Genomic DNA, 70038 nt, shown 5'->3' on the forward strand with positions numbered 1-70038 from the left:
GCCAGTGGGACCCTCTGGAAAGCCCCACTGACTGCTGACACAGGAAGGGAAGAGGGGAGGCTCGTGGGCGAGTTCCTGCAGAGGCTCAGGCTCTCAGCTGTAGCCGTTGGAGCCTGTCATTTCCCTTCCCCCGCCTACCCAGCTGGGAGGCCCAGAAGTTTCATCACTGCTGAGTTGCTGTCCTTATAAGGGAAGGGCCTCCTGAGCCTCTCCCTTGGGCCCTGCTGGCTGGTAGAGAGCCAGACCAACCTCGGGGTGTCCTTTAGGGGCCAGGAAAGGTGGGCATGTCCCAGGTTGGCCAGAATTTCCCTGGGCTGAGCATCCATCTGAAGTCACAGACTCTCCAGAGAAGAAACAGGAAGCAGTTGATTGTCACCCCAGGCCCGGAACCTAGGGTGTGGAATCCCAGGTCCCGACACTTAACTTGTGGTCTCCTAGGCAAGTTAAGTCTCAGTTTCCTAACCTGTAAATGGACTGAACAGAAATCTTCCTTATGAGGCCACTGGTGACAGTGAGAGACCAAAACAGGCCTGCCAAACAGCAGGGGCTCTGCGATGCTGGGCTGCTGGAGTTCATTAACCTCACTTTCTGTGAGGCAGACCATGGGCCAAGTGTTCCACAGTAATCCTGTGAAGAGGGAGATTAGCCCATTTGACAAACCGGAAAAACAGAGGCACATTTTACCTAAGGTCAATGGCTTTACCTAAGGTAAACGCATTCATGGCTAGAATTTGAATCTAGATGTGTCTGCCTCCAAATCTAAAGTCATATTTTTCTACTTACACCCTGCTACTTCCTCCAGGAACTTTGTTCCTTTAATACAATTATGACAACAGGGCGGAATTCTACCACGACCTCTCCACCCTCCACGTACCCCCACAGGGCCTCCTGGTAATGTCTCAGAAACCTCCACTTGAGTGAGTTCATGAGGTCTTTTTTTCTGACAGCCCTGCCTCATGTCTCTGACATGTCTCCTGTCTGGGACAGGAGAGAGGGGTAAGGAAGGTGGGGAGGCAGGAACACAAGATTGGGGGGATACAAAATACGATGGCTCCAGAAAGACACAGGGAGGTTCCCGGGCTCGGGCTCAGGTGGGATGAGCCCTCTGGATGTCCCCTTCCCCACCTGATCCTCCCACTCTGTCCTGAGTCCTGCTTGAAGGCAGCCATCTGCGGTTTGCAAAACCCCACAGAGCTTCATACCAGATACCAGGACTCGTATTTAGAAGAAAAAGGCTCCGCTTCTCTGCACAGGCCTCCTGCCCCCAGGGCCAGGAGGAAAGAAAGTTCTCACCACATCCTTCCTCAGTCTTGTGGCTGGCTGGCCACTGACACCTTCCCGGCAGCCGCTCCCTTCAAGGTGGCCCTCAGGAGAAGACCTTGTTTCTGGGCCAGAGTGGGGGCACACCCCCATCAGTAAAGGGACTTCTCTCCCTCACCTCCCTCACAGATGAAGTGAACCGATTTGCCTAGGGTCCCCCTGCTTCTGCAGGCCACCCACTTGGTATGGTGGACACACGTCAGGCGAGTGACAGGGGAATTCCTGAGGGATAATACGAAGGTCAGAGAACAGTCAGTAAGTCCCGGGTCAGGTGCTTCCTGTTGTGCTGACCACCAGGCCTGTTCAGCAGCCCTCACAGATAAGGAAGGGAGCCGACCTTTGGGGAGCAAATTGCAGTACTTTCCCACATTAGGAATGGGTGGCACTGTGATCCCCTTTATGAGTGAGGAAACTGAGGCCTCCAGAGGCTGAGCTTCACTGAGGTCCCTGGTGGGACTCGACACCTTGCCAGCAGCTTGACTTGCCTTGGTCGCTTGGCTTGGAGCTGTCTGCTGGCCCAGGGGTTTCTATAGAGCACTCAGCAAAGCCGTGGGTCCTGCTGAGATATGTCAGGGGTGCCACAGGCATCAGGTGAGGCCCAGGCTCACCCCAACCAGGACCAGGCTCTGAGGTTAAAATGGCAGCTGGAATAATTTTGAACCATCATAGGAAATACCTGTTCAGGCAAGAATCATCAGTGCAGACTAGATCTAGAGGGAAATTTTGATGAGATGCAACACATTTATGAATGGTCCTTTTTTTTTTTTTAAGGCCACACTATGTGGAATGTGAGACCTTATTTCCCTGACCAGGATCGAACCAGTGGCCCCAGCACTGGAAGCACAGAGTCTTTATCACTGGACCACCAGGGAAGTCCTGTGCATGGTCTCTAAATGTCTCCCAGATTGCTTATTAGTTACAAAGAAAAATGTGTAACTATGCCGTAGAAGAATTAGACACTTTGGGTGATCAAAATTAACATTATCAGTGAAGGGCAGATGGAGATTGTCTCCAGATATGATGTCCTGAGAAGGACCTAACATCACCTGTGCAGTTCTCTGGGTGAGACTCTATGACTTTGATCTAACTTGATGTATGAGGAAATCGCAACAAACCCCAAATGAGGACTATTCTATTAAAAAGCTGGGGAGGACTGTATTCTTCAAAAATACCCACATCATGAAAAACAGAAGCCGTAGAAACATTTCAGATTAAAGGGGACTTAAAGGGACATGTATGCCATATTCAACCCTACCCTGGAGGTAACATATGATTAAAGGTTATTAATGGGTCTAATGATAAAACCAGAATATGAACAGTATTCCATCCATGTTAAATTTCCTGAAGTTCCTAACTGTACTATGATTAATAATAGAAGATGCTTATTTTTAGGAAATACATACTGAAGTATTTAGAGGAAAGGAGCCATGATAACTAATTCTCCAAAGTCTCCAAAAGAGAACTGTATGTCTATAACAGAAAAAAGGCACTCAAGAGATAAGCCAACAGGTCAACCTGAGTATATAAGTGTTCTTTGTAACTGTACTTACTCTAGCAAGGTTTCTGTGTTTGAAATTGTTTCCAATAAAGTTTTTAAAAACTGAAAAGTACTGTTCCCTCTGATACTTAGCCCTCAGGCTGTAGAAACACGTTGGGTGGAAGGGGTGAGACTCCAAGGCCAGACCAAGTTTAGCGAAGACGGAGCACTGTGAGAAGGTGAGCCCCCCAGCCTGGCCTGTGAGAAGGGGGCCCTGGAACAGAGTTTGGAGGACTGGTGATGCCCTCATCAACCACCAACTATCCTCTGCTTCCATGAGGCCCTGGAGCTGGTCTCCACATCAACAAACAGGCTTGTGGCAGAGAAGTTCCATAAAAAGGGATTTATTGCCAAACTTCAAGAAAGGCGCTTCATAAGCAGAAGACATGGAATGCCATCCTCCTCCGGGAGGCCAGCCAGGCAGCCCCTGCATATTCCGGACCCTCCTCCCCTCCCCTGGAAGCTGGCGTCCCCCATGGGTCCAGGCTGCCAAGGCACAGGCACCCCATAGGAACCAATGGCATCAAGCCACTGAGGTGACCCCAGAGCTGCTTGCTCAGCCTGGTCACTTATCAGAGCAGGAAACTGCAGCTCTAGTCCCAGGAAGGAGGTGATTTGGTGAATGCCTCACCCAGCCCAGGTGGCTGGTGAGGGAAGGCTGTTCCCCAAAGAAGACTGCAGGGGCTATGTGAAGGTGGGCCCCTGGTGACATTCTTGCTCTCATACTGGAGACATATGCAGAGACAGGTGGACCTTGATCTAATCTGATGTATGAGGAAACCTCATACAGGCTAGGTCTGGGAGCCTAATCTGTTCAAGGAGTGTGGTTCAGGGAGGCCAATGGGGGCTCACGAGTCATGACATTGCTGATCGCCCACATGCCTGCCCAGTCAGGCCGCAGAGTGGACACGTGCCCCTCCTGATACCTGCCACTACCCTCAAGAGCCAAACAGAAGCAGAGTAAAGAAGGCAGGGACCTGCACCTGCAGGCCTCAGTGGGCATGACTAGTGGCTGGGGGTGGGGCGATGGGCAGGAAGGCCAAAGCACGCAGCTGTGAGCTTCCCTCTCTTTCAGTAAACAAAAGTGCACTTGCAGAAACCCCTGAGCAGGCCTGTCAGAAGCTGCTCCTACTCCCACAGGCCCCAGGGAGTGGCTGTGGCCCTCAGAGCCTCCGCACCTTACAAACCCTGCCCTCAGTCCAGCCGCTGCAGCAGGACAGAGACCGGATGTGCTCTGGAGCCAGAGATGATATTGCAGGGAAAGGGTAGGGACAGAACGGGCCAGGAAAGGGACAGGAGATAAAGCTCCTTCCACAAGGAAGTTCAGGAGGAGCAGTCCATGTGGAGCCGGAGCCACGGGAGGAGGGGAAAGGGGAGAGGAAAGTGATTTCAGGCCCAACAGCTGCAGTCAGCATTCAAAGAAATAACTGAGATACTGGACCCATCTGGGTTGAGAAGGAACCAAGGAGACCCAGATATAAATCCCATCTGGGAAGCACAGACGTTGGGGCAGCTTCACTCCTGAATGTTGATTTGTAATGAATTACATACAGGATTTTCTGATGCTGACATCAGGTTCACCTGAACAGGAATGTGCAAGGCTGGACCCAAGCTGGTCCAGGGGCAGGGACGAGACTACGAGACCCTTCGAGTTCCTCCTCCAGCCTGGAATCCACCAAGCCCGGCTCACCAGAGGGGAAGGCCTGCAGAATAGGAAACGGGCCCAGGGAAGGGCCACATAGCTAATGGCTTTCTCACACAGATGCCTCCCACCTGCCTTCAGAGGCCCCAGCTGGGATCCAGGTCACGGTCAACTGAAGGCCGAACCTCTGGTCTAGACCCAAGGCCCCAGCCACTTCTGGGAAGAGGTGGGTGGGGCGGGTCAGTTATGGCTTGAAGCTGCCTCTGCCATGAGGCTCTGCCTGGGAACATCTGGCCATGGAGGCTGCAGGGGGGCTCAGCTGTGCTCTATTCAGAAGTCAGGAATGTAAACTATTGAGGGCGGGAAGTAGAGATGATGCCGCCCCCGGAAACCCCGAGCACTGTGCCAAGGCCCTGGGGCTGTTCGGAACAACCACACAAGCACAGACGTCCCGAGGGTGTGCTCCCAGCCCAAGCCTAGAACCGGAGGCCCGGCCAGACAGTAGCCCTGGGCGCTACCTGGCACCTCTGGCCAGGGCAGGGAGGAAAGGATCCCAGGAGTCTCTGCAGGTCCTGGCCAAACCCCGACATGCCTGATGGCCCTTCTACAGCCTGAAGCAGCACATTTCTCGGCAGGGCTGGGCTCTGAGGGACTAAGCCGGCCAGCAGGGAATGTCCCTGGCCCGGCAGGCCCTAGGGTACGCTTCTCCTGTAGAGGGTCACCAGCTCCCTCCTCTTCTCCCGGAGCCCAGGTGCTTCCCGGTTCATCTCTTCCAGATCCCTGATCTCCTGAAGGACCTGGGTGGCCTGTCTCAGCTGCTCCACAGCCTGGCTGAGCAACGTCTCGGCGTTCACGGAGGCGGACTCACCGCCCAGCACCTTGTTCAACAGTTTCTCTGTCTTTTCCGAGGCCACCTTCACCTCCAGCTGAGCCCTATGCAGCTGCTCCCCAGGCTGCCTCCGACGTCGGGGGCCTTCCCCCAGCAGGTCCCCCAGGGAGGAGCAGCGGGGATGGAGCTGAGGTTGCAGGTCCCAGGGGGGCAGGGCGGTGGATGTCGTTGCAGCCTTTGGGGGAGTTCCTGGGGGGCCTGCAGCCTGGGATGACTGGAGGGGCTCAGGACTGTCATCCACACCATTCACTGAGACCTCTGCTGGGCCTGGAGCAGACGCCTCAGAGGCCCCAGGACTCTGAGCTGGCCCAGAAGCCTCCATGCCACTCATGGATGCTTTCAGTTTCTCCGATAAGATCTTGGGTGGGGGGGTAGGGGGCTTCCCACCCTCCCTGGGCCCAGCCTCAGAAGTCTCAGCACCCGGCACCTGGGGCAGTTCTGCACTCTCAGAGTCAGGGGCCTCCTCAGGGCTGGGGTTCTCCCAGCTCACCTTCAGCTTGTCAGGCAGGATCCTGTTGGGGGGCTGCTCAGAGTCACTGTCCTCCACCACTGGAGTCTCCGAGTCTTCTTGGCTTTCAGGGTGGGCCTCAGAGCTTGCTGGGACAGGGGCAGGGGCGCTCTGCCCCACAGGGGTCTCCATTCTGTCGCCAGCACTGCTGGTCTCAGGTGCTGGGGAAGGCTTGGCAGGAGGCATGGGCGGCCGAGGTGTCTCCCGCGGCTGGGCTGCATCAACATCGTTACTAGGGGCTAACACTGGTGGCCCGCTGTCCGGAACATCGAGGTCCAGACGTGAAAGCCCATCAGATGCGGCATTGGCTACCTGCAAGGGCAGGACATGGCATCAACTTGCATGACCGGCCACTGGGTCAGCTGTGCCCACCTACAAGAGTACTCAAGTCCTCTCATCCAGGCTTCCCATGCCCCTGGCCTCCCACGCCGTCCATGCCCTTTGCTCTGGCTTCCAAAGCCACCTGATGAGTAGCTAAAGTGATTCTCTGATGAATCCTCTCATCTCTCTCACCTCCATAAAATTCCTGATTTTGGAATCACAGGCCAGGAAGCCAGAACCAAGGTGTCCTCTCGGGCCTCAGCCTGGCTTCTTCCAGCTTGTGTAACAGGCTGCTCTTTTGAAAGGCAACTGTGCTGGCCTGGGTGGCAGGGAACATGGTTTCCAGCCCTATTTCAGCCCCCCTAGTTGGCTGTAGGCCTTGGGATGGTCCCTTCTCGGCAACCACCCACCCAGCAGGCGACAGGATCAGATCTCACACACGAGTCTCCTGCATCACCCTGCGCTCACTCACTGTGGAGACTTCTGTCCGGCCTGCCAGCCCTCTGGGCCAGCGCTCTCCAGCCTTCCCCTGCCCAGCTGCTCAGCAGCCAGTGCCCATTCTCCTCATGTCATCACACGTGGCCCCAGACATGGGCAGCCCGAGACCACAGCTGACCGCCAGAGGAGAACAGCTGCACCCAACAGGCAGCTGTCCCCACCTGGCCCCAGGGGCCCACAGGGACACCCAGCAGCCCCAAGGTCATGGGGACAACTCAGAGGGCCTGGAGTGGGACTGGGCAGGAGGCCCCTCACGGTCTTCACTCCCTTTCACACGCAAAGGGTGACCCGGCCTATACGTGTCCTCAGTCACGGGACACGAGTCCCTCCCTAAATTCTTCTCAGAGGGTCCCCCTCTCCAAGGCTGGCCCTCTCCATAGCTCCCAGGCTTCCTCCCTCAGACATGCCTTTCCTCTCTGGCTGCTTCAGTCACTCCCTCTGCAGGATGTTTTCCCTCAGCGGACAGACATGAACAGGCTGTCTCATCTCAAAAGCAAACCATCCAATGACCTAGACCCCCTTCTGTCTCCCTCCTTCCCTGCCACGGTCTCCATCGCACCAGCACCCCCAGCTCTGGGCGCCATGACAGCCCAAAGCCGACTCCTTCTCTGAGAAAATGTGCCAGAATCATCACCATCTGCCTTTTCGCCAGTCCTGCCCCATGACTTGTGGCTGCCAACCTGGCTGATGACCCATGGTCCAGGGCCCTTCTCTCTGGATGCACCCCTCTCAGGCTTCCTCTTTCTTGGCTCCCTGGGCCCCTCATTCCTCAAAGGTAACATTTGCTGAGGTTCTTTCCTGTCCTCCAAGGTCTAAGGAAGGACTCCTCCCTTCCCCCTCCCCTGACCATAACTTCTCCCCAATTCCTTGTGTCCAGGGCCTCCTTGTGTCCTTCCCCCTCCCACGCCCGGGTCTCCTGGCATGTGGGCACTCTGACAACCGTCCATGTCCACTCTGCCTCCCTGAGCCCTGAATTCAGTCACAAGCCCAGGTGGCTCTTGCTGCCCAGTGTCTCTCCACTGGCCCCTCCCTTTACACCCCTCCTGGAGCCTGGAGGCCCTACCTCTGCCTCTATTTCCTGGCCCCTGCCTTTCCCTGCATCAACCCAACCCATACTACCCAGGGCCTCCAACTGACATCTGGAACACACCCTTTCATCCATCCTGCCCCAAAGACCTCCACAATTTCCTCCCCCACCCCGCCTTCCCACACCATCTTCCAGCCAAAGGGACGGAGCACACCTTAAACTCCTCTGCTGGGGCCTCAAACTCACACCATTCCTTACACCCAGGACCTCCCTCACTCCAAGTCTCCCCACTGAAACCCTTCCTGTGCTTCAAGGGTCAGCTCAGCCTGATGCTAAGAGTGCTTAGGAACAAGGTAGCCCCCGAGCCCGCTGCCCCCTAAGCAGCTGGGTCCAGGCTCAACTGACCCCCAACCCTTGCAAGCTGGGGGCAAGGCCATACCTCCTTCAGGTGGACTCTCGTAGGGGGCCGGCGCCGCTGGTCCCTACGTACGCGGTCCCGTGTCACATGCTCCAGGACACAGCTCTTATCCACCTTGACCTGGGAACGAGGAAACCGTTGTCAGTCCCCACCCAGCCTTGGGAAGGGGAAGAAATGCCCAGGTGATGATCTGACCCAGAGGTGGGGTCTGCACCTCCTCCTTGCTTGACAGGGTCAAGTGCCCCACACTGTCTCTCTGAGGCCTCTCCCTGCATCCAGGTCTCTGCTTTTCTCACCCTGTCTCTACACAGCCTTTGTCGTCTCTCTGCAACCTAAGGCTCTCCCTCTTCTGCAGCTGCCCTCTGTGCCCCAGTCTTGCTGCCCAAACACAGGCTATCAGCCCTCACTTCTCAGTCCACTGCAAATATATAAGCAGCCCTGTGGCTGTTTTTGTGCCTAGCTGGGGGGAATGCGGAGGAGACAGCCCATGATCCCCTAGTTCCCGGCTTCCAGAAAAGGCCTTCCTTGGCCCCAGTCACTCTCCCAGGACCCCTGAGGATCCTGAAAGAAAGCTCAAGAAAGACCAGCGACTCTACTCCCCCTGGGTCGGGAAGCCTGGAGGGCACCCTCTCTGAGGGTGAGGAATGTGGGCAAGGAGTAGCCAGGAAGCCACAGTGAGAGGCATGTGGGAAATCCAGACTGAACCCAGTGCAGCTGGTCCCTGTGATGGGGGGTGTTCTAAGACTCTTCTCCCCTGAGGTGAGACTCAGGCCCACCTGGGGGTCTTTGCAGTGGAGCAGCTGGTCCTGCTCCATCAAGGCTGTCAGCTAAGGCCATGCTCCTGTGGCCTCCAACATCCTCTCCCATGAAACGGGGACACTTTACCAAACTAGTGAAGGGCTGAATATGACAGTCACATAAGACATGACCTGGGAGCCATGGCTGCCAGTAAGGGAACCTCGGTGTTAAGACGGAACTTGCCTGGGAGAATTCGTTCCCCATCAACCTCAGTCTTCTGCAATCCAAGGGGTCACTCTAGGTGGCCCCCAGGTCCATTTTAGCCCAAATATCTATGAATCCATAATGTCAAAGATAAACCCTCCCTAGGAGATCTGGCCCTGTGGGATACCCTTCCTGCCAAGAGTCTGATCACGGCCCTGCTGGCATCACCACTTCGGACAGGAGGCTGGATGGCCACTGCAGACAGGTAAGGAGGGCCTGGCCTAGAGACAGCCAAGCTCGGACTTCACAGCCCAACTGAAGAGTGAGTTGTCAGGCTCTCAGCTCACCCCAGACCTCTCTGCCCTGGGCCCACCTGCTGTTATGGCTGGATCTGGGTTGGAAAGGAAGCATGGTTGCAACCAGTCAAATTCTACCCATGTTTTAATTTAAAAATACATACTTAAATTTCCTTACACCTCAGTTTCCTCATCTGTAATATGGGAACACAGACATTTACTTTGAAGTGTGTTGTGAGGATTAAATGAGGGAACAACAGCAGGTGCCCCAGTGTTTGTAGCAGTGACATAATCAAGGGCTTGTCTGGGGTGGGGGGCAGGGTCCACTCTGAGATCACACGTGGAGGGAAAAGAGCCCCAGAGCAGTCCAGAGGACTGCATCGCACCTCATCGAAAGCCTTGTTCTTGCCTCGATTGATTCCTTCGTTGAGGGCTTTGATCCAGGATTCCTTCTCCTCCCCACTGGGTGCCTGGAATTTGATGTCACTGACCTGCAACAGGCATGGGTGTGAAGGATGGCAGACATTTATAAGGGTTCACACTTGGGGTCTTAGGGAAACTTCCCACCACAGCCCGAAGTCTACATTCCCACAGCTGGTCAGGAGCAAATCAAAATCATCCCCATATCAGGTCTCACACGGGGGCTCCAGAGCAAGGGAGGAAACAGACCCATCAGAGAACAGCCTCTCCATGTATACAGCCGCCAGGGATTTGGATTCAAATCAGCCTTGCCCAGACCTGTTCTCACCCTCTGTGACTCCCCCAGACTGCAGCCTGACCTCTGAGATTTCGCTGGGAAGTAGGAATATAGGCCCAGTCTACGTCTGCCAGACTGAGTACAACGGCACAGGCGACAGGCGTGAGGGGCGGCCATCAGAGAAGGCCCACCAGAACAAGGGCCGCCGACAGCTGCCCAGGGCCCACACCCGGTCCTGGCCAACTGAAGAGTCCCAGGGTCTCCGTTCTGGCCTTGAACCAGGAACTGAAAGAGAGAAAGAGTCTTAGGGGGCCCATTTCAGCCCCCTCATCATACAGATAAGGCTCATCAGAGAGATGGGACTTGGCCAAGGCGGCCTGAAGTAACCCCATGGCTCAGCCTCACATCCCCTCTCACTGAACCCCACGCCACAGGTCCCTTCCCACCTCAGGCAGGAGCTCCAAGCTCCTACATTAGAATCAGAGGCAGCTCAGAGAGGCCCCTCCTGGCCAGCCCCCAAGGTCAGACAGGAAACAGTGGAAGGAGTGAAGCCACTCAGAATGAGGAGCTGCCTTCCGTGGCAGACACAGCAGTAGGGCCCCTGAGCCAGACAGACCAGCACTCACAGCTGGCTGACCCTGCACTTCAGGGAGCTGTGAAGATCAATGATGTAGCAAAGCGTTAAACGTGGAAGTGGGCACAGACAGGGTGCTCAGTCATAGGAACTGTCATCATTTCTCTCCTGCACAAAACAGTCCTAATTTCCTTCTCTGGAAAAAGGGATGCCACTGCCTGCTACAAGCCAATGCTGAGGGAACTGAACACCCTGCTGACTCAGTGGTAAAGAATCCGCCTGCCAATGCAGGTAATGCGGGTTCGATCCCTGGGTCTGGAGGATCCCCTGGAGGGGGAAATGCCAACTCACTGGGAAATCCCATGGACAGAGAAGCCTGGTTCACTACAGTCCATGGGGTCACACAAGAGATGGGCAAGACTTAGCAACTAAATAATAACAAAGCCAGGGCCTGGCACATAGTGGGTACTCAGTAAGTAGTTACTGAATGAACAGCTCATCAATGAATGAGCTGGCCCTTGGTTCCCGTTTTGGGGCCTCTCCCAACTCTCTGACCTCGAGATGCCCTAGTTCTTTGTTGGGCAGGTCACCAGCTGCCCATCCCGGCCCGGGTATTGGATCGTGCCTTCCCTCCTGCCGTTCTCCTGGTTATGTAACACCCGGCCCGCCTGGCCCCCTCAGCATCCTCGTTATATAACTTCCTCCTGGCTGCCTCTGAGTTCTCCTCATACAGGGCCCTGGTCCCACCCACCTCCCCACGCCAGGCACAGCCAAATGCTCATTTGCATGACCAGGGTAAATTCGATCCTGGCAGGAGATCGGCAGCTAAGTCAGAAACCCCAGGGCACCTTGGCAACTGCCTCAGCCCAGCCATCAGGGCTGCTCAGGGCTCAGGAAGGGACAGCACTGCATCTGAGCTCTGAAAGGGCCCGCTCAACCCTTTGATGGGGTTTGCGAGTACGGGGGCCCCAGGCAGCCCAACAGCCCAGCTACTGTCCCTGCTTGCAACCCGAGTCAGTGGGGTGGGGCCCCTGCCTGGTGCAGGACTTAGCATCCCAGACAGCTTGAGAAGCATACACCTGAACTCAGAAAAAGATGCAGCAAGAGTGGGGCAGAGAATGAGCACTGGCCGAGGAGTCAACATCAGAGTTCTAGTCCCACTAACCTGCAATGAGAACTGCAAGGGTCTCTTTACTAATTGGGGCCTCAATGGGACAAAAAATCCAACCACTGCACCCAACCCAAACTGTAACTCTTTTCCATTGGCCAGCCCACCTAAGCAGGCTGGGGGGAGTGTGCCAGCCCAGGGGTTCCCAAGGAGAAGGAATACGAAGTTATACAGGACCTAGCCCCACCCTAAAGAACCCAGTAATCCTGCCTGAATGAGCTAGGCATCAGAATAGAGACAGATAGAAGGGTGATCAGAATAGGGACAGAAGACCAAGAAGTTGCTCCTCTTGCCCCACCCCCACCCCACATCCTGAAGAGCCACAGGCTGTACAGATGGTCCCTCCCCAAGCCTTCCCAAGAAGCCCCAGGGCACAGGCCCCACCAGGAGTTCACCGCCAGGAGTTCAGAAGCTAACAGGACTGGACACAGAGAAGGCCCACTTGGCTGGGAAAGGGGGGAGGACAAAATGGCAGAGAGGAAAGAAGTGGGAGGGGGAGAGAGGAGGCAGGAAAGAGGAAAGGGCCAAGCTGGCTGAAACCAGTGGGGCAGCAAGGCCCAGCAGAGGCCACCCTGCTTCCTGGCAGCATCTGCCTGTGACCTCATGGCAGGGGTGTGGGGACGGGGAGGCAGGAGGGAGAGGGGCATGCAAGACACTGGAGTCTTTGTTTATTTGATTAGAGGGGAAAAAAGGCGGCCTCAGGACCAGACAGCCGGGGTCATGTGACCTCCTGGCCAGCCTGTGGCCTCACTGAGGACGGGAACACCCAAGGCGATAGGAGAGGAGGGTGAGAGGGTGCGGGGGAGCTGGGAGCGGGGGAGCGGTGCTCTGTGCAGTCCACCATCTGATCTCTGGAGAGCCCCCACTCTCTGTGTGAGCTCCTGGGGTACCAAGGGTCGGGGTCCCTTGAGCTGAAACAAGGGTGGGCTGTGTTCCCACTACCCAGTAGCCCCCACCAATCACGCCACAGCCCCAACTCCCCAACTCACTGTCCTATTCCTAGAGTCACCCAGAGCCAACCTGAACTCCTGGCTTCACTGGGGGATGAAAGGGAGGGTGTTGGCAGAAGTAGCTGAGAACACAGCTGCATAAACAGGCCGCTTACTTGGAAGGTGATGTCCCACCCTGAGTGAGGCCTGAACCACCTAGCCCACCATCAGCTGGTTCTCAGAGAAACGAGGCGGTCCACAGAACGGCACTGGCAGAGGACAGAGATGCAAGACCCCTCTGCCTACATCCACAGGCGCTCACCAAGGGACACACAGACGCAGACAACCCCTGGGCCAGGCGAGCACTCTCCTGCACACAGAGGTGCACACACGGGCCTCAGGCACACAGGCCAACCTTCCCACACAGCGCACTCTACACATCTCCCAAACACACACACACACACACAAATACAGCACCACTCAGAGGGAAAGTGCGCCTCCAGAACAGGGTAGGGGTTCTAGGGCCTGAAAGACCAAAATACGGCTGCTCTCCCTATCTTCCTCATGGAACCCTAAGCAGCAGAAGTCAAGTGAAACCTGCCCCTGACCTTGGCACAACCCCATCCCTGGGATCAGAGCTCCATGCTTCCTTGCTCCCACCTACCACTGAGTGGGACAGAAGGTTATTGAGTCAAGCCATCATGGTCTCCCCCCGGGGACCATAGAGGACTGGGCTCCTGGCCCTTAAAGCTATGAAAGAATCACAATGGCCTGGGGCAAGCCCAGACCAGGCCCGCTCCCCAGCACCCAGCTTCTGTGACTCAGCCCCTCTCTGCGAGGCTCCACATGATGAGCAGAAGCTGGGGTGAGGCACGGCCCAGCTGCAGATGGGCGCGAGCTGGCGAGCAGCACTGTGCACACCAGCCTCCTGACATCTGTGAAATTCTGCCACATGGCAACACCCACCCAGACTCCCTGCCAGAGATGAGGGGTGCAAACAGCGAACTCTGTCCATGTACATAGCCTGTCCCAGGGAATGAACCTCTCAGGCAAGAGACTTCCTCCAGTTTTAGCCAAGAAAGGACAACGCAAAAGGAAGAAGGCTGGAGCTGTGGGTCTGAGCATTGAAGCTAGGATGGAAGGTAGGAGGGGTGGCCCACCCAGGAAGGCCTGGGATGAAGGAAGGGTGTGGTTGCCCGACTCTGGCAGGGTGCCAAGGTCTGGTGGGGTGAAGACCTCATCCCTACCCTTCCTGCCTCAGCCCCTGGCCTCCTGTGTCCAGGCGGTGGGAGAATGCCAAGGGCCCACCTCTCAAAGACTACTTTTCAACTACAGCCCTCAGGGCCTAGAAGGGGAGACGGTAGTGGAGCTCTCGGCAGAGCCCTAAACGTACCTCCTATCAACCAGGGGCTGGGGGGATCCAAGACAAAAACAAACCAAAGGTCCCACCACAGCAGAACCTGGGTCTGAGCCTCCGCCACACTGAACAGAGACCCATCAGGCTTGCATCCTGGGGCCCAGACTGTTTCAAGAACCTTCCAGGGTGACCTTCCCCAGCAGACCCTGGCCTGGAGGGAGGTCAGCCAGCAGCGGGCTCAGCCCTACCTTGTTCCCCGGGGACCGCAGCAGGATAAAGCGATGCTTCCGCTTGAGGAGGGCACGAAGGTCCTGGCACTTCTCATAGCTGCCCAGCTCCACTGTCTCCACACACTTCTGCTCATCCTGGGAGGGAGACAGAGGGAACACAGTAAGCGCCAGATGCCCCTAGACCCTCAAACACCCAGGCCCGCCCCAGAGCCTGATCCCACTCAATGAGGGCATTGCTTGGTCAGAGGGGGCCCTCGGGCTGCCAATCAACCACCAAGAGGTGGCATTCAGACCCGGCAAGTAGACGATGTTCAGTCCACACTGGTTGGAGGGATGTCCTCAAAGCTCTCCATCCATATAAGAAATGGGCTCTCAGCACAAAGGTAGGTAGCAGGATTGATTCAGATATGCCTAAGGCCAAAGGAGGAAATGGGGGAAGCTGGAAGGGCTTAGGCAAGTGTGCCTGGGAGTCCGTGCAGGCCCAGAAGCCAGGCAGAGATCAGTGCAAGAGGTGGCCTGGAAGGAGGAGCAAGTTGAAAGGAAAAAAAGGCTTTCCAGGTAGAGCCACAGAGAGAAGCTGTTTGGGGCTATAAGACCTGACTTCACCACAGTGATCCGGAGTTGACTTCCCCACTGGGCATCTTCCTCTTCTGACCCTTCACCTGGGGTGAGAGGCCACTCTCCATGGCCAGCACAACAGACAGGGCAAGAGCTCCTTCAAGAGCATCCCGAGCCTGTCACCATGAGGATTCATCACTAGTAGGGCTGGTGGCCGGACAGCGACCAGTCTCTTCTTGGCCACCTCTGGACACTGCCCGGGCCACCTTCCCTCACGCCAGCCCTGGCTCTTGAGTGTATTCTCCTCCTGGGCTCCACCCGCCAGGGGCCTCTCCAGCAAGTGGCCTGGGACATGCTCCTCCCTCAGTGGTGATCAGCTGCTTCCTATTCTGGGGAAGACCAGGCTGAGACAGCTTCCTCAGTGTGTCACACTCTCCCCCTGGAGACTCCAGGGAAGTAGTTGCATGCCCTGGGAGACTGGCTGGCAAGTGAAGTCAACTCTTGCTGTTGACACCATGCAGAGCCAGCAAGAGCATCCAACCAGGGACCACTTCAGGGCTCTGCAGTTTTGGGTGGAATATCTGGGAGGGAGGCAGTTGACTCGATTCTTTGCAGAGGAAATACCCCAATTTCCCTCCATGATAATTCTCACCTACGAAGAAACCCTGACACTTAGCAAGCCCTTTTGCTTCCCTGATTTTCCAGAGTCCCTCAAGCACCCTGAAATCCTAGAATCCCAGGATTTGCCTCATTTTATAGAGAAAAAGACCCACTCCAGTGTTCTTGCCTGGAGAATCCCAGGGACAGGGAGCCTGGTGGGCTGCCGTCTATGGGGTCGCACAGAGTCTGACACGACTGAAGTGACTTAGCAGCAGCAGCAGCAGCATAGAAAAAAAGAATGAGACCTGAAGGCAAAGGGAACTGCCCTAGGGCACAGACCCAAATATGGGCTTCCTCAGTGGCTCAGCAGTAAAGAATCCACCTGCAATGCAGGAGACACAGGAAATAGGGGTTTGACCTTGGGTCAGGAAAATCCTCTGGAAGAGGACATGGCACCCACTCCAGTATTCTTGCCAGGAAAATCCCATGGACTGAGGAGCCTGGCAGGTGACAATCCATAGGATCACAAAAGAGTCGGACCTGACTGAGCAACCTACCACACATAGACCCAAACATAGGAGCAGTGCCAAATGGAAACACACATCCTCTGACTTCCAAGCCAGAGCCCATTTAGCACGCCACACTCCTTCCAGCCAGAGCCAGAGGCTGGACAGTGGCCCTAGCAGCAGGTTGCTCTGCACTAGTGGTCCTCCAGGTGTGGTACCTGGGCCACCAGCAGTCGCATCACCTGGGGACTTGTCAGAAATGCTCATCCTCAAGCCCCCACCCTATTGAATCATAATCTTGGGGGAATGTGCCAGCAATCTGAGTTTTAACAAGCCCTCCAGGTGATTCTGATATTTGCAAAAGCTTGCAAACCTCTGCCCTACACCAGAGATTCTCAACCTTGGTGGTACCTGGTAGCTTTAAAAATCCCCATGCCCAGGCAACATCCCAGACCAATTACATTAGGATCCCTGGAGGACAGAGCCCAGACATTAGTATTTTCCAAAGCAGATGACTGTACAGCTAAGGTTTGTAACCACTGACCTACTCTCTCTTCAGCCCCTCAGGGAAAGGGCAATAGGTAGCCAGGGTGACCTGTCTCTCCCATCTAGATTCAAACAAGTATCTTTTCCCATTCCTGCCTCCATGCACCTCTTTCCAATCCTTAGTCTTCAATCCACTGCAAGTGTCCACACTCAACAAAAGGCTGGTAAAATCCACCTGCTCCAGGAAGCTGCCCTGCTCTCCCACACAAGCCTGAGCCCCAGTGCTCTCTCTCCTCTGACATTCCCCATCTGCAGGCATCTTACTAGGCGCTAGGGACACGCTGTCATGGGGAAGGACGTCCTAACTCCCTGGAGCCACCGCTCTCCACCTCTGTTGCCTGTGTCTCCTTTCTGTTCCCCTGCCAGTGTCCTATAAGGAGCAGCGCTCCAGAGGAAAAGTTTGCTAAACTGAATGCCTGACTCAGAGCAAGACTCCAGGTTTCTTCCCTCCGATCCCAGAGAGAGATCCTCACCTACCTACCCCATGTGCACAGGCCTCCCCACACTGGGAAGATAACTGGGCCAAACACACCCTCCTCTGTCTGGAAACAAAAGGTCAGTCCATCTCCACCACCCAGTTCCCCACCGCTGCCTGACCTGGGTCTCCTCTCAACCTGAATCGCTGAATCATCTGGCCCTTCTGCAGCTCAGAAAAATCGGATAATCCAGCAGGCACTGGGCGGGGACAACACTTTTGGAATGTCAGCCTCACTGACAGCAAAGAAACAGCCAAGAGTCATTCGCACTCGCCTAGTTCCTTACATCAGAAAGGGGAATTGAACATTTCTCAATTCCCTCTCCTGTGCCAAGCTCCCCCACCCCCGAGTACTAAGTTCTTGAAACCGCCTTGAGGTTTTTAATAGTGTTTTTTTTTTTAAGCGTGATTTAGACTTTTAGTGTTTAGGGGATGTGAAATCCTTCCTGCTTCCCAGACGCGCCCAGATGTAGAGAGGTGGCCCAGGACAAGGCTGGCAGCACCTGACGAGCTGACAGCTGGGGGCCTGTCATCAATTCTTATGGTAGCTGGAACTGGAGGAGGCTGTGACAGCCCTCTTTACTTATAAAAATAGCCCCCTGCAGCCACTACAGCATATCCTGATTTGGTGGCAGTGCAGAACGTCTGGGGACTGTCTGCACAATTCACCCCCTTGGCCTTCTCTGGCTGTTTCTCTGACACCCCAGCTCCACAAGCCTGGGGACTCAGCCAGGAAAGGTGAGGTGCATCTCAAAGGCAGCTCCTTTAAATGCCTAGCTCTCTCTTGGCCTGGGACAAGGACGAATTGACCAGGTCAGCCTGAGGCACACCAACAGGCGCTGATGGGGAACAGGCAGGATCCCCATTCCCCTGCCCCCAGCCCAGTTCTTCCCCACATACCCATTCGTCAGAGGCACACAGCAATAGCCCTCTTACATCCTCAACCCCAAAACACAAAGAGCATTCCCAAGTAAAGACCACCTTTTCGCCCCAGGTCTTCACCCAGAACTTTATCAACACTGACTCAACACACAACTTCCACATGCTGGGTTGTCTAAATTCCAAGCCTTCCAAAATGAAAAGGGGCACGAGTCTGAAGTGGAAAGATGCGGGGACTGTGAGAGGCACAAGGACAGCAAAAGAGGCAACCGGAAGGTTGATGTTAAAGGAGAAAGAAAAGCTGAAAAGTACAGTCCGGCAGTAGGAACAGCTGGCTCACCAGTGACTGAGTCACTAAGGAAGACTGTTTAGGCCAGCATCTTCTGCTGAAGCAGGCAGACAAGAATATCCAACATATTTTAGAGCAGCGGTCCCCAAACTTTTGGTCACCAGGAAACTATTTTGTGGAAGATCACTTTTCCGTGGAGCAGCGGTAGGAGGATGGTTTTGGGGTGATTCAAGCACGTTTCGTTTACTGTGCACTTTATTTCTAATCTAATGCTGCCGCTGATCCAACAGAGGTACCGGTCCTTGACCTCAACGTTGGGGCACCCCTGTTTTAGAGGACTTCCATAAAAAACAAGTTTTAGAGTTTACTTGCTGGCATAGCTGGATGGAGAGCTCCCTGACTTTGGGTCTAGATCTGACCTTCTTTTACTGAGACGCACAGGATCTGGCCACCCTGGGCCTCAGGATCCTCCTCTGTAGCATGTGACATGACGGCTGCTCTTCAGGGACTGTCGTGAGCATCGTCCAAGAAGTTGCTGTGAAGTTGCTCAGTCGTGTCCGACTCTTTGCAACCCCATGGACTGTAGCCCACCACGCTCCTCCGTCCATGGAATTTTCCAGGCAAGAGTACTGGGGTGGGTTGCCATTTCCTTTTCCAGGGGATCTTCCCAACCCAGGGACTGAACTCGGGTCTTCCACATTGCAGGCAGACGCTTTACCATCTGAGCTACCAGGGAAGCCCATAGTCCAAAAGGGGTAGGCAAGATCGCCAAACAAGAATGAGAAGTAAGTATTATTTCTACTCTCGTTACTGAGTCGAGCAAGCTTCAGTTTTCTGGAAACTTCACGTAAGTGGAACCTAGCCCCGGGACAGCAAGCTGCAGAGTAGGTGGCCAGCTGAGGAGATGCACGCATCCCTACCCACATACACCTCAAAGAGCCCTCATCTGGGAGCCCTACACTTACATCTAGAGGTACTGCCTTTGCACTGCACAGGCCCAGAGAAAACCAGGCACTTGCCCAAGGTTGCACAGCACGTCCAAAGTGAAACAACGGGCCAGGATCCCTTTCTGGCCTGGGCTGCCCTCACTTGGCTCCCCAACGCAGAACACTCAGACTCAGGAGCAGGCCGGTCCTTACCTCATTCTCGTAGACCAGCAACTGGGCCTGGCAGAGGAGCAGGTAGCGGTCCTTCCAGAGCCCTAGGAAGCCCCCGCTGCTCTTCTTGATCCAGCCAGCCTTGTCCGCCGTCTGCGCACTCCGAGGCTTCTGGCCCCCCTCCTTCACACCCTATAACAGAGCATTCGGACACACCATGAGGGCTGCTGCCCGGAGGCCACACGGAGATGTATCCCTCTGCTGGATATCACCTTACGTGAATTTCCCCCCCCAATCCCTGAGGCAGTTACTCTCAATCCAGTATCAGAGATGGAAATAACAGCAGCCACAATAATAACCACAGGCACCGTATATTGAGTCACTGTATTATGTTTCACACAAACTGCCTAATTTAACCCATGCAGCTACCCTCCTGGATGGTAGCATCCTCATCCACATATCACTGCAGACTGAAGCTCCGACAGGGGACGTGACTTACCAGAGTCACACCACTGGAAGGACAAAATCAGAATTCACACTGGGCCTCTGACCTCGCATTCCCCTCCACTATTCTGCTCCCCGTGTATTCATTCAACCACGTCAACACACGTGGTACTGAGCACCCACAATGTCAAGGATGCTGGAGTAGGCAGGGAAGAATAAAAATAACACATCTCTGCCCTTTCAGAACTGGCAATGCAGGGAAGGAGGAGCTGAACAAATAAACACCAGAGATAAACACACGAACAAGTGTGAAATGCTATGAAGCTATCAGTGAGAGTTAAGTGAAGAGGAGGGAGTAAGACAGGATGGTGGGGGACCTGGGTCAGGTCAGGGTGGCATAGGCCTCTCAGAAAAAAGGATGTCCAAGCAGGATCAGAAGGATGGGAGGAGGCAGGCAGACAGAATGCTAATCTTCCTCCTCACTCCTGCCTTTCCAGAGAGCCCTCTCGGCAGCCCCTGCGTCCGGCCCCAAAGCAGAAGGTTCCACTGCCCTCATCCATGCCCCAGGTCAGGACTTTAGCGCAGCCACCCCACTTGACGAGGGCTGCCTTCAACCAGAGGCAGGTACAGGAGGTAAACTCAAACCCTTCTCGAGGACATAGCAGCCACCCTGGAGCCTTCAGGCCAGTCACTGACATCTCGTGCCTCTTGGTTAGCCACCTAGGTAGCTGGGTGCCAGGTATATGCCTACCAGGTGGGGCCAAATTCACATTTAGTACCCTGCACCCAGTACTGTTTCTTTACACCTAATGGGTGCTTGAGAAAACCTGTGAAATGAAAATAAAAATACACCCAGTTTGCTAACCACTTTGCTTCAATGACTGGTACCCACAGTGCTGAGTGTGAAGGGGAGAGTGGAGGAGAAGGGGCTAAGAGCATGTCAGAATCTACAGGATGCTAGAAGGAAATCAGCACTGACTAATTTTGACTACTTTATAATTTACATAAAGCTTAAAAAGGGGGGCTCCAGTTAAAAGGAGCACATCTCTCCCCAGAGATACCCTGTGGCCACCAATGCTTTTAGAAGGACAAGTCCAGAGAGAAGAGCGGTGAGCTGTCAGGAGTGGGGCAGGGCATGGCCTCCCTGAGCTCCATCACAGCAGGGAACCCCCAGTCTGGTCCTTACTGTGGCCCCCTCCCCCACTGCACTGCACACTCCGCTGGTTAGGAGTCTGAGCTTTGAAGCCCAAGCCACACAGACCAGAGGCAAGTCACATGATCTCTCTGAGCCTCAGTTTCTTCATTGGTGACATGCTGATATTTACAAAAGTTGCAAGGACTGTAACTCTGTGAGGCTGGGGATTTTTGTTTTGTTTACTGTTGTATCCCCAGGGGCTAGACAGTGTCTGGTACACAGTAGGTGCTCAATAAATGTTTGTTGCTAAATAAAAAGATACAACATATAAAGCAATGCCTAGGACCCCTAAACTTAGTCAATGGCAGCTGTCACTGTTACTGTTGTCACTGCCTTTCCCTCTGCCTCTCAGGGACCCTGTCCCTGCCTGGTTCAGAATTCAAGACAAGACCTATCTGGGCTCAGCTGCTGGGCCTCAATGCCCCCAGGAGCTCCAGGAATATGAGGTGCCCCCTAAAGATCTCTCTCTAACTTATAGATGGCAAGAGAAATGGAGAAGTGGAATAGTCCCAAATGGTGTTCCCGGATGGAGGATGAGGAAGTGAGAGGCTTGCTGACAGGCTAGTTATGAGCCACCCTTATTAGGAGAAAGGACTTCGGGGCCCTTTGACAAGAAGGGGGGCTCTAGCATCCTACTATGCACCCAAAGCCCCATCCTCATCACTTGTGTTCAGCCCTATGGGCTATGTGACCCATTGAGGCCTTCTCCACTCAGGGACCCCTGCAAGCTGGCCTAGGCCCAGGGCTGGAGGGGAAGAAGTGGGACAAGGGAAATCCCACCCCCACATTTGACATGTCACACCCCTCCATTAGCAACTACAGCAGCTGGCCACCCCCCCCACCCCCACCCTGCCTGCAGACTTAGGCTTCTCTTACACAAGACTGCAGAGCAGCAGCCCAGATCTCCCACCTCTGAGCTCCAAACTTGCCTCCTGTTTCCAGGGCCCACCCACGACCCCATGGGATCTCACAGCCCCTCTACTTGTGACCTCTCCTGCCTGCCTCACCGACAGCCCGAGATGTGAAAACTTCCTGCCAGCTGGAAGCTCCGGGGGCAAGGCTGGAAGCTTGTGTCCTGATGCATCCTCTTTGCAAGTAGCAGAGCAGCGTCCAGTGACTGCCATGATTGTATGAGCCAGAAGCAAGTCCAGAGCCTTCAGGGATGTGGATATCAGCATGGGGCTGAGACAAGGCACTCGGGGATGGGGGTGACAACTGAGGGACTGGAGGTGGTACAAACCCAAGCCCGTAGGTGGGTCTCCTAGCCAGGAATCAGTCACAGCAGATACCAGCATACAGGCCTGGCTGGAGGTCAGAGTCCCGCTACCCTTCACCCAGTCCCTCTCCTGCCCCTCAGACACTCTCCCACGAGGAGGCTGGCTATCTATGTCCCAGTAAGTTTTAATAAGTGGCCCTTCCCCTTGGTAGGGCTCAGAGGGGAGGTTTTGTCCTGCTCACCCCAGTTTCTTGGCCTCCTCTCTCATTGACCAGCTGACCACTCTTCTTCCTATTTCGCCCTCTCTTCTCCCCCGCATCCTCACTCAAGCCCCTCCCCGTGCCCACCGTGAGCAGCTTCTGAGGCACCCCTGGGCACCAGCCTGGCTCTGCTTTGCCTGAAAGGGGAGGGTCTCTGGGTCATTTGAAAGAAGAAAGGTCAAAGAAAGGTCAAAGAAAGGAAAAGACATCAGGTCAGCCCAGCCCTGTGCACAGAAAGGAACCATGCCAGGGAGAGACAGACCAGCAGAAAAGAACTTGCTGGCACCTCACATCACAGAAAGCGTGGGATAATGACCTTTGCTCTTGAACTGGTCTAAACCCCATGATGCTCTGACCAAACTCTGTTAAGAACCCACCATGTCAGAGCCCTGTGATGGGGCAATCAGAGAGAGGAAGCACAGGCTCTGCGTGGGGAACTTCCAGTCCGATGGGCACAACACAGACCCCGCACAAGGGAAACCCCCAGTCTGGGGGCTGGGTGGGCACCCTCTGCTTGAGAGGATCCCAGTCCGTTGGGAGGGCTCCAGCACCTACCCAGACGGGTACCCAGTCTTGGCTCTCTGGTACGGCAAGGGCTTGGCATTAGTTTGGGAAGCCCTTGCAGAAGGAAGGGTTTTGGCAGGATTGTGAGAAAGGAGACACATATCTTGGCCCAGAGAAGGGCATCAAAGACCCTACATTTTCAACCCCTTCACTACAGGATGAGAAATTGCAGGCCAGAAAGAGTCGAAGATTAGCTCAAGGTCCCAAAACCTGTACTGGGACAGGCCACTGCCCTGCCACTCTCTAGATGGGTAAGGGCAAAGGAGCAGCCTGGTGCCACTGGAGGCCAAGCCAGGGAAAGGCATGGCTGGGAGGAGGGGGCAGAACCCCAGGGCGGAGACAGGAAAGCCTGAGTCCAGTTGCAACAATAACCTCATACTGATCACTGCAGCTTTCAAAGCTTTTGCACATAAACCATCACATTTCTGGACTGCCCACCTCCTTCATTTTACAGATGGGGAAACTATGGCCCTGAGAACACAGATGGACAGACGCCCAGTGGACCCGCACTTCCGCACCAAACCTCAACCTGATGAAACTACCATCCTATTATATGGAGGAGGTAACTGAGGGGCCTTGGCACCAGTGTGCCTGGGGAGGAAGTTCAAAGCTAGGGGTAGAACTAAAGGAGCCATTTGGGAGTGAGGTGAGGAGGCCAGCCTGGGGTCATGGGGCAGAGAAGGTGACTACAATCTGAGCAGTGTTTAAGAGAAAGGAGGATGGGTTCTGAGGCCTGGAGAAAAAAGAGGAAGTGGTGGGGAGAAGAAATAGGAGGAAAAGAGGGATGCCAAAGGAGGGGTAGAGAACAGGGAACCCCTGGTCATGTGGGGAGGTGGTGGGCAAAGCCCATACCCTAGGTATGCAGGGAGCTTTTGGCATCTGGGAGTTAGTAAATGGCAATGTTAGAGACTCAAGACCAGAGGAGTAGAGGGCTGGGTTGACCACCAGACAAGCCATTGGACGAGGAGGCCCCAGGAGAACTTCCCTTAATTGAGGGGGTGCGGTGGCCAGAGCAGCTCGGAGATCGAGTAGTCCTGTCCCACATCCTCTGGGAGAAGAGGAAAGAAAGAAGCCCAGGCCTCATAGCAAGGGTAAGGGAGCCCCACCCCTGTCAGCAAGAAACCACAGCAAATCATAGTGGCCTGACTGTGCCCCCTATTTCCACCCACTCTGAGAGAAGGGGCTACAATCAAGACTGGGGAGGAGACCAGGCCCAATATTTTATAGAAGAGGAAATGCAGGCTTAGAGGGGAAGTGACTTATCTACCATCCCACAGAAGTGCGGGGCCTGGCCTGAGGGAACTCGGACAGATACCGCAGCTGCTCCTGGACAGTGTTCCCAGGAAGCAGGGAGATGAGCACGGATGGGGACACAGGCAGTCTGGTCCCCAAGCTGGCCAGGGTTGCCCCAAGAGCGAAGGTTTCATTTTTCCTCCCCACCTATCCAGGCAAAGACACAGCCCCTCCCCTCCGTTTGGGAGGGGCAGAAGCTGAGACCCCCTTGGGGGACCAGAAGCAAAATCCTCTAGTCTCAGCAGGCCCCTCCCTAGTTTATTCATTCCACAGTCACACATTAAGTGCTGGCAGTGTGCCTGGAAGAGGGGGCTACTGAGAGAACTGAGTTTGCAAGTAAAGGGTGGGGGTCACAGAGTGCTTGACCACACTCCAGACCATGAAGGTCCTGAGGGGAATGAGGGAGGCTCAAGGGCCACTGCTGGTCCAGCTGACCAGCTCCTCCAGGGAATCAGCCCTCCAGGGATGTGAGGATGGCAGGGGCAGGGATCAGCCCTGATCAGGGCCTGACACCTAATCAGGGAAGAAGCTGGACCCACCAGGGATAAAGGACCTACAGGGATTTAGGGGAGAAAACACAACTTCTCCAGTCCTCCAGCCACCAGACAGGGTCACAGCCTCAAGATTCCTTGAGACAAGGACTCCAGGACCCACAGACCCACAACAAACACATACACACACACACACACACACACACACACACACTGTGCCCTTTTAGGATCCGACGTGGAGCACAGGGAGTCAGAGATAACAAGGGCTCGAGCCCAGCGACTCAGGCTACTTTCAGCAAGTCATCAAACTCACCGGAGCCTCAGTCTCTCCATCTGTCCAATGGGAACAACCAGCACCACCATGATCATAGTTGGTGGGAGAAGACAGAAATAATGAAGGAGAATGGGTCTGCGATCCCTTACTCCCGCTCCCGCCTCATCTCATTGGGCCTAGGCTCTGCCTGGGGGATTGGCGTGGACAGGATGGGTGGGGGTGTCCGGAGACCCGCCGCAGGAGAGGGGCTGGCTGGAACAAGGGCCTGAGCCAGGCTCCCCAACCGCCGCAAGAGTCTCAAAGACCCCAGCCCAGGCCCCTCGACTGGCCCGGCCCTCACCTCCTCTTCCATGACGAGTCCGCTGAGGTCCGGCTGCTCGACCGCTCGGCCGCTCACTCCCGGCGCCGCGCGGTCTCCGATACCTCCATCAACCGCCGGCCGGGCGGCGGCTCTGCGCGTTCTGTCCCGCTGGCTGCCGGGGGCCCAAGAAACTTCGGGGGGGCGGGGCCGAGGGCGGGGAGAGGCTTCCGGGGGCCGGGGGCGGGGTCCGGGGAGGGGACTAGAGGGGCCTGAAGGCCCGGGTCTGGGCGGGAAACTGGGACCGGGGCCGGGCCGAGGGAGGAGCCTGGGCGGGGCCCGGCGGGGGCTTGGGACTTGGATGGAGGAACCCGAGCTGGAGGAAGACAGAGGGGACCGAGCGGAGAGCTTTCCCCGACCCGCGGAAGGACAGGGACTGGAAAGGAATAAGGGGTGCGGGGGACCGGCAGGGGGAGGGGGCTTCCGGCCAGAGGCGGAGGCGAGGGGAACGGGCGGGGTCCGAGGGCGGGGCCGGGGTGGGGCAGGACCGAGCGAGCCCCCGAGGTGCTGACTGCTCCCGCCTTTGAGATCTCCTGACCGAGTGGGCTGCGGTTGCCAGACTGGGCTAACCGGCCTGGACGGCCCAGAAATGGGGGCAATCAAGAGATTCCTTCTTTCCTCCCTGACCCTGGGGTAGTGGCAACGACTGGTCCTCCTCCCCGGAATCTCCTGGTAGGGCGGCGCCTGGAGCTCGGATCCCAAGAGAGTCGTATAACGGGAAGACCTGGGGCTGGGACTCTGGACTCCCGCGTCCCTTTGCGGGTGGAGGTCTGCCTCTGGCTCTCAAGGCCAGAGGTCCTGAGAGGGCCACAGGTCCCCAAATCAGTGTTCTGCCCTCGCTGGGCATTGCTCAGAGCTATCCACCTCTCTAATTCCTGTATCTGAGGGGTCCCCTCCCCCCATCCAGCAGTGAATCTTGCAGCCTTGACAACCTTGCTGGGAAGTGAAATGTAAGGATAATGGTGTTAGTTAGACCTTGTGCCCTAACTTTACACTTAGAGAAACAGAGATCTACAGAGAAAAGGTGACTGGCTATATCCCAACCTCCAGCACCTTTACACATGCACGCAGGCGCGCGCGCACACACACACACACACCTCTTCCCTCTTAGCTCTCTGGGTCAGCCCTGCCTAATGCCTCTGCCAGGAAGAATTAAGTGTGGGTGGAACCAGTGGTGACCCCCTTTGGCTCTGGCTGCCATAGCAGCAGCTGTGCCAGTTGACCTAGCTCCCCTTTCACTGCCTTCTGCTGGCCCTCAGACTTCCAAGGCACTTCCAGCCAGCATGGAAAAGGGCATCCTGGAGCTCCAGGACCAAAGGGAAGGAAGACGGGGGTCATACTTTTTCTTCACACCTGTGCCTGGGTTCCTTCATCTAAAGGGATAAAGAAAATCCAGCTTGGGGAAACAGAGACAGTCAGTGTACATGGCTGCTGCTGCTGCTGCTAAGTCGCTTCAGTCGTGTCTGACTTTGTGCGACCCCATAGACGGCAGCCCACCAGGCTCCCCCGTCCCTGGGATTCTCCAGGCAAGAACACTGGAGTGGGTTGCCATTACACCTCTTAAAGCCACCACATGGTATAAGTCCCTCAACCTGCAGAACTGTGCAGCTGGTGTACCCAATGCCTGAGGACTCAGAAGGTCCTGTATCTAGAAACTCAGGTTCCATTTGCCTGAGATCAGAGACCCTGGGGAATTCATGTGGTTGCACAGAAGCAATTCATGGTGGGGGTGGAGTGGGAGTGAGGTCAGTTCTGAAATTCAGTCATCTCTGTTGCTACTGAAAGTAAGTCACTGATCACCACTTTGGTCTCAGTTTTTCCCCATCCAGCCTATGCTGTCCCTCTAGTTGTTGCCTCCACACTACACACATTCTTTCAACACGAAGATTTTATTTGCCGTGATTATTTGTCAGGCCCCACACTAATGGCTGGAAGATAACAGAAGGACCAAGTGTCCTTGGCCTTTATCAGGAAAGAAAGGCATGTAAACAGAGAAAACTAAGTGTTAAATGTGAGGGAAAATGCACAGAGGAAGGGCACCAAAACTAAGACAGAATGGCATTCCAGGCAGAGGGAACAATGTGAGCAATGGTATGGAGGCAGGAAACAGGTGTGTGTGTGTGTGTGTGTGTGTGTGTGTGTGTGTGTGTAGGGAGACCAGGCTGGAGAAGAAGACAGAGCTCCATACAGTGAGGACCTTGAGGGTCATTTTAACCTCAGGGCAATGGGATGTCATTGAAAGTCTAGGGCCTTGGAAGGGATGGAGTCTGTTTTGCATGTGTGCCATTTGATCAACAAAGTTTACTGAGTGCCTCTGAAGCGGTATGTTTTCCAATACATCATCCTGGCATTTGTATGTTCACTCAGAAGAACTTAGGACACCTCCGGTATCTGCTCACTGTACTAAACTCTTCACATATATTTCATTTAATCCTCACAAAAGTAGGTTCCCATCCATGAAATAGACAGAATTTTTATCCTCATTTTACAGATCAAGAATTCAAAGCTTAGAGGCTTCTCCAGTGACTCAGTTCAGTTCAGCTCAGTCGTGTCCAGCTCTTTGCCACCCCATGGACTGCAGCACTCCAGGCTTCCCTGTCCATCATCAACTCCCAGAGCTTGCTCAAACTCATGTGCATTGAGTTGGTGATGCCATCTAACCATCTCATCCTCTATCGTCCCTTTCTCCTCCTGCCCTCAGTCTTTCCCAGCATCATGGTCTTTTCCAATGAGTCAGCTCCTCGCATCAGATGGTCAAAGTATTGGAGTTTCAGCTTCAGCATCAGTCCTTCCAATGAATATTCAGGACTGATTTCCTTTAGGATGGACTTGTTTGATCTCTTTGCAGCCCAAGGGACTCTCAAGAGTCTTCTCCCTGGTGGCTCAGTGGTAAAGAATTTGCCTGCCAATGCAGGAGACATGGGTTTGATCCCTGATCCAAGAAGATCCTACGTGCCAAAGAGCAACTAAGCCTGTGTGCCACAACTACTGAGCCTGTCTCTAGAGCCTGGGAACCACAACTACTGAGCCCATATGTGGCAACTACTGAAGCCTTGCGCCCTAGAGCCCGTGCTCTGCAACAAAAGAAGCCAGCACAATGAGAAGCCCTCACACTGGAACTGGATAGTAGCCCCTACCCACCACAACTAGAGACAAGCCCTCATAGCAACAAAGATTCATCTCAGACAAAAAAAAAAGAATCCAAAGCTTAGACCTGTATAAGATCACTTGACTGATAAGTCGTGGCCGGAGGATTCAAACCTCACCTGACTCCAGAGTCTGTGCTCTCTACTAAATTATGTCTTTTGGCAGCACTGTGTGATCAGGCTATTCAAAAGCCTAGGCCCTACATTGGAGAGGTATGAATCAGTAGGAGAGTAGACAAGTCCTAAGAAGGGGTACACCGTGTGTGCTAAGAGCTGGTTTCCAGAGGGCTGGAGTGACTAAGCTGTATTCTAGCAGGGTTAGATGGATGGGGGCAGAGGAGGAGTCGCAGGAATTTAGGAAGTGGGAATGTCTCACAAAGAGAACTTGTAGAACACCCTGACTTGTTAGGGGACTGTAGGCAGGTGTCTGTGGTCATTTGTGTGTGATGGTGGTGGGGAGTTCAGAAAGATGCCACCAAGAAGGCAACAGGAGCTAGAGTACTGAGTGCCTTGAATACTGACCTGAGAGACTAGAAAATTTTCCTGCAAGTAGCTGGGGGCTGCTGAAACACTGAAACAGGATCTGACATGGATTTTCATATTAATACCTTATTTTTGGAACTGTTGTGTGTGGGTGGGATGAATGGAGAGAGTAGCATGGAAACATATACACTGCCATGTGTGAAATAGATAGCCAGTGGGAATTTGCTGTGTGACTCAGGGAACTCAAACAGGGCTCTGTGACAACCTAGAAGCAGTGGGAAGGGAGGTGTTAGGAGGGAGGTTCAAGAGGGAGAGGACATATATAAACCTATGGCTGATTCATGTTGATGTATGTCAGAGACCAACACAACACTGAAAGCAATTATCCTTCAATTAAAAATAATTTTTTTAAAAAACAAAAAAAATGGAGAACTAGTATGTGAAGAATGGTGACAGGGCAAGAGAGACATGGAGACCCACTGGGTCAGAGATTGTCACAGAAATCCAGGTTGGAGTCAATGGAGCTGGAAACAGGCCAGTGGTTTATAAGGATGGTAGAAGCAGATTCAAGAGATAGTAGAGATAGAGGGTCAGGACTTGGAGAGAATGGCTTCATTATTCATTGATAAATATCCATTCAATAATATCTGTTGAGAGGTTACCATGTCTCGGGCACTGTTCTAAACACAGGGCACAAAGCCATAATGTGACAAGGGTGATCTCTGCCCTCTTAAAGCCGGAAGAGAGTGATAATAGGCAAATAAACAAATGACCATGATAACAACACAATGTGGAATGTTTTCTAAGGGAAATAAACAGGTAATAAAATAGTAATTTTAGATATGGTGTGAGTGGTGGTGGGGGAAATCTTTCCACAGAGTGGAAATTTCAGCTGAGACATGAAAGATGAGAAAGAGAAAGTCCCAAAAAGAGGCAAAGGGGAGAGGGGGGCGGTATTTCATACAAAAGAAACAGCAAACGCAAAGACTCTGGCATGGGGTCGTCAAGGAACACAAAGGGGACAAGTGTGACAGAAGCACAGTGAGTAAAGAAGAAGGTGGTAGGACTTCCCTGGTGGTCCAGTGGTTGAGAATCCGCCTGCCAAAGCAGGGGACAGGGGTTCGATCCCTGGTCTGGAAAGATCGAATATGCCAAGGAACAACTAAGCCCATGCACTACAGCTACTGAGCCTGTTCTCTACAGCCTGCGAGCCACGACTACTGAGTCCACTCACCACAAGCAACTGAAGCCTGTGCGCCTAGAGCCCTTGCTGCACAAGATAAGCCCTGCCATGAGAAGCCCATCCACTGCAACTAGAGAGTAGCTCCTGCTCATGGCAACTAGAGAAAAGCCCGTGAGCAGCAATGAAGACCCAGCACAGTCAATAAATTAAATCAATAAATCTTTAAATAGAAGAAGAAAGTGGAAGATTTGAGGTCACAGTAGAAGAAAGGGAGAGAGTTGGCCTCAGGCTATGGTAAGGAGGACTAGCCTAGGAAGGCATTGAAAGCCTTTAACTGGAGCAGTAGCAACATCTGATTTACGTGTTTGAAAAGATCCCACCTGCTGCTGTTTGGAGAAAGGATTGTAGGGGGGACAGAGCAGAATCCAGGAATCCAGAGAGATTATGAGTCAACTGCTCTAATCCAGGGAGCTTCCCAGGTGGTACTGGTGGTAAAGAATCTGCCTGCCAATGCATGAGACTCGGGTTTGACCCCTGGGTTAGGAAGATCCCCTGGAGGAGGGCATGGCAACCCACTCCAGTATCCTTGCCTGGAGAATCCCATGGACAGAGGAGCCTGGTGAGCTGCAGTCCATGAGGTTGCAGCGTCAGACACAACTGAATCGATTTAGCACGCACGCATCCTGTAATCCAGGGGAGATCTGACAGGCTGCTAACTCTAGGTTGTGGTGTGGGGATGGAGGGAAATGAATAGATTCAAAGTACATTTTGATAACCTATAATAGAAAAAAACCTGAAAAAGGATATCATATATATATATATATATCACTTTGCTATGCTTGAAACAACATTTTAAATCAACTATACTTCAAATTTTTCTTTATTCATTCAACTAATGAAGGACATTTAGGTTGCTTCTATGTCTCAGCTATTGTAAAAAGTGCTGCTATGAACATTGGGGTGTATATATCTTCTGGGGATTTGTTGTTGTTGTTGTTTCATGTATCTTTTTGAATCAGAGTTTTCTCCTGATATATGCCCAGGAGTGGGATTGTTTAGATCATACGGTAACTCTATTTTTAGTGTTTTTTTATTTTTATTTTTTAAAATACATTTCAGTGATACTTTAAAAATTTTTTTATTTATTTATCTTATTTCTGGCTGCACTGAGTCTTCATTGCTGTGCTTGGGCTTTCTCTACTTGCACTAATCAAGGGCTGGGCTACTCTCTAGTTGCAGTGTATGGGCTTCTCATTGAGGTGGCCTCTCTTTTTGCAGGGCACGGTCTCTAGTGCATGTAGGCTTCAGCAACTGTGGTTTATGGGCTCTAGAGCACAGGCTCAGTAGTTGCGGTTCATGGGCCCAGTTGCCCCACAGCATGTGGGTTCCAGGGATGGAACTCGTGTCCCCTGTGTTGCACAGCAGATTGCTAACCACTGTATAGAGAACCTCCGTACAGCTTCCATTTTCCATAGTGATTTTGATAAGGACAGAGTAAAAGGATAAAGTAGGTGATTAAATAGTTAATTCCACCAGGGGATTGTAGGTAGAAAAAATATAGGAGACCCCTGGAAGTTAATGATTACTAAAGTGAGCAGGTTTGCTTAGCCACAAACCAAGCAGCCTTGCTTAGCAACAAAATTATGCAACAAAAGCATGAGACATGCCCCAAATAATAAAACAATGGTGGCATGAGACACATACTGCCCAGTGAACTCAATAAGTTAATGATCCCTAGGACATGTTCTCTGGACATGTAAAGCATGACCATATAGGGACAAGAAAATTCCCCTGCCCACCCTAGAGGAGAAGCTAATGATGGAATCATGACGTCTACTCAAGAGTGACAAAGAAGTTCTTCTCCTCCTCCCTACTTTTCCTTTGATTGTAAAACTGTAGGCCAGTAAGTTCTCAGCAGCATGCCCTCGTCCGCCTGCTTGTAAGCCTGACAAGCATCCTATTGTAATAAATCACTTCTTATCTATCACTCTGCCTCTCAATGAAATCTTTTCTGCACTGAGACATAAAGGGCTATGGTACTGGCAGCTCTTTGGAGCCCACCCCCATACACACAAACGACCCCAAACAGTTTCAGCTGTAACAATTTACATTCCCCCCAACTGTGTACATTCTCCACACCCTGTCCAGCATTTGTTGTTTGTGGATTTTTTAATGATGGCCATTCTGACTGGTTCGATACCTCATTGTAGTTTTGATTTGTATTTATCTGATAATTAGTGATGTTGAACATCTTTTCATATACCAATTGGCCAGCTGTATGTCATCTTTGGAGAAACGTGTATTTAGATCTTCCTCCCAGTTTTTGATAGGGTTGTTTCGGGGGTTTTGTCATTAAGTTGTAAGAGCTGTTTGTATATTTGGAAAGTTAGCCTTTGTCAGTAGCATCATTTGCAAATATTTTCTCCCAGTACGTAGATTTCATTTCCATTTTGTTTATATCAACTATACCTCAATTTTAAAAAACAAAACAAACATTTTGGAGGTGGAAACAATATTTTTCAATGGTTAGCTGGATGTTGTAGGTGAAGCAGGGATCAAGAATATGGTGTGGTTTTCAACTCGAGCTAAAAATGGAGGTGCCATTTATAGAGATGAAGACAAGAGAAAAACAAGTTTATATGGTATTGGAAAATGAAAGCTGCTCAGTCATGTCCGACTCTTTGTGACCCCATGGACTGTACAGTCCATGGAATTCTCCAGGCCAGAATACTGGAATGAATAGCCTTTCCATTCTCCAGGGGATCTTCCCAACCCAGGCATCGAACCCAGGTCTCCCGCATTGCAGGGGAATTCTTTACCAGCTGAGGTATCACGGAGGAGGAGATTAAAATCTGTTTTGGAGAGAGTGAGTTTAACATGCCATTTAGGCATCTGTGTGGAGATAGCATCAGGAGGACAAATGAATATGGTCTGGAGATCAGAGGAGAAGGGCAGGCGGGGGTCATAATATTGAGAATCAACATGTAGCTAATAATCCGTGGGATTGGATAAAACAGGAGGGGGAAAAAAAAAGTTCTCCTACATTGAGAGGGCTGCCTGAGGAAAAGGGATCAGCAAAGGAGAATGACATCAAGCCGCCAGTATGTAGGAAAAATGAGGGAATGTGTGTTGTAGAACTTGAGAGTATTTTAATAAGGAAGAATCAGAATCACCTGTACCGGAGGTTCAATAAAATGAGTGTCAGCTGCCCCAAAGAAGCAGCAGTGCGAGGTGAACTCGTGCTCCGTAAGCTGGAAGACCACGAAACACCCTTTCAAGCTCCTCTGCAAGACTGTGTAAGCCTAGGACTGTAAAGGTGGAGAGAGCACGGCGAGAAAGGATCATAAAGGGGAAGGGCTGGCTCTTTTATATACCAAAAGAGAAAACGCCTAACAGTGCAATTAGTAAACCACCCCGTTCTGTGTTGATGTCATTATTTGTGAGTCAGAGACTGGACTGAGACCGCCAAGTGGGAGAAAGCAGATAAGATGAACAGAGAGAGTGCTGGAGAAGGAAATGTCATAATGAAGAAAATCCATTCCTCCAGACAGCTTGCGTTAAAACCAGGCTTTGGGTTAGGCGAGGAGACCAGGGAGCAATGTTGCGCTTCACTTGGAACTGACCCCGCGGCGGCAGCAGTGAGCAGAAGACCTGCGGATGCAAAAGCTGCACAAAGCCGATAGGGAGGAAGTCGGGTCACAGATGTGAGCAATTCCTCTGCCTCCGCCTCCCTCCTTCATCAGCCAATCAAGATCCAGCTGAAGACCCGTGGCGCTGGGGCGGGGAGGAGGGCGGAGCCTGAGGACCGTTAATCCGTCGCCAAGCGGTGTCCAGCTTTCCTCTGTCCAAGGACTCACTGTTAACCTGGTGGGCAGACAACCACTTTGGGAAAAGCTCTTGCAGTTTCATATAAAACTAAATATAAACTCCAAGACTCAGCAATTTTTCACCTAGGTATTTTTCCAACAGAAAATAAAGCATAAATACCACAAAATCCAGATATCCATCAACAGGAAAATGGATAAACTGTAGTATATCCATAAAATGCAACACAACTCAGCACTAAAAAGGATCAAACTACTGATACAGTCAGCAACATGGATGAATCTCAAAATCATGATGAGTGAAACGCCAATACACACAAGAATACATATTGTATAATCTGTGCATTTCACTATATGTAAAGTTTGCATTAAAAAGTTAAGCATAAACTCTAGCTAATTCTATGCATGTTGAAGTGTTTAGATGTGAAATATACTGTTGTCTGCAACTTTGAACTGCATCACAAAAGATGGATTGATGAATGTGGGGATGGATAGATGTGTTAAATACTTCCCTGATGGCTCAGCCAGTAAGGAATCTGCCTGCAATGCGAGAGACCTTGGTTCTATCCCTGGGTTGCAAAGATCCCCTGGAAAAGGGAATGGCAACCCACTCCAGTATTCTTACCTGGAGAATTCCATGGACAGAGGAGCCTGGCAACCTATAGTCCATGGGGTCGCAAAGAGTCAGGCACGACGGAGCGACTAACACACAAAACAAATACAGCAAAATATTAATTGTAGAATCTTGATGGTAAGTATAGGGTGTTCACTGGAAAAGGCTTTCAATCTTTCTGTACATGTTGGAATATATTTTCAGAATAAAATATTTGGGGTGTCAGGGGCTGAGAACAGAGGAATGGGAGTTATTGTCTCAGTTCAGTTCAGTTGCTCAGTCCTGTCCAACTCTTGGCGACCCCAAGAACTGCAGCATGCCAGGCCTCCCTGTCTATCACCAACTCCCGGAGTCCACCCAAACCCATGTCCATTGAGTCGGTGATGCCATCCAACCATCTTATCTTCTGTCATCCCCTTCTCCTCTTACCCTCAATCTTTTCCAGCATCAGGGTCTTTTCAAATGAGTCAGCTGTTTGCATCAGGTGGTCAAAGTACTAGAGTTTCAGCTTCAACATCAGTCCTTCCATGAACACCCAGGACTGATCTCCTTTAGGATGGACTGGTTGGATCTCCTTGCAGTCCAAGGGACTCTCAAGAGTCTTCTCCAACACCACAGTTCAAAACCATCAATTCTTTGGCGCTCAGCTTTATAGTCCAGCTCTCACATCCATACATGACTACTGGGAAAACCATAGCCTTGATTAGACAGACCTTTGTTGACAAAGTAATGTCTCTGCTTTTGAATATGCTTAGATGGACCTTTGTTGACAAAGTAATGTCTCTGCTTTTGAGTATGCTCAGACGGACCTTTGTTTACAAAGTAATGTCTCTGCTTTTGAATATGCTTAGACGAACCTTTGTTTACAAAGTAATGTCTCTGCTTTTGAATATGCTATCTAGGTTGGTCATAACTTTCCTTCCAAGGAGTAAGTGTCTTTTAATTTCATGGCTGCAGTCACCATCTGCAGTGATTTTGGAGCCCCCCAAAATAAAGTCTGCCGCTGTTTCCACTGTTTCCCCATCTATTTGCCATGAAGTGATGGGACCAGATGCCATGATCTTAGTTTTCTGAATGTTGAGCTTTAAGCCAACTTTTTCACTCTCCTCTTTCACTTTCATCAAGAGGCTGTTTAGTTCTTCTTCACTTTCTGCCATAAGGGTGGTGTCATCTGCATATCTGAGGTTATTGATATTTCTCCTGGCAATCTTGATTCCGGCTTGTGCTTCATCCAGCCCAGCATTTCTCATGATGTACTCTGCATATAAGTTAAATAAGCAGGGTGACAATATACAGCCTTGACGTACTTCTTTTCCTATTCGGAACCAGTCTGTTGTTCCATGTCCAGTTCTAACTGTTGCTTCCTGACCTGCATACAGGTTTCTCAAGAGGCAGGTCAGGTGGTCTGGTATTCCCATCTCTTTCAGAATTTTCCGCAATTTATTGTGATCCACACAGTCAAAGGCTTTGGCATAGTCAATAAAGCAGAAATAGATGTTTTTTTGGAACTCTCTTGCTTTTTCAATGATCCAGCGGATGTTGGCAATTTGATCTCTGGTTCCTCTGCCTTTTCTAAATCCAGCTTGAACATCTGGAAGTTCACAGTTCATGTATTGCTGAAGCCTGACTTGGAGAATTTTAAGCATCACTTTACTAGCGTGTGAGATGAGTGCAATTGTGCAGTAGTTTGAGCATTCTTTGGCATTGCCTTTCTTTGGGATTGGAATGAAAACGGACCTTTTCCAGTCCTGTGGCCACTGCTGAGTTTTCCAAATTTGCTGGCATATTGAGTGCAGCGCTTTCACAGCATCATCTTTCAGGATTTGAAATAGCTCAACTGGAATTCCATCACCTCCACTAGCTTTGTTCGTAGTGATGCTTCCTAAGGTCCACTTGACTTCACATTCCAGGATATCTGGTCTAATGGGTACAAAGTTTCTGTTTCAGAATAATGAAACTTTTCTGGAAATAGTGGTGATGGTTATACAATATCTGAATGCAGTCAATGGTAATGAATTGTATACTGAAAAATAGTATGGTGAGTTTTATATTACGTATATTTTACAATTAAAAAAAAATTTTTGAGGGAATTCCCTTGCAGTCCAGTGGTTATGACTCGGGGCTTTCACTGCAAGAGGCTGGTTTAGATCCCTGGTTGGTGAACTAAAATCCCGCAAGCTGCATGGTGAGTCCAGAAGAAAAAAATACTGGGGGAAAATACGTATGGAAGTCTCCATGCTTTCTCTAGAACCAGTCTGGGATACTACACAGAGAGAAGGGAGAAGGGAGCAGGCTGTGTGAGTGTGCTGGGCCTACTTTGAGCACAGGGTAGTGGGCAGAGAGAACATAGGCTTTGGAAATAGACACAGACTTACATTCATAACCCCAGCTTTCATTTTCTAGCTCGTGATTGTATTTGTTTCTTATTGTTATAGCTACTGTAACAAATTACCACAAATTTGGTGGCTTAAAACAAGACAAACTTATTATCTTGCAGTTCTGGAGGCCTAAAATGTGTCTCATTGGACTAAAATCAAGAGCTGTGTTCCTTCTGGTGAATCTAGAGGGGAACCCACTTCCTCTAGCCTTTTCTAGCTTCAAGAAACCTGTATCCCATATGGCTTGGTTCATGGCCCTTTCTTCCATTTTCTAGGCTAGCAGTAACATCTTCAAATCAGCCTTTCTCTCTTTTTCTTTCACACACACACAAAGACACACATGTCCACTTATTCATCACATCTCCTCTCTCTAGCCTCCCTTATAAGAATCCTAATTGAGCCCACCCAGACAACCCAGGGTAGTCTCCCTATGTCAAGATCCTTAATTTATCACATCTGCAAAGTCCCTTTTGCTATGTAAAGTAACATACAAAAGGAATCTGGGGATTAGGATGTAGACATATTTGAGGGGGTATCATTATTCTGCTTACAACAGTGATACTAATTTTTTTTCTGTGCCACTAGTAGTCATGTGTCAAAACAACATTTAAGAGGAAAAATACTTTTCATTTTTATTTTTTCCTAACAGTTTTATTGAGATACAATTCACATACCATACAATTTAAAGCAAATAATTTTATGGTTTTTAGTATAGTCATAGTTATGCAATCATCACATTTTCATCTTTCTCCATTTTTAAATATAAGGAAACAAAGGCTTGAGACATTAAGGAAACTTGCTTAGAGACATTAAGGAAACATCAAACCTGCAGGTCTGGCATAACAAATTGCCTTTCAGGAGCTGAGATTCCAGTTCAGGCCTGGACTCCCTTCACCAGGTTAGACCAGCCTCTGTCTCTCTTTCTCTCTCTCTCTGGGAGCAGAGTAGTGTAGTAGTTAAACTAACAGGCTTAGACTTGGCTTCCAGGGTTTGTTTTGCTATCTATAAGCTATGTGACACCTGGAGCCTTGGTTTCCTAATTTGAAAAATGTGGGCAATTGAATAAATGAGCGAGCTGACTCACCTGTAAGATGCCTTCTAGCTAGTCATTCCAAGATTTAATGAGGGGAAAGAAAATTAAAAACAAATTCCCTATGCATTCAGTGCAATGAGAGGGATACGCATTCCTGAAGACAGAGGCTCGCTCACTTCACTTGTACTCTCTGAGCACTTGGTCACAGGTCTCAGTTCTTCACTGATGCGTCTCAGACGGATGGGACAGACAAATGAGTAAAATGACACAAAGACCGATAAGCGTGGAAGGAACTGGGGGTGGGGGCAGCGGGAGCAGCAGGTCTCGGTCAGGGGGCAAGGGCTGGGGGGCGGTCTGCCCAGAAATGGACAAAGGTCCCGTGAGTGTAAACAGAGATGGGAGGCAGCTCTTACCCAAGGCCAAGTTCAGCCGCTGTGTGAGGGCTAGAGGGGAGGAAGTCTGTGTTGGAGGCAAGGTCTTGAAAATAAATCTTCAGAGACGCGATTGGTGACACTAATCCACGCGCGGCCCAGCTGCAGTCTCCGTCCCCTCCCACTACATCCACTCGTCCGCGCGACTTGGTATGCTCCGCCACCACAATAAGCCTCCTTCCTCTGGCGTGCTATTGGTACAGCCCAAGCTCTGAGGGTAGAAAGGCACAGAAAGACACGCCCCTTGTCACGTCCGCTTTCTCTGATTGGCTAGAAAATTTAAAGCTCCTGCAGGTGATAGGATGATTCTCTACTCCCAGAATTTGAAAGTTTCCAGTGTGCTACTACTGCCTGCAGGCCGACTTGTCTCAACTGGTTCGTCCGAGTGCTGGCACGAGTGAGTGTCCACCTGATCCCAGACGTGGGAGGCAGAATGTTCTTCTTCAAGGGGTCCCTGCCAGGAGGGTGCATACGAATGAATCAGACGGCACGTGGACTGGTTCCCGGAAGCCAGGGTCCCTCCGCTATTTCCGTAGCCAAATAATTTCACTTCCACCCCACCTTAGAGATGGGAAGCACCAGAGCTTCCGAATCCCACGATCCCTGACTCCTACCAGCCGTTGTGGTCTCTTTCAGCCTGTTTTCCACTTCTGTACATGGGAAATAGTGACACTAGCTTGGCTGCATATAAACCAGTGAACGTAGCTGGGAGAGGGAAGGCGCTGATAACATACATCTCAGTCCTGCTTACCTCCACAAGTGAGTCTCCTCCTTCCTTGCAGAGAGGACTCAAGATTCCCGTGCCCGCCCTGGGTCTCTTAGAAGCAAGCTTCTTTTCTGTTCAGGGGCTCCCTTCTTCTGTGGCTCTTGTCGGACAGCAGAGGTTCCCAATCCTTGGTGCGCTTGACGTTGCCCATCCGCAGCTCTGGAAATTATTGTGTGGGAGAGAAATGTCTAGGAGAATTTCCTGTTTGCCCCCAGGGTGCTTTTACAGTCTCCGTGACCTCTTTGTGTTACCAGTGACAGCCCTGGGACCCTTTGTGGCTTTGACTGGGCTCCCTGTCCAGACTTCTGTACCACCTATGATGTCCCCTGAGTCCCTGTGACGCCTGTGCTCCGGTCTTTTTGCAGACCTGCAGAGGCGGCGGCGATGCTTTCGGGCACCCAGGCAGCGGCCGCAGAATGCGAGGACGGAGAACTGCGGTGCCGTGTGGCCGTGGAGGAGCTGAGCCCCGGTGGGCAGCCGCGAAGGCGCCAGTCCCTACGCACCGCGGAGCTAAGCCTGGGTCGTAACGAGCGCCGCGAGTTGATGCTGAGGCTGCAGGCGCCCGGGCCCGCTGGGCGGCCACGCTGCTTCCCCGTGCGCGCCGCGCGCCTCTTCACCCGCTTCGCTGCAGCCGGGCGCAGCACTCTGCGGTTCCCCGCCGACAGCACTCCCCGGGCCAGCGCCGTCCAGCTGCTGCTCTCCGATTGCCCCCCGGACCGCCTGCGCCGCTTCCTGCACACGCTGCGCCTCAAGCTGGCGGCGGCCCCGGGTCCCGGGCCGGCCTCCGCCCGCACGCAGCTGCTTGGCCCGCGGCCCCGCGACTTCATCAGCATCAGCCCCGTGCAGCCCGAGGAGTTGCGGCGTGCGGCGGCCACCCGGGTCACGGATACCACGCCGGTGAAGCGGCCCACGGAACCTCGGGCGGGAGCCAAGCCCCGCACCGTGAGGACATCGGAGAACGGGGGTCGCCTTGGGGAGTGGGAGATGGAAGAGACTGAGGAAGCCCAAGTTTAGGGGGAAGATGGTGGTGGTATTTGAGATGGCTGCTGATTACTTCAGAGGAGATATTCATCAGGCTTCTGAGACTAACGGAAATAAGGGAATTGTGCTTGTGTTTCTCATAGTGCAATCCTTGAGATTGAGAATAGGGAAAATGCGCTTAGGTCACGTTAAAAGAGAAAGCAGAGAAGGTGCTTCAGAAATGTAGGAATGAGGTCCTCCTTGAGGAGGAGAGGAGGTTTTGGAGAGAATAAAGTGATCAGCTGTGTTAGGGGCAGCCCACAGGTCCAATCAGATGCGGGGGAGGTGTTGGGGGACAAAGTCTGGTGGATGTGACAGTGTTCACAAACTGGAAAAGATGGATCACAAACCACAGGGGTTTGAGACTAAGCTGGAGAGAAGATGGAGATGGGGCAAAAAGGGGCCCTGGCTCAGCAGGGTTTGGCTTAGGAGATTTTAGGTCAAAGAGACAGATTGTGACAGGAAAAGTTGCGAGAACAAAGGATGGGTTGGAGGACCAGGAGAGTTAGGGAACCCAGGAGAGGATGCTGAGGAGAATCTAGACCTGCAGACAGGGGACTTTAGGGGTGATACCCAGAGTCAGTGGAGATCCAGCTTTGATCCCTTCCTCAGGGAGAGACCTGGACTCTCCAGTTGAGCCAAGATCTCCAGTTGAGCCAAGGCTGCCCAAGGGCTCCAAGGAGAGAAGCCAGCAGAGACACAAAGGGCTACCTACCAGACCAAGAAGGGAGGGGGTGATGCCGAGGAGATGTGGGGAGGTCCTGAGACAGCCCTCTCCCCCCAGGAAGTCACAAGGTGGCCCCTGCCTGTGAAGAGGCTGAGATTGCCCCCCACCAAACCAGAGCTTTCCAAGGAACAGGCTGCTGTCCTGAGGGCTGTCCTGAAAGGCCAGAGCATTTTCTTCACTGGAAGTGCAGGTAGTGGTGGGGCAGAGTGGGTGTGGGGAGAACAGGGGTGTGCTGGGATGCAGGAGAAGTGGTGCTGACTTTGCCCTCTGCCCAGGGACGGGGAAGTCTTACCTGCTGAAGCGTATCCTGGGCTCACTGCCTCCCACGGGCACTGTGGCCACTGCCAGCACTGGGGTGGCAGCCTGCCACATCGGGGGTACTACCCTCCATGCCTTTGCAGGTAAGTGAGAGCTCCTGGGATTTAAACTGGGAGCAAGCCAGGCTGGTGGGAAGGGAGGGGAGGTCAGGGTTGAGACAGTGCTGGGATCTCAGCCCAGGCTGAATAGTGTCCCTCACAGGTATTGGCTCAGGCCAGGCTCCCCTGGCCCAGTGTGTGGCCCTGGCCCAGCGGCCCGGTGTGCGGCAGGGTTGGCTGAACTGCCAGCGGCTAGTCATTGATGAGATCTCCATGGTGGAAGCGGACCTGTTTGACAAGCTGGAGGCCGTGGCCAGGTCAGTATGTGCAGTGAGGACTGGGTTCTGGTGGTCTTCTGGGTGGAACCCAACCACCCCAGCCCCTAGAGCACCCTGTGCTCCTCTCCAGAGCTGTCCGGCAGCAGAATAAGCCATTCGGAGGGATCCAGCTCATCATCTGTGGGGACTTCCTGCAGCTGCCACCTGTAACCAAGGGATCCCAGCTCCCGCAGTTCTGCTTCCAGGTACCACTTGCCCTCTGGCCCTAACCCCCATGGGGGTCTGCTCTGCTCCCTGACCCCCCCACCTTGCTCCCACCAGGCCAAGAGCTGGAGGAGGTGTGTCCCAGTGACCCTGGAACTGACTGAGGTGTGGAGGCAAACAGACAAGACCTTCATCTCTCTGCTGCAAGCTGTGCGGCTGGGCAGGTGGGGCCTGGTGAAGAGAGAAGGGGCCACTGGATGAGGATCCAAGCATGGATCAGAGAGGAGCACAGGGACCCAGAGAAGGGGGAGAAGTGCTTCATGACCCCATACGAGACGGTCACTCTGTGAGCATCAGCCAGCACGGGGCCTGGCACAGAGTACATTTCAGGCAGATAGAGACACTCCCATTTTATAGATGCAGAAACTAGGGTTCAAAAGAGATGAAGTGACTTGCCCAGAGTCATGGCTAATAAGTGGCCGAGCTGGAATTGCACTCGGGTCTTATGCTGAAACCCAAGTTCCTTCTACTCTTAGAGTCCATGGGGTCAACTGGTGTGGGAGGAGAGGTTGCAGATGTGATCCTACCCTAGCAAGGACATAAGGTTGAGATGCTACAACTGCTCTAACACGGGAGTGGAAAGGAGGCCAAGGGGGGCAGAAGAAATGAGCCAGAGCTGGGCCTTGAGACCCAAGTCAAACTGGGGATGGGTGGTGGTGAGGGGCTTTCCAGGAGGCAGGTAGGAAAGTGCGTGGCACACACCAGCAGTGCAGGGACAAGACGAAGGCTGAGTGGCAGAGCAGTCAGAGATGGTCCCAACTTCTGCCCCCTCCTCCCACTTGAGTTGCTGGAGCACCCAGTCTTCCCCAGGAGGAAGGCTTGAAATGGGGAAAATAGAAACATAGGCTAGATTTTTTTTTCCTGTAAGGCAGCAGGCAAGGGACTAGAAAATTGTAGCCTGGAGGGTGATCTGATGATAGGGTGCCAGTATTACAGGGCATCAGCCTCAACCTCAGAGCCTCGTCTGCATCTCTAACTCTCTGGCCCGTGCTCACTCATCAGATCCAACTTCCTCAGGAGGGCAACTAGTTCCAATCAGAGGACAGACATAGGGAAGGGTGCCTGCCCCTGATCACAGTCATGCACCGTTGCTCCATGTCTGGGGTCCAAGTGAGGAAGAAACAAGTTGGCCAGCCTGGGAACCAGCAAATCTTGCCCTGGTGCCCCGTCCAGTCCCCAGGCCTGGTCCATGGCCTGACACGTGGGCTACATGTGGGCCACATGCTCCACTTACCCTGGTGTTCAGCTCAGCTCTGCCCTGATAACCTGGCCTCCGCAGGTGCTCAGATGAAGTCACCCGCCAGCTCCGGGCCACAGCTGCCCACAAGGTGGGGCGAGATGGGATTGTGGCCACAAGGCTCTGCACCCACCAGGATGACGTGGCCCTTACCAATGAGAGGCAGCTGCAGGAACTACCAGGTAAGCTGAGAGCTGGAGCTAGGCCAGACCAGCTAGAAAAGGCCATCAGGCAGACATCTCCCCCCTCTCCGCCCCCACTCCAGGTAGCCTGGACCCTTGGTGTCATTTGAATATCTTGGTCCCTAGCCTTTACGGCCAAAAAGTCCCCTACATCTGCGGATGTAATTGTGACTTTGAGAGGTGTGACCTTTTCTGGGTCAAAGTGACTCAGCCAGTAAACACTGAGACTTGAACAGGCCTCTGACTTCAGAGCCCCAGCTAGGCCTGAGGTGTCCTCACTGCCTCCCCCAGGCCCTGGGCTAATGTGCGGTTTTTTGGAAATTGAGTCACAAGTCAGTGACTTGTGGTCTGTCTGCCCGACTCTTTCCCCAGGCGAAGTACACAGCTTTGAGGCCATGGACAGTGACCCTGAGCAAGCCCGGACCCTGGATGCCCAGTGTCCTGTTAGCCAGCTCCTTCAGCTAAAGCTGGGGGCCCAGGTGAGTGGGAAGTGGGTCCTCCCAGACCCCTGCCCTTCTGTACAGGCTGCTCCATGGCCAGAAGACCCACCTGTGGCCACAATAAACTCTTTCCCTCCTGTTCCCGCCCACCTTCCTGTCTTCTATTTTCCACTGCTGCCCTCTTCTCCCACTTGGCGCTCCAAGCAGTGTTGCTTTAGACAGATCACTCTCCTTTGCTGGAGCTGGGTTTCCTCATCTCTAAATTCAGAGAAGGGGACTTCCTTGGTGGTCCAATAGTTAAGAATTTGCCTTTCAATGCAGGGGATGAGGGTTCCATCTCTGGTCGGGATACTAAGATTGCACATGCAACGGGGCAACTAAACCTGAGCGCGGCGACTAGAGAGCACCAGTCACAGCTGCTGAGCCCACCTGCTCTAGAGCTCATGCTCCACACCATGCACTGCAACAAAGACCCAGCTCAGCCAAAAATATCAATAAATAAATGCAGAGTAAAATACCTATTGCACACAATTGTCTTCTGTAGTGCACCCTATATTGAGTCTCTCCTTCCTTCCATGAGAGTGAGGGTAGCCAAATGGGGGCCTTTCCTTAGGTTTCAAAGGACCCCAGGGGAAATTTCAGGCACAGTGGTTGGAAGAAGGCTATTGCTCAAGACTGCGGTTCATAAACAACCTGTAATAGACATGGTCATTGTCAAAGCCCTGTCACCTTATTATTCTTTATCCCCTCCTTCTAAGGCAAACTGAGCAAATGCCATTCTCCTTTGACACAAGGGGGAAACCTAGGGAAATAAAGCAGCTTGCTCCAGGGATCCGTGGACTCAGTGCCTCTCCATGACAACCCCCAGCCTCACAGCAATGCCTGGAGCTGAGACCAGGCGTAGGGATGCCCGGCTCTCTATGCTTCCCGTTTCCCTTCCCTCACAGGTGATGCTGGTGAAGAACTTGGCAGTGTCTCGGGGCTTGGTGAATGGTGCCCGAGGGGTGGTAGTCGGGTTCGAGGCCGAGGGGAGAGGTAAGTGGTGGGGAAGCAGTCCCACTGCTCGGGTTCGCAGCAGGGCCCCAGGGTTAGCGTATGGAGGAAAAGGCTACCATGGAAAGGTGAGGACAGGTCTCACCTTGGAGTCCTGACGTGGGAATGAAAGGTGAGACTTCTCCGCACCTCCCTCAGGGCTGCCCCAGGTACGGTTCCTGTGTGGAGTCACCGAGGTCATCCGTGCTGACCGCTGGACGGTGCAGACCACTGGAGGCCAGCTCCTCAGCCGGCAGCAGCTGCCCTTGCAGCTGGCCTGGGCCATTTCCATTCACAAGAGCCAGGTGAGTGCAGGGGGTGGCAGCAGGGCAGGGTGGAGGGGGCAGGACACGCCTGGGCACGTTGAAGGGTGGGGGTCTTAAAGGCCTTGGGAGTGATGGAAGGTTCCAGACCAGCTGTAGAAAAACCTTTCTTTAGTACATTTCCCATCCTGCCTCTTTCCTGGACACATATATTTCCCTTCTTTCCTCTCCTGCCATTTTCTGAGCCACTATTGGATATGTTAATTTTAACATGTTATGACCACTCTGTGAGGTATAGTTGTAAGAATCACTTCTGTTTTACAGAAGAGGAAACCAAAGTCAGAGAGGTTAAGTGACTCGTCCAGGGTCATACATGTAGTGCCAGGCAGAGCAAGACTCGTTTCCATGCCTGTCTGACCCAGACCTGAGCTCTTTCCTTTCACCCTTATCCCTCTGCTCTTATCTTGGATCCATATTTCCTGGACACCCCCTTACTCAGACACCAGTCATCCTGTCTCTCTGGCTCAGACGCTATGAATGGGGTGAGGAGATCAGGGGCCATAGCTGGGCTGGTGGTGGTGGGGTCAGCTTCTTGGGCACAAGTGAATACAGGCTGAGGTGGCTCCAGCCCTGTCTCTCCCTGCCCCAGGGCATGTCCCTGGATTGTGTGGAGATGTCTCTGGGCCGTGTGTTTGCCAGCGGCCAGGCCTACGTGGCCCTTTCCCGGGCCCGCAGCCTGCAGGGCCTCCGTGTGTTGGACTTTGACCCCATGGTGGTTCGCTGTGACCCCCGCGTGCTGAGCTTCTATGCTACCCTGTGGCGGGACAGGGCCCTCAGCCTGGTAAGAGGGAGTCACCCAATGGTGGGCAGAATGTGGCCGTGGGTAGCCTGGGAGCTAAGAGGAAGGGAAGGCCAAAAACACTAGGGTGGGGGTGGCATAGCCTCCTCTGGCTCCATTGGAGGCGAGGGCAGGACGGAGATGCTGGCTCCCCAGCTGTGACTCTAGGGGATGGTACAAGCCCATGAGTGGGTTTCTCTGGCTCTGATATAGGAGTCCCCAGATGATGAGGAAGGAACCTCAGACCAGGAGAACGTGGACCCGAACCTTTGATCTGCGAAGAGAAGACAAAGGGTGGTGTCGTCCCTCCTCTTGCTCCCTAGGGAACCAGGCCCTGGGGGATCCCAGGGGGAGGATGGTCAGTGTCCCTTTCCTCCTTTGTCGGGGGCTCTCAGCCTCCAGCCGGCTTTCCATCCATTTGCCCTGTGCCTCAGTTTCTCCCCTTGTCCTGGGCGAGCTGCCTCCAGGGTCAGGAGTTGGCATGGGGCCTGTGGTGGTATCTGGTGATATAGGACAGAGCTCTCTGCGAGCGGCCGGCCACAGGGCCACACAGAGAGGAGAGGCAGCAGGTGCTCCAAGAGGAGGAACAGGCTGTAGGGGTCCTAGCAGGGGACTCAGCTCTGAAGCAGAGAAGGGAACCTGGGGGGAGTCTTCATAGCCAGATCCAGTCCTGCACAAGTCAGGACAAACACCGTCCTGAGCCTAACTTGAGAACACGCGCTGCAAAAATGTGCATCTATATCTTAAGCTGCTCTTTTGGGAAGGGCATTGTTTGTGGGAGTATGGATATTCTCAGACTGTATTTATTTAGGACAAATAAACTGGTAAACTGTGTGAAGATTTTGTTGAGTCTTCTGTTCCCTTTGAAAACCCCTAGTGAATTCCCTGGTGGTCTAGTGTTAAGACTGTGCTTCCACTACGGGGGCGTAGATTCGATTCCTGATCGGGAAACTAGGATCCTGCATGCTGACTGGCATAGCCAAAAAATAAATACATAAAGAACCCCTGCCTGGGACGCTGGCTAACCCTTTCCAGGGAGGCTACCCCTGCCCTGCCTGTTTACACAGAGGTGTCTATTATGTCCTGATAGCTGAGCTCACAGCACCCTTATGCGAGGTTTTGTTAGTATCACTGGTTACTTCGCAAAACTGAGGTAGATGAGTTGTTGACTCACAGTGAAATAACAAGGTGAATCACCATTACACAACAGGTGGGCATGTTGCTGGTTGAGCTTGGTCTCCCGTGCAGGGCCTACAGCCATTGGCAAGAAGCTGAATATGCCCTCAAGGTGCAAGAAGGACCAGGGCTTCTGCCCAGAGATGAATTTCCCATCATCCTCCAGAGTCAGGCTATTGAAGATGTCTTAGAGATACAGTTATTTCTTTTGTACCCTCTCCTGGGACTCTCCTCTCTGACCCCACCCTCAACTCACACTGCTGAGGCACCCACCACCACCCCCAACCCCTTTCCCTTCACCAGGGACTGATTTCAGCTTTCCCTAGTCTCCGATGAACTCACCCTGCTTAAAGATGTCTTCCTCACAAGACCACCTGGACACCAGAAAGTCCTGTCCTTAGCAATCCTCTTTCATGGTAAAGATGCTTTCCAGGAGACCCCTGGAGGAGGGCAAACTGGTTCTCTAGAAGGGGGATCTCCAGACATCCCTGTCCCTCAGGCCAGATCATGAGAGTAGACTGCCTCATGAGGGAGGTATGCAAGGAACCTCCCAGTTCTTTATTTTCTTGGCATCTCATTTAATCTAACTTTTAAAAAAATTTTTATTTATTTATTTGGCTATGCAGGGTCTTAGTTGTGGGAACTCTTAGTTGCAGCATATGGGATCTAGTTCCCTGACCAGGGATTGAACCCAGGCCCCCTACATGGAGAGTGCAGAGTCTTAGCCACTGGGCCACCAGGGAAGTCCCCTCATTTAATCTAACTTCAAACCTGTATCCCTGAGAGTGTATGGAAACCCTAGCTCAGTCAGGATTGGGGGCTCCCCACCCTGAAGGTCGTACAGGCAAGGAGTGGGCCTTCTAGGAGCAGGCCTGTCACCTCCAGGATGTTATGGTAACTGCTGACACCCACAGTCACCAGCATCCACAGTTCATAACCCTGCCCAGGCCCAGGGGCAGTGGGGAGGAAGGCTTTCCCAGAGTCATAACCTCTCTGGGGGCCTCACACCATGCCCTCTGGAACCCTGCAGCTCCCTGTGGTGCTCCCAGGAGACACTGATCACCCGCCCCTCTCCAGTCTTGGAGACCTTCTTCTCTGACTCCTTGTGGAAAAAAAAAAAGTAAAAGTGTTGGTTGCTCAGTCATGTCCAGCTCTTTGCAACACTATGGACTATAGCCTGCCAGGCTCCTCTGTCCATGGAATTCTCCAGGCAAGAATACTGGAGTGGGTTGCCATTCCCTTCTCCATGGTATCTTCCCAACCCAAAGATCAAACCTAGTTCTTCTGCATTGCACGTGGTTTCTTTACTGAGATACCAGGGAAGCCCCCTGATGCTCCTTCAGTTTGATTCAGTTCAGTCGTTTAGTCGTGCTCTACTCTTTGTGACCCCATGAACCGAAGCACACCAGGCCTCCCTGTCCATCACCAACTCCCGGAGTCCACCCAAACCCATGTCCATCAAGTCGATGATGCCATCCAACCATCTCATCCTCTGTCGTCCCCTTCTCCTCCTGCCCTCAATCTTTCCCAGGATCAGGGTCTTTTCCAATGAGTCAGCTCTTTGCATCAGGTGGCCAGAGTATTGGAGTTTCAGCTTCAACATCAGTCTTTCCTTGAACACCCAGGACTGATCTCCTTTAGGATGGACTAGTTGGATCTCCTTGCAGTCCAAGGGACTCTCAAGAGTCTTCTCCAACACCACACTTCAAAAGCATCAATTCTTTGGCGCTCAGCTTTCTTTATAGTCCAACTCTCACATCCAGACATGACCAGTGGAAAAACCATAGCCTTGATTAGACGGACCCTTGTTGGCAAAGTAATGTCTCTGCTTTTTAATATGCTGTCTAGACTTAGCAGCAGCAGGTTGGTCATAACTTTCCTTCCAAGGAGTAAGCGTCTTTTAATTTCATGGCTGCAATCACCATCTGCAGTGATTTTGGAGCCCAGAAAAATAAAGTCAGCCACTGTTTCCCTATCTATTTGCCATGAAGTGATGGGACCAGATGCCATGATCTTCGTTTTCTGAATATTGAGCTTTAAGCCAACTTTTTCACTCTCCTCTTTCACTTCTGCTCCTTACCCCTAACATAATCCCCTCAAAGAATTGGACCCAGGATGCAAAAGCCAAGAAATGGTGTGCCCTCAAATAGCTTCCAGATTGGAGACAGAGAAGTCTGGTGACCCCACTCAGAATCTGGGGGCAGGGGTGGAGGGATAAAGACAAACAGTAGGAAGAAAATCCTGGTAATATCCCATCACACTGCGATAAAGGAGACTTCCCACCAATCTTGTGTGTTCGTTTATTCATTCATTCATTTCACAAATATTTATTCAGGTGCTGGCTGGACACTGGAGACCCCACAGTACACCAGAGTGAAATGGCCCTGCCTTGGGATGCATACAGTTACAGGCGGGAGACTGATTACAAACAAGCAGGCAAATAACCTCACACTGCGAGAAGTGGCAAATAGTCAAATAATAGAACCTTCCAGTTGGGGAGCGCTCACTTTTAGGATGGTCAAAGAAAGGGCCTCTGGGGTAGATGCCTTCACACCTCACACCTCCCTGACTTGACTACATGTTTCTAGAAAATCTGAAATACCCAGATTAACCTTTCCTGACTTGCCTCAGACTTCACCCCTCTGTTTCCCAGGATATAGCCCTGCCCTTTCCTAGGCAGAATGGTCTTTCGGGTCTCTGAGCATATGCATCGTGCATCGTGCTGTTCTTTGCTGTGGGTCTGTCTCCTGCACCATAAAGTTCCTCAGAACATGATTGAATCTCCTGACTCTTGTAGCCCCAGGGCCCAGCCCCTGGAATGGAGCAGGCAGAATGAGTCAATATGGGACTGAAAGGATTCAGAAAGCCTGCAGTTAGGGGACCAGAAAGGCCTGCCACCCACCTGAGCCAGCTGCTCTGATAATGAGTGTCTGTGTCACTGCTTGTTGGGGGCGCGGGGGGCAGTGGGAAGACACCAAAAACGGCACCTTGACCTCCATGGCCTCCCTGCTTGCCTGGTCATGGGTATTTCCCACTCCCCCCTCCATCCCAGAAGGAAGGCTGGAGAGGAGCTGTCAGGTGGACAAGTTGGAGAAAGGCATTTCGGAAAGGAGAACTGTGTAGGATCAAAGCACAGAGGTGTGAAACATGGAGCTCAGTGGTCCAGCAAGAGCAGCTGGGAGGGGGAAGCGGGCCTAACCTTGAGGGGGCTCAGCATGGGATAAGAGCCCACCTTGGCGGCGGGTGGTTCCTATGCCTCCCACTTCCTGCCGGCCCCCATGTATCTCCCCTGCCTCAATGCTGCCTCAGTGTCAGTTGAGATCTGCTGCTGCAGCTGATGAGTAATTTAACATGTCGGTCTCCCCTGGGAATAAGGTGGATCTCTTGGTAGCAAGAAACTAGGCTTAGATGTCTTCGTATGCCAAAGCGCTCCACACAATGACTTTGGAAAGGAGACACTTCATAAAATGTTTGATATTTAAAGAATTCAGGGACAGTGCCATTCCCTGAGAGGTGGGGATTTTCACTCCCATTTTGCAGAGAATGTAGCTGAGGCCCAGGGAGCTAGGCAGCAGCAGAGCTGGAACTGGAATCCTGTGCCCTCCCCTTGGTGTTCATGAGATAGCAAGACTGTCCACCTTCACCCTACCCCCGTTGGGGGAGACCAAGGGAGGGCTTAGCTAGGAATGAAGTGTTAGTCGCTCATCATGTCCGACTGTTTATGACCCCATGGACTGTAGCCCGCCAGGCTCCTTTGTCCATGGAAATCTCCAGGCAAGAATGGGTAGCCATTCCCTTCTCCAGGGAATCTTCATGACCCAAGAAACCTGTGTCTCTTACATTGCAGGAAGATTCTTTGCAGTCTGAGCCACAAGGGAAGCCCTAGCTTGGCATAACCTCCTCCCTTTTGAGGTCTGGGCAGAGTTTGCCCACCCCTACAAAGCCAATGGTGGTGCTCAGACCCCTCCATCCCCAAGCAGGCTTCCTGCTCCCCAAGCACCACACACAATGGACCACGAGGTGGCGCCAAGTAGTCATTCAGTGTCTTCCCAGAGCCCCGGCAAGTCCTTTTTTGTCTTCCAGTCCCTGTGCCTGGATGGGGGTGCGGGGCACCTCAGGAGGTGGGCAGCCAGTAGACATAGGGAAGCTTCTTTGTTGAGTTTGTACCAGGTATCTGTTGAGTGCCTCATCGTTTGAGTTCATTAGCCCCTTGTTTTTCACAATAACCCTGAGAGGACAGTGGGACAGCCCCAGCACATGGGGAAAGAAAACTCAACTCTTGTAAGATTAGGTGTCCTGGCCGAGGCCACACAGGGAGCTGGATCTGGAACCCAAACCCCAGGGTCCGGGGGTTTTTGCAAGGTCAGCAAAGGGCTCTGAAGCCAGATACTGGCTCCCACACTTGCTGTGTAACCTTGGATGTGCTGCCTAAACCCGAGCCCAAATTTCATCATTAGCCGTGGAGTTAGGACAGGTAAGGAAAGGAAATGGCAACCCACTCCAGTATCCTTGCCTGGAGAATCCCATGGACAGAGGAGCCTGGTGGGCTACAGTCCACGGGGTTGCAAAGAGTCAGACATGACTGAGCAACTTCACTCACTTAGGACAGGTAAAGAGCTGAGGCATTGACAGGCATGTGGTAAACCCTTCAGGTTAGTTCCCACTGGCCTTTATTACACTTACCTGAAGAGGCCATCCTGCAACCCCCCTCATCTCTCTTCCCCCCCGCCCCCACCCTCTAGAGTGGCCAGGGAATAACAGAGAATTAATTAGCAGAGCCCATTCTCCCTCCTGGAAGACCCCGGGCTGTGCCTAGCCTCTGGGGAAGGGGAGAATGAGGATGGTCCCCTCTCCTTCCCGCCACAATCCTGAGTCCTAGCCCTGGTGGATGACTCTGTGTCATAGCAGCCCCTCTTCTTGTCTCGGTCCACCTCGACTGAATGTCTCTGACGACTCCAGGAGGGGGATCTTTAGGCCTAGTTTACAGAGGAGGTTCACAGCAGGTGGGCAGCTCAAGGTCACAGGGCTGTGAATGGCAGAGCTGGGATAGCACTGGGTGTCTCACGCCTCACCCAGGAGTTCAGGGCCTTTGCAACAAGGAGGAAGTAGGCGGTGCTTCCTGGCCTCTAGCTTTGTCCTTGAAACCCCACATGCAAGACTCCATTTCTTTCAGATTCCAAGAGCATCACCTGCTGAGATGTAAATGGCTGGGAGGGGCCGAGGTGGAAGAGGACGGGCTTGGAAGGAGACCCTGAATAGGGCAGAGAGCCGGATGCCTGATGAGCCCAGTGGGGAGGAGACCGAGAGTCAGCCCACCTTCCCCTCCATGGCCTCCCACCCCCTCAGCTCCCTCCTTCAGCCAGGGAGCCTCCCAGCAGAGCCCGCCCAAGGTGCCCCCCCACCCTCCCCCAGCTGGTGTTGGGTTCAGTAAGCAGAGCCCAGCTCACCTGGGAAGGTGCCGAGTGAGGAGGGCGTCCAGTTACAGGCTGGGGCTGGGAGGGCAGACCAGGGCAACCTAGGGGCAGGAACTAAAGGCCTGGGCCCTGGTAGGGGGTGGGGGTATGTATGGGGGGAAGCCACAAACCCCACACCCTGCAGGAGTCCCATCCCTGACACAAGAGGCCCCAGCTCCTGGGGGCTGAAGCAGAAAGACCGTGTCATCCTCAGATGCCCCTTGGCAGCTAGCACACCTGTCAGTTCCCTGAGCTGACCTCAGTTTCCCCATCCTCAGAATAGGGGTAGGGTACAATAAACCTTGTGTGAGCAATCACCGCAGCTGGGACTAATCTGGGTAAACTGTGAAGCACTGTGCACATCCTCCGGGAGGCTGTTCTCCTCTCCTTCAGCTCCAGTCCTTTCTCTCCACCACCCAGGATGGCCTCCTCCCCCACCCCCCACCCTGGGCCCTGGCACTGCACTCCATGCCTATTTAAGGCAAATCTCCTGATCTCCTTTTAAGTAACATTTGCTCCTTGTTGTGGAGCAAAGGAGCAGGGCCTGAGCTTACAAAAAGGGGAGTGAGTCGCAAATATCCCATCAGAGAGTGGGGAGAACTGGAGATACAGGGGTGAAAGGGGATGGGAGGGTCCTTGTACTTCCTTCCCCAGCCTCCCATTTGGTCCCCTCACTGCACAGGCCCTGGATTGACTCCAAGCCTTTTAGAGGGGCTAGGGCCCTCCAAGAAGACTTCCTGCAGCCCCAGGTACTGAGGTGGGGCATGGTAGGCTGAGGAATAGCACTACGTCCAGGACCTGGGGCTGGTGTGCTTGGGTGTAGAGGTGGCATTTGACTGGCAAGGGGAGTGGAAGGGTCTGGGGTAAGACTGACATGTAATCTCAAGCTGCCCAGAAAGGATGAAACAACTGTTACTTGGGTTCTACAATCAGGGGCTCAGAGAGGCCAAGAGACCTGTCCAGGGCCACACAGCTCATGAGTGGGAAGGTCTGAAATCCAGGCCAGGCCGCTCCAAATTTCATGCTTTCTGCCCCTCCATGCCAAGTCTCCTCGGGGCCAGGGCTGTATGTGACACCTGACAGTGACTCATCAGGGACCAGCCATCATTCACAGGCCCCTACACACACCCTTCCTCTGCCTGCATAGCTCCCCTGCAGGGACCCGACTCCCTCCTCTTCTCCCCAGGCCCACCACCCCTCTCTTCCTTCTCTTCCTGGCTTTCTGGCCCAGTCATCCCCCTACTTCTGGCGTGGCCTCCAGAACAGCTCACTTTCACGTGGTTTACACACTAAGAAACTTACAGCCAGAAAGTGGCATGTCCCATCCACCTCCAAAGGAGCGAGTCTCCCCACAATGGCAGGACCCCCGCAGGGCCCTCCCTCCACTCAGTTCTTCCCCCTTTAGGCCACAGAGGCCCTCCCTCTCTGGCTTCCTCCTCTTCTTCTTTCCCCAGGTGCCCTGGCCGCTTCCCCAGCCTCCACCTAGCGTGGCTAATCCCCCACTGTGGTCCTCACATGACAGAGGCGCCCTCTCCGGGGTTCAAAAGGAGACACTCAGGGATCCTTTACAGATCATGTTGCCTCCTGAGGACCAGCCGCTCACTCCTCAGGCATGCAAGCCCAGTGGGCCAGCCCTGCCTGCGCATGGGTGTCAGGCTGGACTAGGGGATGCAGGACCAGAGGGAGGAAGAAGCCCTGGCCTCCTCTTCCTCTGGGTGCTTAGAGCAGACAGCGCCCAAAGCAGTCAGCTCATCCCGTGGCCTCATTTCACAGATGAGCGACTGCGGCCCAGGAAACAGTAGGGGAGGCCCCTAGGGCCCACAGTGAGACAGGAGCCAACCTTGGTTTTACTGGGGCCCCTGGTAACCTCCGGTGAGGCGTGATCCTAGGGGAAGTGGGGTCTATGATAGGAGGAAACTCTGCTCCTCCCTTGAGCTTTTCCAGGTCTTTTCAGCTTGGCTCTACCACTCACCTCTTGCGCCCTTGGGCAATCCCCTTTCTTCTTTGGGCCTCAGTTTCCTTGTGTAAAACAAATGGGTTGAGTAGATGGTCTTTAAGACCACTTCCTGTTTATTTTTATTATTTATTTTTAATATTTATTTAGCTGTGCCACGTCTTGGTTGCAGCATGCGGGATCCCTTAGTTGTGGCATGTGGGATCTAGTTCCCTAACCAGGGACTGAACCCGGGCCCCCTGCATTGGGAGTGGGGAGTCAGTCACTGGACCACCAGGGAAGTTCCAGATGTCTCCTGGTTAGATCCCCTGCGCCTCCCATCAGCACAGCCCCAACCCCAGGCCTGTTTTCAGCTCTTGACCTGGCCCAGGGCAGGGTTCATAGCCCCTCAAGATTGTTCCGACAGGGAATTCCCTGGTGACCCAGTGGGTAAAACTTCGTGCTTCCACTGCAGAGGGCATGGGTTTGGGCCCTTCTTGGAGAACTAATATCCTGTATGCCACACTGTGTGGCCAAAAAAAAAAAAAAAAGATTGCTCCAACAGCCTCTACACTGCCTCTGGCTCCACCCTCTTCCCTTGCAATAAGTCACCCCAGACATTGTCTAAGTTACCTCCTGATGCTTAGAAACCTCCCACGGCCACCCCCCCCCCCCCATGGCCTCCCTCAGGGTAATCCAACTTATCACCTGGCATTCAGCCCATCCCACCCACAGCCTTGGACCCTGAGCTCAGTGTCTTCACCTACCAAGCACTGACAACCCCTCACTCAGGGCCCGTGCTGTGGACATACACACAGTGGGGGCACAGGCGAGGAGCCTGGGAAAGGCTGGACAGTCTGAGTAGCTCTCCAGGTTTCTCTGTGCTAAGAGGATGCCCATCCCACTCCCACTCCTTCATCCACACTGGCTAGGTGCTCCAAGGCTCGCTCAAGCTCCCTTCCTTCCTGGAGTGGCCAGGCCCCCTGGAGGCCCCATCAGAGTAACCTCACCCATGTGGCGCTCCCACGGGGCTGGATGCCCTCGCCTGCCTGCATCTGCAGCTCCTGCCATCCTGCAGGGAACCAGCTGGCAGGATACTTGCTGAGGGAACGGCTGGGTCTGTGGGCTCCGCCCGCCCCCCCCACCCCCACTCCGAATCCTTCCCCAGGGCTGTGTTTTTAACGTGGGATTTTCTTTGACCCTCAGTGATGTCCTGACTGCCAACTCCACAAGCTCATAGTTGGGCCTTGGGGCAGAAGCTCAGCTGGAGGTTTTAGACCCTGTCTTGCCCTGATCTGGTGACTGGCCAAAAGGACTCTCAGAAACCTTTCCCCAAGGCCCAGGAAGGAGTAGCTGGCAAGAAATACCAGTTATTAGAAGAGATTGCTAAGAGAAGAGAGGCCAGTACCTAGAAGCTTGGGGACCTCACACCCAGGGGTCTGAACACAGCTTAAGCCACTTACTAGTTGCAAGGGTTTGGGTAGATTACCTAATGTCTTTGAGCTTCAGTTTCCTCATTGGAATAATAACATCTCATCCTCTGATGAAAGAATTAGATGATGCATGCAAAGCGCTGAGCTCATGGCCTGGCACCTCGTAAACGCTCAAAAAATGGTAGCTATCATCTTTATTGAGGACAGATGGATCAAGGCCCTCAGCTGAGGGGTTGCAGGCTGTTGGTTGCTTAGCCAGAGGTAGGCAGCTGGTTAGCATCTAGAATAGAAACACGAAGTCCCCAGCCTTGTGCTAAGCAGTCTCCTTACCTCATCTCATTTAAACCTCAGTCCCTTCCTCTGTCAAAAGTAGGTGTTTGGAACAGAAACCTCGTAAGGTGCTGTGAGTGCTCGTAGAAGGTCTGCAGTTTACAAAGTACCATTCACTTTATTGAGCCATCCTCTCCTCCTGTGAAGGTGCTTCCTAGGTGGTGCTAGTGGTCAAGAACACTCCTGCCAATGCAGGAGATATAAGAGACGCGGGTCCCTGGGTCGGGAAGATGCCCTGGAGCAGGAAATGGGTACCCACTCCAGTATTCTTGCCTGGAAAAATCCCATGGACAGAGGAGCCTGGTTGGCTACAGTCCATGGGGTCGCAAAGAGTTGGACATGACTGAAGTGATTTAGCAAGCACACACTCCTCCTGTGAGCACTCTAATAGTTGTCAATGGTCACACAACTAGATCTGGGGCTAGAACCAGAGGGATGGCTCCATCTTTCCCCAGAGGCTGGTGGCAGACTCTCTGAGGGGGTGGATGAGAGACAGGGCCCTGGAAGACAGCAACATCAGGGAAGTTTGGCTCTGGCTCCTGTCCAGCATCTGGTTCTGTGCCTGGTGGAGGCCTGGATCTGCAACTCATCAGCCCCACCTGTCAGCCCTCCTGGCCAGCACGCGGGGCCTCCGGTTATCACTAAGGAGAGCGCAGCTGAGAGTGAGCTGAGGGTGGCCTTGGTCCAGGGGCCTGGGATCCCTTCCCTGTTGGGCATCTTCAGTCATGGAGCTGTGTTCCCGTCGGTCAAGCAGCTCCAGTTGACTGAGCTGTTATGTGGCAGGCACCGTGAAATACACAAAGACTGCACTCATTCAATAAATATTTATCGAACACTGACAGTGTGCCTGGCCCTGAGCTGGCTGTGAGGAATCAGACAAAAATTCCTGCCTATATTATAGTAAGAGAAGCTGTAAAGGAAAGCATATGTGTGATGCAAAAAAAAAGAGAGCAGCTCACTTTACACAGATTAGTCCTAGAAGGCCTCTGAGCTGAGGGAAGAAGTACAGCTAAAAAGAGCCTTCTGGTCAGAGGACAGGGGCCATGCAAAGGCCCCGAGGTAGGAAAATTTGGAGTGTCTGGAGATCAGTAAGACCAGTGGGAGGTGGGCACACATCAGCTTGCCCTCAGTAAATGCCAGCTGAACAAATCAACAAATGACCATAAGGAATTAAAAAAAATAATTTTCTATGTTTATTTTTGGCTGTGGTGTGTCGTCCTTGCTGTGTGGGCTTTTCTCTAGTTGTAGCAGGCAGGGGCTACTCTTTGTTGTGGTGTGCGGGCTTCTCACTGCGGTGACTTCTCTCCTTGCAGAACACAGGCTCTAGGGCATGTAGGCTGCAGTAGCTTCAGCCCGTTGGCTCAGTAGTTGTGGCTCCCAGGGTCAACAGTTGTGGCACATGGGCTTTGTTGCTCCACGACACATGGGATCTTCCCGGACCGGGGATCGAACCCGAGTCTCCTGCGTTGGCAGGTGGGTTTTTCAACACTGAGCCACCAGGGAGGCACAAGATTCTATTTATTTATTTCTTGTTGGCTGTGCCGGGTCTCAGCAGTGGAATGAGGGGTTGTTGATCTTCACTGCAGGCATGCAGGATCTTTAGTTGCAGCACGTGGGATCTAGTTCCCCAAGTAGGGATCAACCTTGGAGTCTTAGCTCCTGGACCATCAGGGAAATCTGATCATAAGGATTTCTGTGTCCAGCTGGGACGGAGTAACAGGGACGGGCTTTACATCCTCACGTAAGACAACTAAAGTGAAAGTGTTACTCGCTCAGTAGTGTCCAGCTCTTTGTGACCGCATGGACTATACAGTCCATGGAATTCTCCAGGCAAGAATACTAGAGTGGGTTGCCATTCCCTTCTCCATGGGACCATCCCAACCCAGGGATCAAACCCAGGTCTCCTGCATTGCAAGCAGATTAGACAACCAAAATACCCCACAGAATATATGAAATGGTGGTTCTCAAGACATTGGAAGCAGAGAGGGAAAAATAGTGACTTCTGGAAGTAAACAAATGAGGTGAGCCCTCTAAGTTCCTCCTCACTGCCTGAAGAAAGTTTCCAGGCTAGAGCACAACGAGAGGAAGACAGGTGAATTCTGACAGCCTCCCCGCACTGGCACTGAGAAGCCTGAAAAGCTGGGAGGACAGAACCCACAGCAGAGAACTGAAAAGGCAAGAGCTGCACACAGAGAACTCTAAGCTCTATAAGGGTGCTCCAGCAGTAGTTCTGCTCAGGGCCTGCAGGTGAGGAAACCAGCAGGAAGCACAGGAAGCACCACTCAGGAGGATGAGAGCTCACACCGTGGAGGAGCATCCTTGGAGCTGCAAGTAGTGCTGCTTCCCACAAACCAGACACTGCACAACTAATGGGCCGTTGGGGAGGGCGGGCCAGCGCCAGAAGAGATTTTGGCTCAGAAGTGAGAAAACACTAAACACCACTTGATCCCTGGGTCCAGAAGATCCCCTGGAGGAGGAAATGGCAACCCACTCCAGTATTTTGCCTGGGAAACCCCATGGATAGAGGAGCCTGGTGGGCTACAATCTATGGGGTCACAACAGAGTTAGACACAACTTAGTGACTAAACAACAAAAAAGTTAAAAATCTGAATGTTAATACAACACACACACACATATATATGTGTGTGTGTATATACATCAACAACCTGTTGGTTCTGGGTCTTACCTCCATTTGCAGAAAGAAGGTGTTAGAGAACTTCCCTGGTGGTCCAATAGTTAAGAATCTGCCTTACAATGCAGGGGACACAGGTTCAATTCCGGGTCCAGGAAGATTCCACATGCTGCAGGGCAACAATGTCAGTGCCCCACGACTACTGAAGACTGAGTGCTCTGGGGCCTGTGCTCTACAACAAAAGAAGCCACCGCAATGAGAAGCCTGTGCACTGCAACTGGAGAGTAGCCCCTGCTCGCCACAACTAGAGAAAACCCATGGGCAGCAACGAAAATCCAGCACCGCCAAAAATTAAATAAAAATTTAAGAATTAAATAAAAATTAAATTAAATAAAAATTAAATTAAAATTTAAGAATTAAATAAAAATTTAAAAGAAGATGGTAAAGCAGGTATCACAGAGTCCATTGCCCTCAACAGTCACCTTATCAAGTGTATTTTCTGGTATGACAATGAATCTGACTATTGTAACTGGGTGATGGATCTTATGATCTACGTGGCTCTGAGGAGCAACAGTCCCTGGACCACCAGCCCTACCAAGAGCACAAGAAGAGAGAGGTGCTCAGCTGCTGGGGAGTCCCTGCCTCAACTCAATCTTCCACCACTCTGAGAATCTCTCCTTCTTGACACACTTTCCACCCCAGACCCCCTGAAGAAAGTGAGGGACTTGGGGAACCCTATTTTGTCATCAATAAAGTACATTCTACTCAGGAAAAAAAAAAAAAAAAAAACTATACCACAGTATATCACAAATTGCTTTAAAAAAATGATAAAGAAGGGCTTCCCTGGTGGTCCACTGGTTAAGACTCTGCACTTCCAACTGCAGGGGGTTCAGGGTTGATCCCAGAGAGTTCTAGAAAAACATCTATTTCTGCTTTATTGACTATGCCAAAGCCTTTGATTGTGTGGATCACAATAAACTGTGTAAAATTCTGAAAGGATGGGAATACCAGACCACCTGACCTGCCTCTTGAGAAACCTGTATGCAGGTCAGGAAGCAACAGTTAGAACTGGACATGGAACAACAGACTGGTTCCAAATAGGAAAAGGAGTTTGTCAAGGCTGTATATTGTCACCCTGCTTATTTAACTTATATGCAGAGTACATCATGAAAAACGCTGGGCTGGGGGAAGCCTAAGCTGGAATCAAGATTGCCGGGAGAAATATCAATAACCTCAGATACACAGATGACACCACCCTTATGGCAGAAAGTGAAGAAGAACTAAACAGCCTCTTGATGAAAGTGAAAGAGGAGAGTGAAAAAGTTGGCTTAAATCTCAACATTCAGAAAACTAATATCATGGTATCTGGTCCCATCACTTCATGGGAAATAGATGGGGAAACAGTGGAAAGAGTGGCAGACTTTATTTTGGGGGGCTCCAAAATCACTGCAGATGGTGACTGCAGCCATGAAATTAAAAGATGCTTACTCCTTGGAAGGAAAGTTATGACCAACCTAGACAGCGTTTTAAAAAGCAGAGACATTACTTTGTCAACAAAGGTCCATCTCATCAAGGCTATGGTTTTTCCAGTAGTCTTGTATGGATGTGAGAGTTAGACCATAAAGAAAGCTGAGCACTGAAGAATTGATACTTTTGAACTGTGGTGTTGGGGAAGACTCTTGAGAGTCCCTTGGACTGCAAGAAGATCCAAGTAGTCCACCCTAAAGGAGATCAGTCCTGAATGTTCATTGGAAGGACTGATGTTGAAGCTGAAACTCCAATACTTAGGCCACTTGATGCAAAGAGCAGACTCATTTGAAAAGACCCTGAGGCTGGGAAAGATTGAAGGTGGGAGGAGAAAGGAACGACAGAGGATGAGATTGTTGGATGGCAACACTGACTCAATAGACAGGAGTTTGAGTAAACTCCGGGAGTTGGTGATGGACAGGGAGGCCTGGCATGCTGCAGTCCATGGGGTTGCAAAGAGTCAGACACGACTGAGCGACTGAACTGAACTGAACTGGGAACTAAGATCCTGCATGTGGCTGCTGCTGCTCCTGCTCCTGCTAAGTCGCTTCAGTCATGTCCGATTCTGTGTGACCCCATAGACGGCAGCCCACCAGGCTCCCCTGTCCCTGGGATTCTCCAGGCAAGAACACTGGAGTGGGTTGCCATTTCCTTCTCCAATGCATGAAAGTGAAAAGTGAAAGTGAAGTCGCTCAGTCATGTCCGACTCTTAGCGACCCCATGGACTGCAGCCCACCAGGCTCCTCCGTCCATGGGATTTTCCAGGCAAGAGTACTGGAGTGGGGTGCCATCGCCTTCTCCGCATGTGGCAGCTCACGCCAAAAATCAAACAAACAAACAAAAAAAGACAGAGAGAGATAAAATAAAGAAAAAAAAGTAATAAAAAAGAGAATTCCCAACCTGTCTGTGGTTTGGGATTCCTATCTGTCTCATAAAGCAAAGTAGAGGGTTTGTCTTCTGGGAAGACAGATTCATCTTCTCCTCAGAAAAAGCGTCTTTCATAGTTGGCTTTGGTATCTTACAGGAATAGGAGGGCAGGGATTGACACCTCATGGAGTCTGGGTTTTCAGCTGAGGTAGAGAGAGAAGACAGTGGTTACAACCAGAAAGTCCAGAGCTGGGTGTCATTACCTCTGGAACTCATCTCTCTTAACTCAGCCTGGGCTTCATGAGTCATGGAAGTGGATTCCTTCATAAAATAATACTTAAAAAAAAAAAAGTGATTTAGACTTAAAAGCAGCCTGAGGAAAAAAGACATATTACATACCAATAAGGACAGCAGATTTTTTTGTTGTTGTTGTTAGAAACAAAACAAGTGAAGTTGGTGTACCTGAGCTAACACTTCTGGGAAAGTTGAAACTCAGTTACATACGGTTACTGAGCAAACTTGACTCAAGATGACTCTTGGGGGCCTCCCTAGAGTCTAGTGGTCTAGTGGTTGAGAGTCCACCCCCCAGTACAGGGGACACAGGTTCAATCCCTGCTCTGGCAAGATTCCACACGTCGTGGAGCAACTAAGCCCGTGAGCCCCAGCTACTGAAGTCTGTGCACATACAGCCGGCGCTCTGCAACAGAAGCCACTGCAATGAGAATACCATGCACTACAACAGAGTAGTCCCCACCACCTCAATTAGAGAAATCCCGAGGGCAGCAATGAAGATCTAGCACAGCCAAAAGTGAATTAAAAAAAAAAAAAAAAAGACATTTCCATTGAGGATCTTTTTTTGACTTACTAACAGAACATCACGCATATAGCTGAGAGTGGCACTAACGCCTTAAATTTTGATCACATCTCTCTGTTAGGGTGAGAGTTTATCAAAAAAGGGGAGAATTGTTATAAAGAAGTAACAAGTCCAAAATGAAATTATTTGCCCCCAGGACAGCAAACCAAGACTTAACTGCATTTTCAACCTCTCCCAGGAATGTGGTCTTTAAAGAGAAACCTTAAAGGTCCCAACAGCACTAATCAGTGAGACAATCTGCATAAAAAGACCTGGCCCTTCCCTTCCCCCCAAAAGAAGGGGCCTGGCCTGAAACAATTCCTTCTCTCCTTTTGCTAATAACCTCCTTGCCCCACCCTCCTTCTGCCTATAAAAGCCTTCCCCTCTGGGCCTCCCAGTTGCTGGGTGGGACGCTACCAGAGTCTTGAGTCACCCATTAGAGGTAATTGCATGCCTGCTCAACCCTGACCAGGGGCTTCCCTGGTGGCTCAGATGGTAGAGAATCTGCTGGCAATGGAGGAGACCCAAGAGCCACGGGTTCGATCCCTGGGTCTGGAAGAGCCCCTGGAAGAAGAAATGGCAACCCATTCCAGTGTTCTTGCCTGAAGAACCCCGTGGACAGAGGAGCCTGGTGGGCCCAAGTCCATGTTCCAGTTGTGTCCTACTCTTTGCCACCCCATGGACTGTAGCCTGCCAGTCCCCTCTTGCCATGGGATTCTCTAGCCAGGAATACTGAAGTGCATTGCCATTTTTTCCTCCAGGGGATCTTTCCAACCCAGGAAGGTGGATTATTTACCACTTGAGCCATGGGGGAAGCCCCACTAGAGACAATTAGACCTTCTGAAAGTGAAGTGATGGAAAAAAATATTTCATGTAAATGATAACCAAAACAAAGCAGAAGTGGTTACATTTATACCACAAAAAGTTGACTTTTAGCTGAAAAATGGCACTAGAGACAAAGAAGATCATTAATAATGATAAAAGCCTCATTCAGTAGGAAGATATAGCAATTGTAAATGCATATGCACCTAGCATCAAATCACCTAAGTATGTAAATCAAATATTAGCAGATCTGAAAGTTGAAACTGAGAGCAATAAAATAATAGTAGCGGCAATTAGAAATAGAAATAAAAAGCATCAAAATTAGAAAGGAAAAAATAAAACTGCCTCTATGTGTGGGTGACATCATCTTGTATATAGAAGATTCTAAGGAATCTAAAAAACATATCATTAGAACTAACAAGCAAGTTCAAAAAGGCTACAGGACAAAAAGTCAATCAATATACAGGACTTCCCTGGTGGTCCAGTGGTTGAGAATCTGCCTGCCAATGCAGAAGACATGGGTTTGATCTCTGCTCTGGAAGGATTCCACGTGCTGAAGGGCAACTGAACCAGTGCACACAACTACTGACCTGGAGCTTCAGAGCCCATGCTCTGCAACAAGAGAAGCCGCTACAATGAGAAGTGGCCCCTGCTTACCGCATCTAGAGAAAGCCTGCATACAGCAACGAAGACCCAGCAGAGCCAAAAATAAAAATAAATAAAAATTTTAAAAGATCAATATATAAAAATCAATTGTATTTGTATATGCAAATCAGCAACTTGAAAATAAAATTACAGTAATTCCACTTACAACAGTATCAAAAAGAATAAAATACTTAAGGACAAATTTAACAAAAGAAATGAGAAACATTAGAAACCACTGTTGAAAGAAATTAAACAAGGCCTCAATAAATGGAAAAACATCCCCATGTTCATGCATCAGGAGACTTAGTATTGTTAGGATACCAATACTCTCCATTTGATCTGCAGATTCAATACAATCTGTATCAGAATCCTAGTTAACACCTTTGTAGAAATTGACAAGCTGATCCTATAATTCATACAGAATTGCAAGAGACCCAGAATAGCCAAACCAATATTGAAAATAAACAAAGTTGGGGGATCCTTATTTCCTCACTTCAAAACTTACTACAAAGCAACCAACAGTAACGAAGAGAGTGTGGTACCAGCATAAGGACTCACAAACAGATCAATGAAACAGAATTGAGAGTTCAAAAATAAACACCATGTGTCTACAGTCAGTTCAACAAGGGTGGAAAGACCATTCCATTATTAGAGAAGAGTCTTTTCAACAAATAGTGCTGAGACACTTGAATATTCACATACAAAAAAATAAAGTTGAAACCCTTAGCTCATATCATATACAAAAAGTAACTCAAAATAGATAAAAAGCCTAATTGTAAGAGATAAAATTATAAAATTCTTAGAAGAAAACACAGTAGTGAATCCTGAATCAGCCAATGGATTCTTAGCTATGACAGAAAATGCATAAGCAGCAAAAGAACGATTAGATAAAATAAACTTTATCAAACCAAAATTTCTTGTGCTTCAAAGGACACTTTCAAGAAAGGGAAAAAACACACACAGAATGGAGAAAACATTTGCAAATTATAAATTTGATAAGGGACTTGTATATAGAATCTATAATCTTTACAAGGGTTCAAATAAGTAGACAATAAAAGGAAAAATAAATCAATGAAAACTTGGGCAAAGATTCTGAACAGACATTACTCCAAATAAGATATATAAATGGCCAATAAGCACATGAAAAGGACTTGCCCAGTGGCTCAGTGGTAAAGAATCCTCCTGCAATGCAGGAGACCCAGGAGACATGAGTTCAATCCCTGGGTCAGGAAGATCCCCTGGAGAAGGGAATGACAACTCACTCCAGTATTCTTGCCTGGAAAATCCCATGGACAGAGGAGCCTGGTGGGCTACAGTCCATGGGGTTGCAGAGTCAGACATGTCTAAAGTGACTGAGGACGCATGTGCATGAGCACCTGAAAAGATGCTTCACATCATTCATAACAGTATTATGCCAATAAATGTGACAAGTCAGATGAAAGGGACAAACTCCTTAACAGAAGATGCAAAGTGTGCAAGCTAACTCAGAAAGAAAGAAATAATTTAAATAGCTCTGTATCTATTAAAGAAGTGAATTCATTGCAAAGAGGAAAATCTTTTCAACAAATGATGCTTGAACAACCCATTGTTGTTGTTCAGTGGCTCCGTCATGTCCGACTCTCTGCGACCCTACGGACGGCAGCATGCCAGGCTTCCCTGTCCTTCACTGTCTCCCAGAGTTTGCTCAAACTCATATCCATTGAGTTGGTGATGCCATCCAACCATCTCATCTTCTGTCATCCCCTTCTCCTCCTGCCTTCAATCTTTCCCAGCATCAGGGTCTTTTCTAATGAGTCAGCTCCTCATAACAGGTACTGGAGTTTCAGCATCAGCATCAGTCCTTCAAGTGAACATTTAGGGTTGATTTCCTTTAGGATTGACGGATTTGATCCCCTTGCAGTCCAAGGGACTCTCAAGAGTCTTCTCCAGCACCACAGTTCAAAAGCATCAGTTCTTTAGTGCTCAGCTATGGTCCAATTCTCACATCTGTACATGACTACTGGAAAAACCATATCTTTAACTATATGGATTTTGTAGACAAAGTAATGTCTCTACTTTTTAATGTGCTGTCTAGGTTTGTCATTGTCATGGCTGCAGATGCCGTCCACAGTGATTTTGGAGCCCAAGAAAGTAAAATCTGTCACTGTTGCCATTGTTTCCCCATCTATTTGCCAAAAGCCTCTTGATGAAAGTGAAAGTGGAGAGTGAAAAAGTTGGCTTAAATCTCAACATTCAGAAAACGAAGATCATGGCATCCGGTCCCACCACGTCATGGGAAATAGATGGGGAAGCAGTGGAAACAGCGTCAGACTTTATTTTTCTGGGCTCCAAAATCACTACAGATGGTGACTGCAGCCATGAAATTAAAAGACACTTACTCCTTAGAAGGAAAGTTATGACCAACCTAGACAGCATATTGAAAAGCAGATCTCCTTGCAGTCCAAGGGACTCTCAAGAGTCTTCTCCAACACCACACTTCAAAAGCATCAATTCTTCGGCGCTCAACCTTCTTCACATTCCAGCTCTCACATCCATACGTGACCACAGGAAAAACCATAGCCTTGACTAGACGAACCTTTGTTGGCAAACTAATGTCTCTGCTTTCGAATATGCTATCTAGGTTGGTCATAACTTTTCTTCCAAGGAGTAAGCGTCTTTTAATTTCATGGCTGCAGTCACCATCTGTAGTGATTTTGGAGCCCAGAAAAATAAAGTCTGACGCTGTTTCCACTGTTTTCCCATCTATTTCCCATGAAGTGATGGGACCGGATGCCATGATCTTCGTTTTCTGAATGTTGAGCTTTAAGCCAACTTTTTCACTCTCCACTTTCACTTTCATCAAGAGGCTTTTTAGTTCCTTCATACACACACAAAATGAAATTTGATTGATATCTCATGTATATACCAAAATCAACTCAAAATAGATGACAAATCTAAAGGTAAAACTTAAAACTATGGACACTGACTAGAATTTCTAAAATTATAAAGACTGAAATCAAGTGTTTGCTGAAAATGTGAAGTAACTGAACCTCCCATACACTACTGATGGGAATGTAAAACAGTGCAACCACTTTAGAAAACAGTTTAGCAGTTTTGCAAGAAGTTAAGCATAATATAACTTCCATATGACCACCTATCCTGTGACCAAGCCATTCCACTCCTTGGTATTTCCGTAAAAGACATCAAAGCAGCACATAGTCATATAGAGACACATCTGAAAGTTCAAAGTAGCTTTTAAAAACATATTTTTTGTAACTCTCTTATTTGTTTATTTTTGGCTCTGCTGGGTCTTCGTTGCCACTAGGGCTTTTCTCTAGTTGCGGCGAGCAGGGGCTACTCTCTAGCTGCAGTACTTGGGCTTCTCATCGCACGGGCTTCTCTTGTTTCGGAGCATGAGCTCTGGGGCACATGGGCTCAGTAGTTGGGGCTCCCAGGCTCTAGAGCACAGGCTCAGCAGTTGTGGTACACGGGTGGCATGTGGGATCTTTCTGGATCATGGGTTGAACCCATGTCTCCTGCATTGGCAGGCAGATTCTTTACCACTGAGCCACTAGGGAAGCCCCCATGCTGCTGCTAAGTCTCTTCAGTCATGTCCGACTCTGTGCGACCCCATAGATGGAAGCCCACCAGGCTCCCCTGTCCCTGGGATTCTCCAGGCAAGAACACTGGAGTGGGTTGCCATTTCCTTCTCCAATGCATGAAAGTGAAAAGTGAAAGTGAAGTCGCTCAGTCGTGTCCGACTCTTTGTGACCCCATGGACTGCAGCCTACCAGGCTCCTCCGTCCATGGGATTTTCCAGGCAAGAGTACTGGAGTGGGGTGCCATTGCCTTCTCCAAGGGAAGCCCCCATAGCAGCTTTATTTGTTAACAGCCAAAACATGCAAACAACCCAAATGTTCAGCAAGAGGTGAATGGTAAACAGATTGTTATACAGCCATGAAATTGATTACTACTCAGCAACAAAAATGAATCTATTAAGTTATACAACAATATGGATGAATCTCAAAGTAATTATGCCAACTGAAAGAAGACAAAAGTGTATACATTGTATGACTCCATTTACATAAGATTCTGAAAATGCAAACTAACCTATAGTGACTGAAAGCAGTTCAGTGGTTCCCTAGGGTGTGGGTCTGGGAGGAGCTGAAAGACTTAAGAAGGGGCTGGGGGAGGAAACCTCTGTGGGTGATATATGCTGTGCTAAGCCACTTCGGTCGTGTCTGACTCTTGGCGACCCTATGGACTGTAGCCCACTAGCCTCCTGCGTGCACGGGATTTCCCAGGCAAGAGTACTGGAGTGGGTTGCCGTTTCCTGCTCCAGGTGATCTTCTCAACCCAGGGATCAAACCCCGGTCTCCTACAATGCAGGCAGATTCTTTACTGACAGGGGTAGAGGGTAGAATGGAGCTAAACCGCCTGCTTTCTGAGTCTTTCACATGCTAATGAACTTTGTGAAGCTCCTAGAGACTGTCTGGGGTGGGAGGGAGCTATGGAGACTCCCACACTCACTTTTGAAATCACCTACTGACATCTCCCCTCTGAGAAGGTGGCCACTGCCTGCCATTCACTGCGGGCAGTCTTCCCTAATCTCTTCCCTGCTCCAGCCTCCCATTTCCAAATGCCTGAGAGACAAACATCCTACCACATCTGACTTTCTTCTGTGTCCTGCCACCGGTGTTCTCTGCCTAGGCCCCCTGTGTCACTGTCCCCCACCATCTCCCTCCCACAAAGCTCAGGGAGGCCCAGTACTTGGTCCTTTCTCCACCCCTAAAGCCCTGCTGTCGTCACCTCCTGTGGCCCTTGGTCTAGCTCCACCAGGCAGGGCCTCAACCACTTGTGGACCCAATTCGCCTTTCTTTGCTCCTGAGAGGTCTTCTCTGTTCACCTGACACTCCAGGCCCTGCACATGCTGAGTTTTCCACACCCATGTCCTTCCCTCTGGGATTCCCTGTTGGCTCAGATGGTAAAGAATCTGCCAGTGAAGGCCAGTGTGACTGGAGCAAATGAGGTGGCAAAGGTGCCCAGGGCTAATCACTTAGGGCCCTGGAGACAGAGTGAAGTCATTCTGCAACGCCATAAGGTCAGCTTATGTGGTCAAGAGTGGTAAAGAATCTGCCTGCAATGCAGGAGACCCAGATTCGATCCCTGGATCAGGAAGATCCACTGGAGAAGAAAATGGCAACCCACTTCACTGTTCTTGCCTGGAGAATCCCATGGACAGAGAAGCCTAGTGCTCTGCCAGGAATGCCCACAACTACCCATCGTCAGGGTCCAGCTGCAGTGCTGGGCATCCAGGGAGTCCGGGGCCTTCCCAGCTGACCGGGCTGAAGGCTGCAAGTGGCCTCTTGCTCCCACAAAGGGGAGCAAGAGTAGCTCTTTGTACTTGAGGCTGTTTCATCACTGGTGGGGTCCAATGCACTTTATTTTTTTTTAAGTTTAGTTGATGTATAATATTACATAATTTCCAGGTGTACAACATAGTGGTTCACAACTTTCCAATGCCGTCTTTGGTATGCAGTAGGTGCTTAGAAATGTCTACAGTTGGAAAGAATGATGCTAATCCAATGTGTTTGTTTTATACTGGAGGCACAGAGTTGTGCTCGACCCACCACTGCCACCAGGAGTTGGACTTAGGGGGTCTCCTCCAAGGTCCTGCCCCAAGCTAGGCTTTTCTTGCCATTGACTTTGGGAAGGAACTCATCCAGGGGCCAAGTGGGCCACATTTGGGCCGGGGTGGGGGGGCGGGTGGCGGTGGCAGGTAGACAACCATCTAGAGCTCACACTACAGATGCCGGCAGAGAGACTGTGTGGCTTCTCGTCAGCCAGCCCCTTGACCACTGTCCCAGACTGTGCTGTCCACCCTCAGAAGTCCCTGGTCCCCACTCCACCTCTCAGAGCCCTCCCCTAACTGGTCACTATCTGAGGCAGAAGAGGCCTTAGGAATTATCCATCCAGAGGCCTAAAAAGGTCTCAGAGGTCCTTTGCTAAGTCGCTTCAGTCGTGTCCAACTCTGTGCAACCCCATAGCCGGCAGCCCACCAGGCTCCCTAGTCCCTGGGATTCTCCAGGCAAGAACACTGGAGTGGGTTGCCATTTCCTTCTCCAATGCATGAAAGTGAAAAGTGAAAGTGAAGTCGCTCAGTCATGTCCGACTCTTTGTGACCCCATGGACTGCAGCCCACCAGGCTCCTCTGTCCATGGGATTTTCCAGGCAAGAGTACTGGAGTGGGTTGCCATTGCCGGTCCTTAATTACCCACTAACTGCGTGTACAACTCTGTGTCTGAGTGTGTGTAAATTTCTGGAGCAGACATCCAGAGATACCAGCTGAGACTTAAAGGGCATCCAAGACTCAAAATGAGATACAAAACAATGATTTGTTGAGCCTCTCATTATAAAAGTGTTAATATACTTAAGGCTCTTAACAACTGTGTGCTCAATTGCTCAATCATGCCCAACTCTTTGGGACTCCACGGAC

At 51.5% G+C, this 70038-nt stretch overlaps 2 protein-coding genes and 1 long non-coding RNA gene across 6 annotated transcripts; 1 reads left to right on the plus strand and 2 right to left on the minus strand.

The window, feature by feature from the left end:
* Nucleotides 1–3185: 3185 nt before the first annotated feature.
* PLEKHO2 (pleckstrin homology domain containing O2) lies at nt 3186–25512 on the minus strand. 2 transcript variants are annotated; one of them, NM_001076283.2, is given in 6 exon segments: nt 3186–6208; nt 8182–8280; nt 9785–9889; nt 14372–14488; nt 19346–19495; nt 25381–25503. In NM_001076283.2, coding segments are annotated over 6 exon segments (1500 nt in total). In that variant the 5' UTR covers nt 25393–25503; the 3' UTR covers nt 3186–5191.
* An 11884-nt stretch (nt 25513–37396) lies between these two features.
* Nucleotides 37397–46726, plus strand: PIF1 (PIF1 5'-to-3' DNA helicase). Of its 3 annotated transcripts, XM_010809294.4 has the most exons (13): nt 37398–38886; nt 39621–40197; nt 41060–41192; nt 41278–41403; nt 41522–41675; nt 41767–41881; nt 41958–42064; nt 43180–43319; nt 43692–43798; nt 44707–44794; nt 44951–45096; nt 45704–45895; nt 46106–46726. In XM_010809294.4, exons 1-13 carry the CDS (start codon nt 38792–38794, stop codon nt 46163–46165), a joined length of 2040 nt encoding a protein of 679 aa, XP_010807596.1. In that variant the 5' UTR covers nt 37398–38791; the 3' UTR covers nt 46166–46726. The 3 variants fall into 3 exon arrangements, with proteins under 3 accessions (XP_005211755.2, XP_010807596.1, NP_001192981.1); XM_005211698.5 differs by having other exon boundaries at nt 37397–38886; nt 45704–46198; NM_001206052.1 differs by lacking the exon at nt 37398–38886 and having other exon boundaries at nt 39640–40197; nt 46106–46700.
* On the minus strand, nt 37632–39632 carry LOC132346299 (uncharacterized). The gene is made up of 2 exons (XR_009496089.1): nt 39241–39632; nt 37632–38943 (listed from the first exon to the last, which is right to left on the minus strand). It is a non-coding gene; the product is annotated as an uncharacterized lncRNA (long non-coding RNA).
* Nucleotides 46727–70038: the final 23312 nt, after the last annotated feature.

This window comes from Bos taurus, chromosome 10 (genome assembly GCF_002263795.3).
Source record: "Bos taurus isolate L1 Dominette 01449 registration number 42190680 breed Hereford chromosome 10, ARS-UCD2.0, whole genome shotgun sequence".
Lineage (NCBI taxonomy): Eukaryota > Metazoa > Chordata > Mammalia > Artiodactyla > Bovidae > Bos > Bos taurus.

What these genes read in the sequence shown, in the direction of transcription:
- PLEKHO2 (XM_059890623.1), bottom strand. An exon ending in TGCGGTCCCCGGGGAACAAG is followed by an intron (nt 8,281 to 14,371) that starts GTAGGGCTGAGC and finishes CCTCGTTCCCAG; the next exon opens with GTCAAGGTGGATAAGAGCTG. An exon ending in CGAGAGTCCACCTGAAGGAG is followed by an intron (nt 6,209 to 8,181) that starts GTATGGCCTTGC and finishes CTGCCCTTGCAG; the next exon opens with GTAGCCAATGCCGCATCTGA.
- PIF1 (XM_005211698.5), top strand. Translation starts at nt 38,792, where the DNA reads ATGATTCTCTACTCCCAGAATTTGAAAGTTTCCAGTGTGCTACTACTG. An exon ending in TCCCGCAGTTCTGCTTCCAG is followed by an intron (nt 41,882 to 41,957) that starts GTACCACTTGCC and finishes TGCTCCCACCAG; the next exon opens with GCCAAGAGCTGGAGGAGGTG. An exon ending in CAAGCTGTGCGGCTGGGCAG is followed by an intron (nt 42,065 to 43,179) that starts GTGGGGCCTGGT and finishes TGGCCTCCGCAG; the next exon opens with GTGCTCAGATGAAGTCACCC.